The sequence below is a fragment of the Ixodes scapularis genome, unplaced genomic scaffold, assembly GCF_016920785.2.
Source record: "Ixodes scapularis isolate PalLabHiFi unplaced genomic scaffold, ASM1692078v2 PGA_scaffold0__279_contigs__length_252992795, whole genome shotgun sequence".
Lineage (NCBI taxonomy): Eukaryota > Metazoa > Arthropoda > Arachnida > Ixodida > Ixodidae > Ixodes > Ixodes scapularis.
In genome coordinates this window covers 175,425,374-175,497,462 of record NW_024609835.1, presented here as the reverse complement: position 1 = coordinate 175,497,462, position 72,089 = coordinate 175,425,374, and the positions used below count along the sequence as shown (strand labels likewise).

The 72,089-nt window shown below is 47.2% G+C and overlaps 1 protein-coding gene across 1 annotated transcript; it reads left to right on the top strand.

Annotated features, from left to right (window-relative positions):
* The first annotated feature begins 31,291 nt into the window (after positions 1-31,291).
* LOC8033872 (protein masquerade) lies at positions 31,292-71,838 on the top strand. The gene is made up of 5 exons (XM_040217954.1): positions 31,292-31,462; positions 32,879-32,970; positions 35,088-35,365; positions 44,410-44,564; positions 71,671-71,838. Exons 1-5 carry the CDS (start codon positions 31,292-31,294, stop codon positions 71,836-71,838), a joined length of 864 nt encoding a protein of 287 aa, XP_040073888.1.
* The last annotated feature ends 251 nt before the right edge of the window (positions 71,839-72,089 follow it).

The window sequence follows — 72,089 nt, the reverse complement described above, 5'->3', positions numbered from 1 at the left end:
GCGTGGCCTACTTCGATGTGTTCACGCCCTTCGATTGGCGCTCCCCCAGCTTCGGCAGCGCGCCTCTCAGTGCGCTGAAAGCTGTCACCGCTATCTTTGCCTGCTCGGCGAGTGCGGCGAGCTTCTTTGCACCGCACGCGCTGAGCCAGCAAAGATAGCGGTGATAGCTTTCAGCGCACTAAGAGGAGCACTGCTGAAGCTTGGGAAGCGCAGAGGGAGGGGCGTGAACACGTCGGAGTAGGCCACGCACCCTCGCTCCTAGGCTCACTTCCAGGCGGCGCAGCCTGTACCGCGAGCCACGCACTCCTCTGTTAGCATTTCATTTTCCCCCGATAGTGCCTTCCTTGGTACCGTTCAAAAACGCGCGGAGCACGGACCGACTGCAGTTTACTCCGCTGTTCTCCAGATAGACGTCCGCTGATGCCGCGGGCACGCCGGGCAGCGAAGGGCAGAGTACTAAGTAAGCCGCGCTATGGCCCACGCACGAGTTTCACTCTCTCCTCAGGCCCAGAATATCAAGTCTACGTCAGCCACCATTATGTTTTATTTGTAAAAATGTCTGCTTGAGATAAGATGCGTCCTGCTGGGGCAAAACAGGAAGAAGAAAGACAGGCTATTACCATTTTCCAAGTGCTCAAAGAAAGCTGATTCACAAAAAAGGGTGACTGAGATGCAGATAACCTGGCTGAAATTCACAAATAAAGTGGGCCAACCCTAGAAGTTGAACTACAAAAAAGTAAGTAGCTTTTACAACAGAGTCAAATAATGTGAAAGATGCAGAAAAAAAAACATACTGTTTTCTAAGAGAAGATGATAAGTGTGGCGGCAACGAACAAAGATGCTTGTGGCAATAACGCCATCACATATTCTCACATCTCTTTTGTTAGGGTAGACTGAGCGTTGTCTGGTGTTGTGACATTATGAAAATGATCGTAGTCACTATAACCGAGAAGGGCATTGTTAATTCTTCTCAGTGCACTTACCGCCTCGAGCTTCTTGAAGAGGCACACAATCACTTGGTGTCCTTTTCTCCCCGTCTTCGATCGCAAAAAAAAAACAAACAAAGGAGCTAAAAAAGCGGATATAACTTGCCCCCCCCCCCTTTTTTTTTAGCTTTGTTGTTAGGGTCTAAAAAAATCAGGGGCTTGGTGTTGCAAACAAAGGCTTTGCGGAACTGAAGAGTGCCAAGCCTCCCTTTGCGGTGGTCGATTCACATGACAGTGTCACTGCGCTCGACTTTACCAAAATGAAAAAAAAAATGTTTATTTAGAAAAGGGGGGGGGGGGGGGTTTGTTCTGGAAAAAAATGTAACGGATTACAAGGAACCCGTTACGTCAAAAATGTGATGGAATTACTTTAAAATTACTGTAGAAAATATGTAATTATTCCGTTACTAAATTACTAATAAATGTAAGGGATTACAAGTAATTTCGCTTGTTCTGGATGCAAGTTGAGGGAATGAAGGCTGCTCGTTTTTCTTTAATTTTTTTCTGGGACTTTTATTGTGTGGGGTGAAAATCGAACGCGTGTTTCATAGGTCATTAACGTCAGGGATTCGTTCTAAGCGGTATTTGCGCAAAGTATGACCCCGTAAGTGATGACGTCACAACATGGCGTCTGAGTCCAAACGAACCGTTTGCTAGGGAAGTTGCTATGGACTAATGCATGGAGACTCCACATGAGGCTAGATTTTTGCTTACAAGTAAGTAAAAAAAATTTTGTAAGCAACTTAACTACTTGATATCTACTTATGAAGATGTTATTGTCGTTTCAGTGTCGTATTGCAACGATAAAAGCCATTTCCGAAGTATTACACTCCGCTTTGCTTTGGTAGCAGACTACACGATAGATTTGCTGGCCTCTGTTGCAGCGGGCGTCTTCAATGATTTGCGTCGGTAAACAAGCGACAAAAACCAGTGCAGTGCCGTGGCCGTAGAGGCCTCTGCAAAGTGCTTTTCTTTTCTTTTTTTTTTGTGAAGAACCCAGCTTTGTTCAGGGGGGTGAAAATGCCGTAAAATCAAACCACGTGATGCAGATCATTTACGACGACGACCTGAAGTGCATTACCGGCGTAGTGCAGGCCAGTATGAGAAACAAATCGTACGCCGTCAAGGTAATTCGTTTATTATTATTATTGAGGTTGTCAGGTTATTAAAGAATACCATGTCTATCGCCATTTTTCAGTAACCATTGCAGCGATGGTTACAACCTGGTACGGCGCACCCTCACATGGCGCGAGTCCACAAAACAATTTTGGGATCTCGACCGCCTTAAGTGCTTTTCTCACGGGTCCAATGCGATCTTTTAGCAGACGATCATCTCGGTCGACGCCCGGACTTTCGATAAACCATATTTTGCATCGCACCTCACTATGAATTCTTGTAAGTTACTGAAAATGATTATATTTAGAACAAATGCAATATCAGAATATCGTCCTCATTCACACGATTCAAACGACGGCGCCGGCTTGGCCTGCCGGCGTGCGGCAGATGGCATACTTCTTGCATTCGTCGTCTGCTGCAGGCATCTTGAGGACCGGAAGTTGCAGTCGTAAAAATTTCAGAAACAAGCGATTACCGGCACACACTTGTCAAAACACATATGACATTCAAGCTTTCTATATCTGTGATTTTTAGAAGTTTAAATCCTACTCCTGATTTTTGAACGGTCCGGTTTTCGTAGCGAAACCTAGCCACATGTATTTGTCCATAACAACGACCCTAGCAACAGTTTGTTTTGACCCATGACGTCAAGCTTACGGAGTCAATTAACGTTGGGAGAACAGAGTATTGGCGACGTGCGCGATCGAAAGCGTCGCTGTGGTCGGCCTGCTACGATTGGCCGAATTCTGACTTTGGCGTCAACAAAGGATTTCTTATCGACTGAAATAAAGGCACTTTAAATTTGACGGTGTTGGCAGTGTTGCTTTCAGAGTGCAATGATTTCAAGCTTCCACCGTGCTATTTACAAACACTATTAAACTTGTTGTTCGAAAGGTAATGATGTCACAACAGGGAAACATAGAAGGATGCCACCAAAACATCTCGCCGCTAATTAGCTGCGAGATGTTTCGGTGCGCCCTCGTATAATCACTTTTTGTGACGTCATTATCTTGCAAAGAACAAGTTCGATGGTGTTTGTAATTAGCATGGCGGAAGCTTTAAACCATATCGTTTTTGAAACAACACTGTCAACACCGTCAGAATTGAAGTCCTCGCATTCCTCTTATATCCGGTCGTCAGAACTGCTTTGCTGACGTCATAGTCAGCATTCGGGCAATCGTGGAAGGCCGACCACCACGACGCTTTGGATTGGCGTTCCACGCGCCACACGCGCACGCCTTCCCCGTACAAAAGATTCGAAGTAAATAACCAAAATAAAACAGTGACGAAAGCGCGTGCAAGATACAATTTGTTTTAAGTTTTTGCTTTAGAAAATTTACTACTGCTGAGGCCAGCACGTGCGACGCGTGGAATACCAATCCCTGCATTCTCATTGATGCTTGGGTAATATAGCAATAGGAAGTATTCACTGGCGGCCATAGCTGTGTGCGCGACTGCTGAGCGCGTGCTGATGGCGAGCTTTCACAGTTCTTTTGTAACGTGCATTCCGCACCCTTAAGATTGCCGGTCTTAGCAGCCTATTAATGTGGGTTCGTTCTGAGCATGCGCTCTAGACAGCACCCACAAATATGGCGCCCAGTGAATACTCCTTATAGGTGCCTACATGTCTGTCTGTCTCAGGGTGAAGACATCCATTGTTGCCCTGAATGTGCCAGCGTGTGACGCTCTCGCGTGACTTGGGCGGTAAAATGGCGTCTATGCATTATAGCGAGTTCGTTTCACGGCACTCGTGCCCACGCGTGCCCACTCGCAGCGTGGAGCGGGTTCGTTTCGGCCGGCACTCCACGAGTGGTTGCACTCTCCGAGTTCGTTTCAGCGCTGCCGCTGACACCCCAGGCGTGCATGCACTCGCTGCACCGAGAAAATCGGGAGTGCGCCAAAATGCAATCCCGTCATGCCTCGCTCCGGTGGGGCCGGCGAGGAGAGGGAGCAGACGACGGGGGGTTCGTCTGCTACGATGTGTCACGCAACCGAACGAGGAAAAAAGTAGATTTTCCGATAAAAATCGCGTACCGTGGGCAACGAAATCAAACGCGAGCTTGAATTGTGAGCGGTTTCTATTTCACGAAGGAAGCAATCGACAACCCCTGATTTATTTGCAGGTTTTAAATCGCTCTGTTGCCGTACAAACACTGAAATATACCAGTGTGTAAAGAAATGCTCAGAACAAACGCAACAGCGGCCCCCGAGATGTCTATCACCACCCGTGTGCGGGTGAAAGATTTAACATTTGTCGACAAAACTCCCCCAGCAGAAACCTCTGACTGCCCAATAAGCATCAGAGAAAGCTAAAGATGAAGACTTTACCCGAGGATTGGGCAACATCATCATGTTTAACATTTACCTACGTCAGCTAACTTGCCCCGTCGAATTTTGTTCGAGAAAGCTCTCGTTCTCGACGCCCTCACCAAGGCTAATATCTATACTTCGTTTCAGCTTCGGTCCAGACGCAGCCGATGCTACAAGCGCGAGCATGTGGCCCAGAACAGTGCTTGCACTGCACGAGCGCGCGTGCTTGGCAGGGATGCTGAAAGCCCGGAGCCCGCGCTTGTAGCTTTAACTGCGTCTGGACCGAAGCTGAAACGAAGTATAATCCACCTATAATGACGATCCAAATTGAAAGTCCCAGTTTTGCTGGATATTCCAACAGGCTAGTTTTAAGCCGTACCCTTTCAGTGGTTCACGCATAATACCATTCTCAAACGGATCAAGCTTCTGCTCGAACAGCATCATCAGTTTTCTTCAGTGTAAACAGTTATAAGAATTGAAAGATCACAACCAGCTGCTTTGTAGACAGCTGGTTGCGGGAATTTACGCCGTCTGTATTTATCTCTACGGCAGCCTAGCTGCTTGAAGTCATCGCAACTATAAACTACACGTTGCAGCGACCAACATTTGTAGATAAACGTTGGTAGCGATTGCATTATCGCATTCCCACGCATCGCTCCGAACAGAAAGGCGCTAGTTTCGGTTTGAAGTCGGTACCTTTTCTACAACATAGATGCCGGCAGCATCAGTCTTGTGCACTCGGTGCATTTGGTGAGTTCGTTTGAGTCCAGTTTTCCGTGCAACACTCTGTGAGTGCGATGCATTCTGGGAGAGAACTCGAACGGTGCCAGTGCGTGTGAAACGAACTCGCTATTAGCCAAAGCAACGTGCTCGAGCTGAGTGACACCGGATTGCGCGCACTTCAAAATGCATAAAAACGATTGGGCGGAAAAATGGCTGAGATGTCACCACTCAAGCAAAAGCGCGCGTGTGTATGAAGGAACATAAAGTATGTCAACGCTATTTGCTCGAGCGCTCGTAAATGAACGGCAAGACGGAGTTATGCATTCGCCGAGCAGGTTGTGCGGGACTTATGGAAACTGGCAAAAACTTGTTAACGTTGCGTAAAAAAAAAAAAAAAAAAAAAAATATCTGACGCTGAGTACAGTTTTTCTATGGCACGAGACCAGCTTGTGGCGGCCATGAGTTCTAAAAAAGAAAAACAGAGGTGACTCTTCATGACGTCGCCATGCGCCGCTGCCATAGTGAAAAGGTAAAACCTAATGGGCCGTAGGGGACACGCACTTACGCGCGGTAATATTTTAATCATGCGCTACCTCGAAATATGGCACTGGTTAGCACTTGCTTTGTATTAGTCGTATTTTCTACAACGACCCCGAGTGTGCGTTTACTTCGGCTTTGTGTATATACACTTTGCAGCAGCCGTGCGTGGACGCTGCCATTACCGTCCTTCAGTTTTTGTCTCCTCTTATTCTCTGTCGTGCTTTTTGCTGGTGGGCCTCTTTGAAATAGTTTTAACTCGCGTTATTTGGTCTGATGGGCTGGTGATTTAATCGCCACAAGAGCTGGCTTTAGTGTGTTCACTTTACGCCATCAAACTGGCTGTTCGAAGCAAGCAATGCCGAGAGCGAGTCATCTGCTTCTTGCGTAGGCCTTGCAGTGACGTCAGAATGACACTGAGCTCTGATTGGCTTTGATTGAAAGGATAGCGGGGAAAGCTCAGGGCTATATGCCTTCAGGTCTACCCACAATATTTTCAATCAGCCAATAAGAGCTCGGCGTACTGAAATCATTGCAACCCCTTTGCAAAAAGCAAACGAATTTGCGCTCCGCATAGCCAAAGACCATTTAATCCCAGTAGTTACCTGACATTTGGGCAGAGGGCGCTGGCACCCACGGCGCCATAAGGTGACTTCCTAAGCCACCGTTCCAGATGAATACACTTCAAGTGGCACGGTGGTTATTTTATTTTCTGCTAATAAAAAACGTTTCAATCAATCAGTCAGGTGACTTCATTTTGGTTGGTTTCGGTTTCAGCGGGCTCGCGGCTGTGTTGGTGTGTTATGTCGTTTTTGCTTAGTTTTGTGATGTAAATGTATCCCTTGTGGTACACAACCGTTGATACAGTGGTAATGGGACACCTTGAGAACTACCGCGTGGTTAAGAGCCTAAATTGGGGACGTTTTTACGAACACCTTCATCTGATCATGTTCATCGTTCGGCCAAATTCGACAGCGAAACGACTGAAATGATGGAGGAGGATTACCGATGTCTACGGCCCTACTGGACGTACCGTACCGGCTGACACTAGTTTCTATAATAATAAACTAATGAAGAGACTAATGCATGAAGGCACTCTAAAAAAAAAGGTCGACAACCTGACTAACAATGTTTTGAATCACATGAGAACAGATGTAGGTACTTGCAAGTTTAGTGCACACTGTTCAATTTTTGAGGACACCAACATTTCATGAAACTTTCCGACTGAGAAACACTCCTGTAATGACACATAAAATGTCCCAAAAAAGAAAACAAAAGAAAGAAGCAATATTGTCTTTATCGGTATTTTTAAGGAAATTAAGTACTCGAGAGATATTTCGATGGTCGATCCGAGAGCGAGTGGTAAAGTTTGTCAACTATCGGCACTGCTGAAGCAAACCCGTCTAGTGCAGTCCCAGTCTGATGTTTGTCTTGCGTCTAATTTGCAAAATAAAATTAAATGGCGCGAGAGAATTGACGTCCAGCAAGCTTGGCTGAAGTCGATTACCAGGCACCACTTGATGGATTTGTGAAGACAGATCGTTATTTATTTGAACAGATACGGCGTCGGCGGCGTCAACTTTTGACTCTCAACTTTTGACGTCGATTTCAGCGACGTAGAGAGTAAATCCGGCATCGATAACTCTTCACTCGAGTAATTTCCATGCAGACGGCTTCCTTTTGGCGTCACAAATCGCGTGCCTCAGGCGCTTTTGTCAGGCACTCACAAGCTGTATTTGACACGTTTTTCACTCGGGGAGCCCAACACTTTAGCCGGAATCACACTGCCCACATATCATACAAAATACTGTCTGCTTACAGATTCAAATGCGAGTTACCGCGAGATCCGTGCTTCGAATACCGCATGGCAATGAGTTCAAGGGGTTCGGTTTTGGGAAGCTCATGCAATATTGCTTTGCTCTGTCGCGAACTGTTAGGACGGAAATGCATTTTCTGTGACTTTAGATAAAGCTTTAGAAAACCGGCAACCATTATCTGAAGCATCAAGATGACTAAGTGTAGTTATTATTAAATCTAGCTCATTTGGTGGCTCTAATAATGACGGTGTAAAGGAACCTGGCGAGCGCTCGCTGCCACGTGCTTAACCACAAAGCAGAAATCAATTGGCACGGATCTGGTTTCTGCGCACGCGTAGTGCTCACACGTGGTGTGGGCAGACGAGGACTTTTTTGTCAAAAGTCTGTTGGTCTGACATTATAAACCTTTCCGGGAAACAGCTTCAGACCGGTGTCATTTTTAGCGTTCGTGCGTATGGCGCGTGATTTGCTCGTTTTCCGGAGAGACAAACATGCGCGTGCTGGACTCCCCTTACAAAAGTTATCAATGAGGTCAATTGAGTTTCTAATGTACTTTATTCGCGGCAAGAAGTTTGGGTATCACCGCCTGGTGGAATTTTTTCACAAACCCAAAATGAGGATACTTCAACTTCTTCCGCTAATGCAAGCACGTGCAATGTCAAGCTTCTATGCACAATGAAAATTAAAACATAACAACGTGGGTTGCACGTGCACTGCCCATAGTGAGGAAAACAGAAGCGCCCCTAACGAGCTTCTCACCGCGAACAAGAGTGCATCAGAAACTCAATTGAAACTCATAGATAATTTTTGTAAGGGTCTGGAGATACCGCGCTGGGCTGTTTATTTGTTAACATTGGAATGGTGTATAGTGGCCACCTGTTAATCCGCGTAATCCCGTACAAAAAAGCTGCGGTGGTCAATGAAGATGTTCACCGTGAATTTTCACGACACAGGTCACGGTAGGCCCAGCGGAGGGTTCCAGTCAGACGGACACGGGGTCGCTGCTTCGCCGCATCGGCCCAACCCGGGCAACGGCTCCAGTCAGTCCGTGCCCGGTCCTCCTCCACCGAACGCCCGTCCGCGTCCGGAACCGCAACCGTCGCCTTCGAGCTCCGAGGTGCCCTTCTGTCCCGGAAACTGCATTTCGGGCTTCCTGCGTTTTGCGTGCTTCGGAGAGAACGCTGTACATCCGGGACTACGGTGCCCCCAAGAGGGTCTGGTGTGCTGTGCGCCTGTGGCCCAAGTGCAGCGAATGGCACTTTCCGCCCAGGCAGCGAAGCCTCAGCAACACCAGCCACCTCAAGAGCGCCCACAACTCCAAGTGCGCCCTCAACCCCAAGAACGCCCTCAACACCAGGAACGACCTCAACATCAAGAACGTCCTCAACATCAAGAGCGCCCTCAGCATCAAGAACGACCTCAACACCAGGAGCGCCCTCAACATCAAGAACGCCCTCTAGTTCAGGAACGCCCTCAGCTTCAGGAGAACCCTCAACTTCAGGAGCGCCCTCAGCCTCAAGAGCATCCGCAGCCACAGCAACAACCTCAGCTTCAGCAGCGCCCACATATTCAGCAGCGCCCTAAGCTTCAGCAGCACCCGCATTTGCAGTACCTCGACCACCCGCCCGAGGTCGTTCCGGTAACTACAGCCGCTCCTCGAACCACCACAAGTAAGTGCTTGATTTCTTGCGGTTTGTAACTGTGTTCTAAACTCTTTGCGATCTGCCACTGTTTTAAACTCGGGCGTGACCTGGTGGATTCACCTAACGACGGTTGTTATCGATCTAAGCTTGGTGCTCAGTAATGTTGACCCCGATACATTCACTATCATTAATTTTGTTGCTTTTCGCCCGTTATGTAGTTTAATCTTCACAAGAAACATTGTACTTGGTCGGGAAGTTGACTGCGTACGTTTTATTTATTTTGCCTTGGTGGCACGTTTTTCTTTATTGAAGTCTTTATGATTTATTTACAAGATGTTGAACTGCAATATTGTTAATGGTCATGTCCGTTGCTTAAACATGATAACTAATTATGTAATTAAACAAAAAGTCGCTTTTTTAAAGGAATCTGCTAAAAAAATGAAAGCTGTTTACAACTAACTCCCTGTAACACCGGATTAGAGTGCAGTCCTTGAGGAGGAGGATGGAAGGGTACTGAGGGATAGGTGACTCCCTGAGATCACGTGACCTCGGGGGAGGGGGGGGTCACGTAACCTCAGGGTGGTCACGTGCCAAGGCCGACGAATACTAGACCACCAGCACTATGATACCTCCCAACTTCCCTCCATCCCTGCAACCTCCCCACCATGGGACTCGCTGCCACGTCTACATGTCCTTCCCCTACCGCGAAACGTGTGTCCGGAGGCCCACTCTTCTCGAAGGGAATATCGTGTCAAAGGTCTCGAAGCAAGGGGAACCACCGGATACAGACCTTTATTTCACTTATGCCAGCTATTACCCTGACCAATGTCGCACGGCATTGACTAATACCCTTGCCACACGGGCAACTCGAATGCCATTTACGACGAATGACATTTGAACGATCGGCCAATCAGCACGCGACACTCCGAGCGTGGGGCGTTCTACGCGAGACAGATAGCGAGCCGATTCGTGGATCACACGAATGTCATTCGTTGTAAATGGCATTCGAGGTGCCCGTGTGGCATGGGTATAACAATACCTACTCCCATACCACTTTGCATGAAGGTGTACCTTCTCCTACGGCTGCCGAAACACTTGCCATCGACGAGGCCATCATCATCCCCACACATCACCACGATCAGATTCTCATACGCACCGACAGTCAAGCAGCTTGTCGATAGTTTCGGGTCAACACGCTCCCTCCCTATATACACGCCCTCATCCAACAACACCTAACTACTCACCCTCATCTGAACGTCACCATCCAATGGATACCAGGCCATCAGGGCATGGGAGGAAATTCGAGAGCGCACGCTCTCTCCCGCGCTGAAGGAAATTCGGGGTCTCCTAGGCCTCTGGCCTGAGTCTTACGACCCACGTGAACATCGCAAGCAACTCCACAAAGCTCGGACGGCTATCCTCAAAGGACTGCGTATGACCGCCTCGACTCTCCCCCATTCGCCTCCACATTTCACTCGCGAAGAGGGTGCCCATCTTACGCCGTGCTCAAACTCACACTCTAATGACCCCTCATTACAAACACTACACACAAGGACTCCCTGTACGCCTGTCCCCATTGCAGAAGCCACCCTTCCAATATACACATGATGTGGGATTGTCCACACGCGAAACCCCTCATATCTGCTACTTTACACCAACTGCCCCCCGACCTACATTCAAATTCCTCGGAGAGCTGGATCACTCCACCTAAAGATCACCAACACCTCCTACTGCCACTTCTGATCCAGGACGTCCACAACGTACTTCGGGAAATGTGGTAAAGATATATTGGAGCGCTGGACTAGGCGTGTTAAAATAAATATTTTCTCTCTATATATACACTACAGTGTTCTATCCATACTGACAAAGCTTGGCAGATCGCCACGAGACGCGGCCGCCGAAAGTGAAAAGGTAGTGAGGAAGACAACGGATGAGAGGAGAGGTATGTAACGTGCGCCCCGCAGCTGCGAGACGCGGAAACACACTTCTCCCGAGCGATGGAATGTCCGCTCCTGCTCCTCGCCTTCTTAGCGCTAACGCTTCTTTTGTCGTCGGGTTTGAAAACCATGTTTCGGGCCCAGTCAGAACGAAGCGCCAACCCAGACAGACGCCTTGATAAAGTTGTAAAAGTCAAGGGGTTTCGAAGTCGATTTTGTGCCACTAACAGGTTCACTGGGCTCGAATTAGAGAAATGAACACTTACGCAGATCTTGCATTCAATTCCGGTTTCGCAACGTGCTAACGTCTAGAATATATAGGCCTCGAATCCTCAGCTTAGGAGTGTCTTCCACATGTTCCTTCATCAGTAATTAGAAAGCCGCCATTGGTATGGCACATATGCCATTTTTCAGATGATGATGATAGTGATCACAGTGGCCAGAGTGAATTTCGGAAAGGGTCTATTCCTTTTGTCTATACCTCCCTACTGGGACTGGCCCGTGAGAAACCAAATACACTTCAAACTTCAAAAGTTGTGCGCTGAATACCAGCTTCCTCGAGAAATGCACTCTGCTACCAGATCCTCGCGCTCCAAATCTGCGACCGGGCACACTATGGCTCAGTCGTCGAAGTGCCAGGCTTTGTGAGAATTATCGGTGAGATGCTTCGGTGGCGCCCTCGTTTCGTTACCTTTCGTGACGTCATTACCTTGCGAATAACAAGTTCGATGGTGTTTGTAATGAACATGGTGAAAGACTGAAATCATAGCGCTCTCAAAGCAACACTGCCAACACCGTCAAAATTGAAGTTCTTTCATTCCTCTTATTTGCATCGATGAGAAATCCTTTGCTGACGTCATAGTCAGCATTTGGCCAATTGTGGTGGGCCAACCACAACGACGCTTTCGATCACTCACGTTGCCAATAGAGGAGGCTATGACAGAGCATTTCTCGGGAAGCCTGCAATCAACGCACAGCTTTCGCTGCAGCGAGGACCCGAAACATGGTTTTCAAACCCGGCGAGAAAAGAAGCAGTAGCCCGAGGAAGGCGAGGAGCACGAGTGGACATTCCATCGCTCGGGACAAGTGTGTTTCCGCGTCTCGCCACAGCGGGGCGCCCGTTACATGCCTCTCCTAGGGTGCCTACATGTCTGTCTGTCTCAGGGTGAAGACATCCATTGTTGCCCTGAATGTGCCAGCGCGTGACGCTCTCGTGCAGTCGGTGCGTGACTTGGGCGGTAATATGGCGTCTATGCATTAGCCAAAGCTACGCGCTCGAGCTGAGTGACACCGGATTGCGCGCACTTCAAAATGCATAAAAAAAAACATTGGGCGGAAAAATGGCTGAGATGTCACCACTCAAGCAAAAGCGCGCGTGTGTATGAAGGCACTCTAGCCTCTCCCAGGCCTCTCCTAGGGCTACTGGCGAAAGTGTATGAAGGCTCTTTAGCCTCTCCTCTCGTTCGTTTTCTGCCGCTCTACCTTTTCACTTTCGGCGGCCGCGTCTCGTGACGATCTTCCAGGCTCTGTCAGTATTAGCGGCGAGATGTTACGGTGGTGCCCTCGCTTGGTTTCCTCTCGTGACGTCATGACCTTGCAAACAACAAGATCGGTGGTGTTTGTAATTAGCATGTTGGAAGCTTGAAACCATAGCGCTCTGAAACCAACTTTTCCAACACCGTTAAAATTGAAGTTCATATATTCCTCTTATCTCCGTCGATGAGAAATCCTTTGCTGACGTCATAGTCAGTGTTCGGCCAATCGTGGTAGGCCGACCACAGCGACGCTTTTGATCGCGCACGTCGCCAATAGAGGAGGCTATGTAAAGCCTAGTTCACATGCAGCGGTTTTGGCCCTAGAGCGGCGCGATTTCTGCCGTCACGGCGCTCTGGCCAGCACCAAGAATTCTTCGGCACGAGCGCCGCGACGGCAGAAATCGCGCCGCTTTAGGGCCAAAATCGCTGCATGTGAAACAGGCTTAACTGGCGACAAATCGCGTGGCTGCTTGTTCGCTGCTTGTTTTTCTATAATTTTTTTTTTTGCGAGTAACGTTGCGTGGATAAATAAAACAACCAATGTCTTTCTTCAGGCAATAAATAGGCACCCTAGCAATGAACGTCAATGAGTAACCCTAAGTGGTATTTAATGAAAGTACAAAAATGGTTTCACCGCCCCTTAGAGTAATATACCACTTAGATCTACTAAATCAGCTATGCTTAAGCCTGCCTAAGACAGTTGCGTTTGACTGCGTTTGACTGCATAGCGGCTGCGAGAGGCGATACTACGAGCAGCCACAGGACCCACAAATATGACGTCCAGTGAATACTTCCTATAAGGAGTATTCACTGGCGGCCATATCTGTGTGCGCTGCTGCTGAGCGTGTGCTGACGGCGAGCTTCCGCAGTCCTTTTGGAGCGTGCATTTAGCACCATCAAAGTTGCCGGTCTTAGCAGGCTATTAATGTGAGCTCGTTCTGAGCATGCGCTCTAAACATCGCCCTCAAATATGGCGTCCAGTGAATACCTCCTATAGGGAGTATTCACTGGACGCCATATCTGAGGGCGATGTTTAGAGCGCATGCTCGGAACGAGCTCACGAGTAGGCTGCTAAGACCGGCAATCTTGGTGGTGCGGAATGCACGTGGCGAAAGAATTATGGAAGCACGCCGTCAGCACGCGCTCAACAGTCGCGCACACAGCAATGACCGCCAGCGAATCCACGGGAGCCAGAGCTGCTCGTCTGTTGTCCACGTGCCGCCGCGCCGCTATTCGCCGAGATCCGATTGCGTGAGGAGCCGGATCAAATGCTGTGCAGGAAGACGTTGCACGCGCCCGGGGCGTACGTTTCCCTGCTTTTGAGCGCGCCGCTATTCGCCAAATTGAGTCACATGAGGAGCAGGATCTAGATGCCGTGCAGGAACGACGGCTCTAGGGGGATGAACGCGCAATTCTGGTGCTTCCGTTTTGTGGTGTTATACAGGAACTCTACCCGAATGTGCTAGTGGGCACCACCACCTTGGTGCTTAGTCCAGAGCATGACGCAACTGTTGATCGTCACAATTAAAAAAAAATGCGACTTCCTCAGCTTCAGATACGTTATTAGGAAGCTCAGGTGATATCTTTCGCTCCGTCGTGAATTGTTTTGACATTTCTGGTGGACGGAAAAGCATTTCCTGCGACATCCGATAAAGCTTCAGATAACTGGCAACCATATGATTTTAAGCCACATTATAAGCAAGTCTCGTTACTCTGAAGCGTAACGTAATTAGTGACACTAGGTCAACTGATCCATGAAGCACATTAACAAGTGCGGCTTCTGGTGACAATTAGTGACAATGAAAAAAAAAAAGACGATTTTAGAAAGATGGGACATTCAGTGCGTCCAGAAGAACCGTCAAGCCACCGGTAGGAGAAGGTTTCGTGCGTCCTTCGCATAGAAATATTCCGTCTAGCACATACTGTACACGCCTGTGAAACGACTTTATTATCTCAATAAATACAAATTATAAGAGTATATAGAAAAATGATAAAAGTTAGGGCACCTCGATCGATACTCCACAATTTCTAAGATGTAAGGAGCCCTCGCAGAGCACGTCTGCAGCTAGTCAATTATTGATGCTCAGCGTCGTTTCACAGGCGTGTACTTGACCAAAAATCAGTCCCGCATCTCGCAAATATAGACGCTTTACACACGCGCCAGATTGAGCCGCCATAGCCGCCCTTCTCTTGTCTTACCGAGATGCCGAGTCACTGAAGCGGGCGTTGACGGGTCTTCACAAGGGCCTATGCTGGGCTCAAGAACACAGTAGCATCTAAAATGGCAATAACCTGTCCTGCTGTGGTAATGATGAAGTGAAGCGAACGGAATAAGAGGGAACAAAAACTGAAGGTCAGTTATGGCGGCGCCCATGCACACCTGCTGTAAAGCGTCTATAATCGAGCGTTGCGATACTACGTGCATTGATGACTGAAAACTTCCCTGCAGAACAGAAGAAGGATAGACATCTGTTTAAAAGTATGCGGAGCACGAAAATAATAAGCTTCGTACGCTTGGTTCCAGACCGGGCGACGACATCCAGAGCCGAAAATACGAGGTAGCAGGACGGGAGAACGGAATGTTGGATTGAGCAGTAAGAAAAGTGCACGCAACCTCAATGATCAATCAATATACTCGATAATCGATCAATCATCTATTGATTTATCGCCCATCTAATATGAGGCTATCTGTATTTGCGCGAACGGTTCACGTGAGGCGCGGATGCGGTGCACGGTCACCTGGTACTGACACGTTGCACGATGGCGCTGCTGAACGGGCGCTCATGCGATGTCATATTTGCTTCATGCTGGCTCTATCACGTGGCCCTGTGATGTCACGCTACAACCCTGAATGTCACGTGACGTCCCGGCCAACACGTTAGAAAAAGACTGAACTCGACAAAACGTTCGACACGTCGTACAACCCATCGGATTTTTTTTTATTTGTGTACTATTAGTTTTAGGCTTGCGCCAACGAAAAGGCTTTTTTTTTCCTTTATTGCGTGAAAACATCGATGAGACCTTCACGCATTGCCTCCAACGTACCGCAATGATTAGCTTCACACGTGCTGCGCAGAGAAGTACAGTATTTACCTGACCTTGGGCTGACTTTTTTAAGAACAAAGTCAGCGCATTCATTTTCTCGCAGAGCATGCGTTGAGAGCCCTTTCCGCATGAAGAGCAGCGAATAACGAGTCACCGATAACGCTGGGACTCAAACACGCAATTCATGCATGGATCCTCAGCACATGATCCTCATGTGCACCGTATATTAGCCCCAGCTAGGTCACTGCAGAAAAGTAGACTGAATCCCTGCTCATAGAAATGTCGACATAGATTCGGGTAAATTCGGTAGGAGCGAGTTTTTTTTTTTTTTTTTTGTAAGACCTCTCAGAAGCGCGCGTCCGTATAGTTTTCTGTCAAGCACGTGGAGAAGCTCAAGAGTGAAGAGCTCTTTCGAGTGTGTGTTGGTGAAGTGCGCAAGCACTAGCTGTCGTAAAAAATATTTATTACTCCCCAGTCGCCCTTCCCCCCCCCCCCCCCCCCCCCTCTTCCTCCCTTAAAAAAAAAAAATAACACATGAACGCGAGCCGAGGCGGCAGTGCGACGTGATTTGCCATTCAAAGTACTTTGCATCAAGTTGTTTTCACTATGTGAAGAGTCAATACGAGTATGGAAATTATATGCAGCGAATGTCACGAGTAAGATGCCGGCGCACGGCGTTACGAGTGATAGCTTGTTCCTTACGCACATGTTCTTGGACACGTACTTCGCTGTGGGGTAAAAACTAACCCGTATACGTACGTGGCAATGTTTTGTTGTTCCTCATACATATAAAACGCATAATGCGGGCGTTCATGCGAAGTTTTAAAGTAGATTTGATATGATGCGTTTACCTGTATATTTGTGAAGTGTCAGGGTCGAAGCTTGATAATTGTTAAAGCAAGATCACGTGTTTTAAACAAACTAACACACTTTTTTTTTTTAATGAGGAAGTAAATTTGTTAACAAATGTTGCAACACTTTTTTTTCGTTTAGAGCGAGGGGAAGGTGTAAGAGCAACTATAACTAATCAATTTTTTTTTCGCTTTCATTTTTTCAAGAGGTACGTTAACAGGTTCGTCGATGATATTCACAGACTGTGTTGTCGAGAGCACATCCATTTGCTTTTCCATCGTTATTACCTTAAAAAGTAAGCCGCAGCTATCTGTTTATAACTCGGATGTTGTATATATTAGTGGAAGCTAGTTATTCGAACACAAAGCACGCAATTATTTTTTCTTTGCGTCTGCGAAATAAAGAATAACATTGCCCAAAGCGCCGAGAAAGTTAGAAAGAGGAGGAGTCGAGAAGGCGGCGGGGACAACGCCGAGCTCTGCTTGGAATGGTTAGTGGGCAGACCTAAAGCAAGCTGCCTTTGTCTCCACCGCAGTCGTAGAAGGCTTTAGAAGGCGGAACGCCGGCGTCCGGCGTTCGGCACTCGCGTTCGAAGGCGTTCGTCGAGTGTAGCTGCGGCTTTTGGTCTACCCACTGACCATTCGAACCAGAACTCGGCATTTTAACGTCCTCGCGCGTTCTCGACTCCTCCTCTCCCTAAGTTGCTGGGCGCATACAGTCGATGCTTGTAGAAGGGGGTTAAAGCTGTCATTAAGGGTAAACATGCTATGCAGATTTTTTTTTTTTTTATCTGACTGTACGTAGGGTGAGTTCCCAGTTCTACGTATATTTTATTTAAAAAAAAAACCTCCACTTGTCGGACTAAAAAAAAAAAAAATTCGGTTCTTTCCCATTCACATGTTTCTCTTCTCTCACTCCTTCACCTGCGTGAGTCTCGTAGTACGTAGAGCGTGACACTGTTAGCGCGAACAAGCGATCGCCGGTTTTTCCAGTTTTTCTCTTTGAAATCAAGGGATGTTATCCAAGTTATTTTTGCTACGGAAAGAGCTCATTTAGCGTTTAATGCACGCGATAAAATTTCGTGCTCGCTAATACTATTTAGAAGTAAAATGCGAAAATGCGCCGATGTCGTGTTCGCCCTATTAGTGTCGCGATGTGTGCATGCATAATAAAAGCCTAAGCCGGGGTCAGACTGCTTATACATCGAACAAAGGATGCTCTGCTTCGAATGCCGCACGGCAATGAATTCTAAGAGAAAACTTGGACACGCGGCATTCGAACCGCGGATACCGCGGTGGCTCGTGTTTGCAGACTGTCTCTTGTATGATGTATAAGTAGTGTGACCCCTGGTAGAGAATAACACATCGCATAGGTATTAACCTCCTTTTGTCAAAATCAAAACCCTTCTCCTCCCAACCCCCTCCCCCCCCCCCCCTCCCCTTTGCGGCATTTTGAAGTTATGAGCACTTCGCCGGATAGTGCACACAATTGTGAAATATAATGTGAGAGTGACAGCCAAATAAACCACTTGAGCCACCTTGCCGTGGCGACCTAGCAACTCCGCGTTGCTGTTTCTTACAAGTGCTCCACTGCCGATTTCACGATTATAGTCACTAATAGCTTAATAAGAAACGCAAGACTTATGTTCGCGCCTCTTGCTTTGGGATTCGTTCTTCTGCGTTCTAAGGCATCCTGCGTTGCCCAGGGGGCGCTGCGAAAGGCGCCTTGTTTTGAGTAGTACAAACTTGAGCGTCTCAAACTGCCACACGTGTAGAAGCGTGCCGACTCTGGTGCGGAACGCGATAACGAGAAAAATACGAACATAAGAAATTCGAACGCCGTCGTAGCAGAGGTTTAAGCGATGCGCCGAAAAACTGAGGGATACGGTGTTTCTTCCTCTCGCTCAGTTTCTCGGAGCTATGCGTGAGCCAAAAGCGGCGATGTAAGGCCAAGAGACGCCGTATCACAAGTTCCAAAGCAAAAAAAAAAAAGAAAAAAAAGTAGAAAAAAGAAATAAAGAAACATATCCGCGTCCAGCGTCGCTTTATCTGTGTATCACGTGACACGACCCGTCGGAGTAGCTCGGATGTGTTTAGGTACGATATCGAACGCAGCCAGGATGTGTTCCAAAATTTACTAGATTCAACTCCGGAGTAAAGGATTCGTATCGTGCAGTTTCAATACTTTATCGCGCTTACTCTATGACGTCATAAGTCACGTTCCAAAAGCGGCTTGTTTAATCCGGAGTAATTACTCACGCTACCCTCCACCGGTCGGTAGGTAACGTCGGATACAATCGAGTAGGGACGTCACGTGATCTCTTCGCCGTGTGCTCGTCGTCTGCTTTCTGCTCTCACACCCGTCAAAATTTGTCTCTTTCGTTGGCTTTGGTGGCAGACGTTCGAAATGGCAGAGAACGAGGTGCAGCCATTTGTGCGTGGTTATGCGAGTTTCTGCTTTCAACGCACGAATTGACTGTGCATTGCATTCAGACCGCGCACCTTCTGCAGGAAGGTATGCGGAGTGCAAGTCGTCTGCTTCTTACGCAGGACGTTGCGGTGACGTCATAATGACGCCTGAGCTCTGATTGGCTTTGTATGAAAGGATAGTTTGTGGACCTCAATCCTAGATGCCCTGAGGTCTACCCACTATTTTTCATTTTATTTTGATCAGCCAACAAGAGCTTGGCGTTTGGACATCATCGCAACCCCTGTGCAAGAAGCAAACGAACTTGCGCTTCGTATAACCTTTCATTGTTAAAGTGCGAGCGTAAACAGGAGCTTCTCCGTATCCTCGTCTTTGGCATTGGAGTTAACTCCGTACTCTTACGTTCAAGGCTGGAGATGTTCAAACGCAGTAGATGACGTAGAAGTAATTTTTTCCCCAGAATGTGGCGGCGAAGGTTTCGAAGATTTTATGTATATGAACAGTCAACAATCCCACCCCCAATCATATTCGCATCAAAGCGAACGTGATTAGTTACATATCAGTGTTGAACCCCCTGCACTGTACCTCTCAAGGGCCCCTGCGCTCGTAAAAGAACCTGTACGCTGTACCGCTACACTGTGTGGATGCGGATTCTAAATTACCGCGAGACGTAATCAGTGTAAATTACGACGCATGGAATGGATACTTTTAAGGCACCTGTACTAGACTTACAGTGATTGGGCTGATTAATAAAAACAAAGTTTTGAAGGAGTAAGTAATTTTGCTCTCAATGTACATCCCAAAAGGAAGGTGAGCAATTGGGAGCCAGTGGAGCCACCTCCGAAAACACCACATCGCCAATGTCATAGAACTTCGCAGCTGTTAATAGTATCGTCTCTTCGAGTGCCTTCTCCATGATCAATAGTGATCGCCTAATATTTTTCACCATCGCTGCTATGTTTTTTTTTTTTTTTTTTGTAGTTTAAGACGAAATTCATTTGTGTCGTATCCAGACGTTAATCCAGGCCGTTTCAAAATCAAGTCACGGATCGTTTACTCGCGATTTCACGTGGTATTACCTCGTGACGTAGGAGACAGGTTACTCGGGTAAGATTTGGAACGTGGGTCACACTTTTTAGAGGATCAACCATGGACAGCGGGTGTATCACTGGGGCGCGTGTTAACCAACCCGATTAACCCACGCTGAGCAACGTTGTGTACCACTTTCTACATTATTTTGCTTACGGAAGATTAATTAATGCTGTCAGTTTTGGTCTTGGAAAAACGAAGAAGCATGGCGTCTGACTCTGTCGACGGAAGAACTCAAAAGGTGCTACCGGGTACGTATTTTGGAAGCATATAAAGTCGGGTTTACTCCCCCCCCCCCCCCCCCCTTTTTTTTTTTTCTTTCGGAGTGATTTTGGCATCTTATACAAGATCCATTTTGCCCGCCGACGAGTTGACTTCTCGAGCGCCAGCTTATGTTAACTGCGAATAGAGAGTGGTATGCATAGAAATCAAGTAACAGACGATGCCCCTTTGCATGAACAGTCAGCATGCACAGTCGGCCACAACGCCATAAAAGTCGAGCGAATTAGAAAACCCTCTTGCTTTTTTGTCAAAACAAGGCGACTGTGGTTGCACCAAAAGAGCCGGGAGAGGTGTCAAGGTAGTTCTCCCGTGTTTTCTGCGTGCCCGGTTTGTCCAAGAACGTGAATAGGTACCGTGAAAAGGCAAAACCAAACTCCGTCGGAACACGATTGCATGTGCGGGAAACGCTTTGAGTTGAATTCACAGATATTTGTGGGGACCAGATTTATTTATTTTGTTCCAACATTAACGTGGGAAAACCGCCAAGTTGTCCCGACGACCCGCAGGTCACGTGCTGTGCGTCTTCACGTTCAAACGACTGTCTGATCTTTGAAACTGTCGCCTGCTCTTTCAACTTCTTTGCTTGTTCAAATTGTCGTCTGCTCGTTCAATCGACAACGGCCCGTAGACCAGATGTTGACGCGATGATTGCGATAAGAAGTGAGTGCGGGCTCCAAAATATTTTTATTTTATAGGTAGTTTGAGGTAAGTAGGCTCAGTGTAAACGACAGCTAACAATGGGATCTTGATCATTGTTACCGATTGCCATCACCGACCTGCTATGCCTGATTTCCATAGTCCGACTTTGAATCAAATTTTACTAACGAGAGAAAGAGAGAGAGAGAGAAAAAAAAACTTTTATTTTCGCTCCGAGTCCGAAGTTCGCGTTTTTTTACCATTCATCTCCAAGCATGGTTTTGACATGTCGGACGTGGAGGGGCTATAGTGTAGCCTCGAGTGTCTTGGGCGGGTTGGCCCACTCTGTCCAGGTCTGAGGGAGGTGGGAAGGGAGCGGTGAAAAAAGTAGGTTACGCGATGTGTGGGCATTCTTTGGTATACGTCGAGCATTCTTTGGTACTGTCCACATTTCATTTGCAGCCCGAGCGGCGTCGCGACTGAAAATAACAACAAGAATCTCATGTTACTCAGGCTTTAACGTCCGTTCTGCGGCGTCCACGCGGAATGAATTGCCGCAAGTCGCATAATTCACGGCAAGTTTTGGGCTGTAACGAGTCTCGTTAATTTTGCTGAGGCCACTAAAGTAGTCGCACATTGCTAAGAAGACGTAGATCTACAATTCCAACGCGCAAAAAAGGACGGGGATTTACACCGAGGTTGACAACATCGCATTCCAATGGTCCGTTGACGAGAAATGATTCGCTTTCTGCACACACTTCATCACGCATGCGCGGCGCCGGTGGCGTCCGCTAGGGGCGCTTTGGTTTGTTTGTTGACATGAGTATGTGTATATTTGTTAAAAGTTTGGAGCCTGTTGCAACTTATACCGCAAGATAGGCTTTTTTTAACTGATTTGCAATTTTGGCTTTGTTGAATTGCTGGGTGATTAGTGTAGGAAGGTACGGGTATTTGAAACTCTGAAATCACTTCGAATAAAATTCCGAGGACACCTTAGCACTTCTTATGAATTGTGAATGCGACAGCATGAATGTCGTTCTTCCACTCCATTGTCTGTCTGCGGTGCACTAGCGTCGACGGCCACGTTTCGCTACTGCCGAGGTTGCGGACGGCGGCCGAGCGCGCGCTCTCGTGAAGCAGCCGCCAGCCCCCCCCCCCACCCCCCCCCCTCCCAACCCCCGGCAACGCCTGACGCGAGAGCAGCGGCAGAGCGCGCGCTCTCGTGAAACGGCCGCAACCCCCCTCTCCCTCGCCACCTCCGCCAACGCCTGACGCGAGAGCGATGGCAGAGCACGCGCCCTCGTGAAGCGACCGCAGCCCCTCCCCCCCCCCCCCCCCCCCTCGCCAGCTCCGACAACTCCTGACATGAGAGCGGCGGCAGAGCGCACGCTCTCGTGAAGCGGCCGCAGCCCCCCCCCCCCCCTTTCCACTTCCGGCAACGCCTGACACGAGAGCGCGGCAGGGCGTGCGCTCTCATGAAGCGGCCGCCAACGGCTATCTAGGAGACGTTTTGCACATACAATGGGCATTTCTTTCGCTTTTTTTTTTCTGTTACAGACGCCGCTGGCTCCATTTCATGGGATAGTTAATGCTTTCGCATTAAATACAGAATGCTATTCTATTTTTAGTAATTGAACATGTCGTATTCGTGTTCCGAGCACGGGTTGTTAGTCTGGAGTAGTCTGTTGTTAATTAGCCCCGTTGAGTTTGCTTCTCTTAGAGTTCGTACGTTCTGCAGGGAAGCGACATTTGCAGAGCAGATGTTCGACGGAATGATTTGCGCAGATAACGCTACTGCCACGAGGCGTAGCGTGCTCGTTTTTTGCCTCCCACACAAAGCGATTTTTCGCAAAAACGCGCGCGCGGCACCACAGTCATTATTAATGCTGACGTTGGGAAAGGGGTGATGCTGACGATTATGCCAGTGCTGCGCTGCACTTGTGGTTTATTGTGCTGGGCGCATGTGCGCCGCACATGTGTTAGCACATCAATGATGGAATGGGTATTTATTTTTATTGAACCGTTTTGGTTTTTTGAACATTAAGCTACAATGTGCGAGGTTTACTGCTTCTGTTTTATTCATGTAGGCTACTGTTTTATAGAGTTTCTAGGTCTCGAATTATCGAATATTTCAAACTTCCCCTTTGAGTCCCAGCAAAGTGATTATTGTATTTTTTATTATATACGGTGATACGAAACCATACATTGCCACAAAGCAGTTCCGTCGGAACAAAGGAAATAGAAGTAGTTGGAGGGGGATCCCCCCCCCCCCTTTTTCCGATATTATTTCGTAATGATGGCGCCTCCTTATATTCCCCCACACCTTCCACCCGCCGTCACCCCGTCATCTCTCAAACACTTCCGATGCCACTGCGACAGGATCGCTGCTTCTATGAAAGTGGACTGAATTGAAGTATAAATTTGGGGTAAATTGGTTTATGACGTCACACGAACAGTGAAACGGCATTAAGAAGACAAAATTAAAGTAAAAGTGAACTGTTTCGTTCTCGCACTTGTTGCGTCCACACTTAACTTTTTTTTTGTCCATGTTTTCAAATTTTATGCTGCCTCTTTATTCGATTTAATTTTTATTCAGAGTATATGCGAGCAGGGGCAATCATGAAACTTCCCACACTCCCAACTTTAAAAAAAATGCATTGTGTGCTCACAACCCAGTATAGTGACCCACCGACAGTTTGTGTGTTATCACAATATCAATATGGCAACATGTTGTGGTTACCTAAAGTGTAGTTGCATGCCTTGTAAACACATAACCGCTAGCCAGTGGTCAGGATACCCCTTGTATGATCCGCATCAACGAGTTTCAGAGCGTCCAAGACGTTCTGGAAATCTCGTGCGTCCATTACGATAATCTATAGTTAACCGATCGTGCACCCCCCCCCCCCCCCCCCTTCCCCTGGTTAAAAATACGCCATTCGGTGATGACGCCTAGCGCACGAACTCAGTGACCTCCAAACGCGGAATGAAAACTCTTCCGCCGTTCTTGGGGCGTTTGCACATTCTGCTCTCGGGCGTAGATCGCCGCATTTGCTCCTCGAGGAAGGAAGACCTGCGTTTAGACGAGCGGCTCCCAAGTGCCAAGCATTCCTAAACTCGTCGTGAGTGCCCAAAAATTGGAGAGAAAAAAAAAAGAAAAGAAAAGACTAAAAGCAGGGTCTGCTGCTGAGGGGCGTTTCGTAATAACCTCATCGCTGCTGTTGTCGTGATTTCCGTATAATCTGATTTCGCTGCTGCTTTGACTGCTACGTTCGACGAGAAGTTATATATACATACATAAAACATTACATGTAAAGATGACCATAAAAACTCGATTTTACGGAATGGCACATGGCAAAGTCAAACTTAAATTTCAACTGCTGCACTAATTAACGGTTTGTTACCACTCACAAATGTAGTTCATTTTAAGTTACAAAAATTTACAGAAACGTACTGCTTTTTATACAAACTACAATTAAGAGAGGTTTCCCATCGTGGGAAACGTCACTTAATTCATCATTGGTAACGTCCCAGCTGTAGGTAATTCCTGCATGGAAGGACGCAAGCGAATATATTCCATTCATTCATGTTCTATTGCCAACTTTCTGTATTTCATTAATTGCTCAAATTATTCGTACGCTTCCGTACGTAGCTTTATTTGTAGGCAACCATTAGCCCCGTTGTGGAATTTCTTGGCTTGAACAAACAGCCTCGACAGTCAGAAACGATAACTTGAATTGCGAGAACTAATGCTTTGATAAACATTTTTTTTTAAGTTGTTGAACATTTTGTTCTTAGGAAGGCAATATTTAAGCTCGCGATTTGCAAGTTATGCTCTACAAAATTGAGTATACATTTGCGTAGTGGCATGCGTGCCATAACATGCGTAAAAAACAATGCTAATACAAAAACGTGTCTAGACGTATCGAGGGTGATATCGCTTAGCGTGCTTATTTAGACACATTGTCATCCGAATAAACGGAGCAAAAGATAACGGTACAAGGCTGATGGGCATTGTCTGAATCACAAACTATTACAACAACGTTTTGTAACAAAAGAAAAACGACACAAATTATTTTAAAGAGTGACGACAACGTAAGAATCAAGCAAAGAACAACTTCATAGGACAAACCAGAAAAAGAAGCAGAAGCACATGCAACTAATTATTGAACTGAAGTACGATGTACGTACATAATTTGTCAAAGCATTTATTCCGTGGGATAGAATATAATATACCTTTGTACGCTGTCATTGTTGTAAGCTTTGGAAAAAGAATGCAAAGCATGGGGCATACCCAGCATTCTTTCTAAAGTAATAGAAAACTATTTGTTTAAAACATTATGCACTGTACGATATATGCAAATTTGTTTCTTTTATTATTTGTCCTTAACCATGGGATTATATAAGAGCAATATCGAAGATTGTATCCTGTATTGCTGCATATCAAGCAAACGCTTCTAGTGGACAAATTTCCTGATGACGAAAAAGTTGCTAATGTGTTGTCGGTTTTCAAAAGTCGATCGAAATTTTGTGTCGAACTACAAGCCGATTTCCCTTACCTCAGCTTGTTACAAAATAATTAAACACGTCTTGCACTCAGCTTTTATGAAGCCCCTTATCTTAACTGGGTTTTCAAATGGTCATCAAAATAAATTTTAAAAAGATTAATTTTTTTTTTATGTGCGACAGAGTTGATTGGAATTTTATTACAATATCGACAAAAAACTTTATAACAAAGATCACATAGACTGTATATGTCTAGATTTAAAAAAAAAGCTTTTCTAAAATCTATATAAATTTGTTATACCACAAGAAATAGAAGGTTAAAACATTGATATTGCTGTGATTATCTTAATCAGGGACTAGTTAACTTCAAGAAAACAGCAAGTTGAGGTAAACTGAACATGCTCGGGCCTGGTCTCTGTTACATCTGCAGTTCCTCAAAAGTCCGTTCTGGGACCACTTTGCTTTTTTCTTACTTTTAGTGAAGATATCTCTACTAAAGTTCAATCTAGAATACGTCTGTTCGCGGACGATTGTGTTGTACAGTGCAGTGCCTGGTGAAACAGATTCCACGCAGCTCGTGAGTTTCGCCAGATGCATTGAAAAGTAGTGTACGAGTAGGCCTAATATAATGCCCCTGAATGTCAGTAAATCCGTTCAGGTAAGGTAAACAAAAAAAAAAGACTAAAGAAATTGCATTTTTAGTACTCCCTCAATATAGTGAGCCAATAATAACAAAATCTCCATACAAATACCTCGGTGTGATATTTTTTGTAACGGCTTATGGTCAACGCGAGTAAATAGTGTAATTTCGAAGGTGGGCAGGTCTCTTAGTTTGTTACAACACAACCTGAAACCTGTCACTAGCGAGATTAAACAAGCTGCGTGTCAAGCCTACCGTAGGGTTTCGTGTTTCTTGAAATTTATTTTCTTCAAATTCGGGCGTGCGGTTTCTAGGTTTAATAATGTTTTCGGTGTTTATTTTCACTTCCAGCAAAGAAATCGTGGATAAGGTTATAAAACTGCTGCATATATATAACCATGCGAGCCCAAATGACCCCCTCCCCCGGTTTCCTATTTTCTTCCGGGGTACGTGGAACTTACGCCCGTTAGTCAAATACTTGAAAAACGTCATCCCGGCACCGAAAACAGAAGGAGACAGGGCAAGGGACGCAGGTCCCAATGAAAGAAGCAACCTCAACGCCAGTTAGTACAAATTATGTTCAGAATGACAAAAAGAAAATACTGCGTATGAATGTTTTAGAGCAAAGCTCTTAGGCACCCGTTTCTGCGTTAGAAGGAAGAGAAGAAGAGGAGAGGAGGAGTTGGAGGGGAGGGGGAAGAGGAGGAGGGAAGGGTACGGAGGAGGAAGAGAAGCATACCATCCCATCCGTACCCTCGCCTCCTCTTCCTCAAGAGCTGCGCTCTTGTTTCGCATTACAGAGATCTGCTTTTCATATTTTTAGTTTCGCATTAGAGAGATTTGTCTTTCATATTTTTTTTCCACACCCGGGGATTTCTTTTTTTTTTTTTTCAAGGGTAGTTTTAATTTGTGGTTTTTCAGTTTTCCCTGATTTCAATAAAACCATTTTGGGGGTTACTTATCGGGGTTTGTCGGTATTTACCAAAAACACGGAACACTAAGCAAATGTTCGGCCAAATCTATATTATGAGTGCTTGGTTTGGGATCAGGTTTACCATATTTATGTAAATGCACTTCAGCGCATTCAATCTCTGGTTGTCGGTTTGCCCTGAGGAGGTAAGATACAGCAAAAATAAAGCAAAAGCTAAGCTTTTTTTGTTTTTGTTTTGAGTAGCGCCGTAGACGTTTTTGGCCCAATATTTTTTAGAGCGTAGCTCCTATAGGCGCTCTTTCTCGTGTTTCGCGGCGTCGGCATCGCCGGCGGCGTAACCGCTCGCGTTGCATTATGGGACGTCACAGACCTATTGACCAATTTAATTCCCCGCTAAATTTAGCGAAGAAACTGAATTGGTGTGTAAATCTGTGGCGCCCCATAATACAACACTGCGCGTTCAGTTTCCCCGCTAAATTTAGTGGTAAAACTGACGTCACATGACCTCAACACCAATTCAGTTTCCCGCTAAATTTTAGCGGAGAATTTAATTGGAGTTGAGGTCATGTGACGTCAGTTTTAACAATAAATATAGTGGAGAAACTGACTTTGTTCATAAGTGAGGGGACACGAAGGCATGTGACGTCATTTCCTTCGCTAAATTTAGCGAGGAAACTGAATTGATGTTGAGGTCGCGTGGCGTACGTCAGTTTTCCAGCTAAATTTAGCAGGGAACTGTGGGAGGAGGGAAGGAGGGGGGAGAGGGAAAGGTACGGAGGACCCTCCCCTCCTCCTCCTTATATAAATAATACTATAAGAAACGATCAATTTATTTATGTATTATAATTTATACTATGTACGCAGGAGTACGAGGTTTATATTTGTACATATAGTTTTTCTTAAATTTTTAGCACGTTATATCGCAAATTCAAAATACCTCAAGAGTTGCGCTCTAATTTCGCTATTCGCGACTCCAACAAAACAGACGCCACCAAGCGGGAAAACCGGGAACCAGCCGGACCAGGTCGCTCCGCGCCCCTTCGCGCCCCTCCGCGTCTCTGGTGGCTTTTGCGGACACGTGTTGTCGGCGCGGTGACGAACAATGTAATTTGACGAAGGTCCGAAAATTTCTGAAGTTTGCCTGAGTGTTCATTAGTGTGGTGAAGCCTCAGTAGATTGTTCCTTTCCATCCCGTGTTTGAAAGCCCGTTCACTCCACAACACACGGTCGCGTGCTTTTGATTTCTTGGAAGGGGAGGAAGCACGGAAAAACGTTTTGATTTCTTGTCTGTCTCGAATCACTTTCAAAGTGACGACAACTTGGTAAGTGAGAAGTGGCTTCTTTATAAGGATGTAGAACAGTGGACTGAGGACGGCGAACGAGGTGTTTCACTGGAGGGAACACCAATGTTGCAGTCAAGTGAATAGGAAAGTTCGATAGCTGCTTTTCTTGAGTTTGGTTGTGTTCGATTAGCTTCAAGTTTGAGCCACCCACGCCGGTCGGTGCAGGCTATTCATCTTGGATGCTTTTCGCCGAAAAAGCCTTTGGACCACACTGAAGGAGTTGGGCTGATTTCGCAGTTACTTGATTCAGAAAAACCTGCTCGCTGCATACGATTAATGAGGGAAATTATCTGCTTTCGAAAGGTGGGGGACGAGTCTCGCAAAGTTAAAAGCTAGCACGGCATTATGACCTATCGCGCCTCCAATATTTATATTATACCCTCGTCGAAGCCAGTGGCAGTATACGTCTACATTGCTCAGGTTGACCGGCCACAAAAAAAATGCTCATTTTCTCCGTTCAGGATTTGAAGGAAAGTTCAGTACAGAGAGGTTCTGCGTGAATGTTCGATGAAGACTCTCTTCAGTTTGTCCGCATTCGTCTCCGTGCTACCAGCTAGAACCATTTGGCCGAGTTTAAGTAGCATCTCTCTGTCTGTCAAATATACTTTTATTCAGAAGTCCACCTAATAGCTGGTCAACTAAGCTCATATTTTAAGCCGAAGAATATACTAATATCGCTTTAGTTGGACATATATAGGACGCAATATAATACATAAGCCACTCGTCAAAATTACTTCTCGATTGCTACTAAAACCTGAATTGAAATACGAGTATCAGCTGCCTAGTGGGGCGCCCGCGGGTTAATATGCTCCCTGGTTCAAAAGAGGCGCTTGCTTAATTTTCGTAATTTTCCTGCAGCGTATGTTGTTGACCGAGCAGACGACTGGAGCTGTTTCTTAAACGCGGATACGCACAAAAGCTCGATTTCGCGGATAGATAAGTCGCATGGTCGAGGCATGCGAGTTAGCTGAAAATTACTATCGGTGGAACAATTCTGTAGTCATCGCCGCTTTCTTTGGATGATCGAAACTGATTAGAGTCTATTACCGTCCCTCTGGAGCCCATAGTTTCGGGTTTGAACGAAATCTCCGAAACAAAAGTTTGACATGAAAAGAACAAAAAAAAAAAAAAATTAAAATAAACAACACAGGGAAAACAAAACTATGCTGTGCAAGTTTATGTGCACCGGCTACACTTAACCGTCTTAGTTCAAATACCTATAAAATTGGGCATTAAACAAAAGAAAATGTGCTAAAACGAAGGCGCCACCCGTCCAGGCGGCCCGGCTATGGTGCCTGGATCGCGTCTTTGACTGGTGTGTTTAGCGTCCTATCCCGCCCATACATCAAAAGTGGTCCCGATGTGGCAACAAATGACGCGAGTGTCATGCTGTTGCCTGTCGCGATCCTGGCGGTTGGCCTTAGAAATGCTGGCGAAAAGCACGAGCGAACGCGAGTGTCGCTGTCGTCATTGCGTCCCTTTAGGCGTCCCAACTCCGGCTGCTCTGGCTTCCGTGAACTGTCACAGTAGAAAGCGACCTGCAGCAGAACAGGCATTTGCCACATACACCACAGCTGTTGGGACGCCGCCAGGGTCGCGACCGGCGACAGCATGACACTTTTATGACGTCATCAGGCGGAAATCGAGGGACCACTTTTTTGGCCGCGGTAAACGCACCAGTCGGAGACGCGTTCCAGGCACCATAGCCCGGCCGAGCCAGCGCGACCTGGACCCAGCCACCATGTTTGTTTGGTGGTGGCGTCCCCTATAGGTCGCTGGAGTCGCGAATACAGAGATTTGTAAACGACTTTTTTTATTTTCTCTTTTATTCTATTTATTACAAACGGACATAAATTTCTGCTTCACCATACTTACAATCGTCAAAGTGTCACTATCCAGGAGCAGATAACTCTTGAAAAGTTCGAACGTATGCCACGAGGACAAATATTTACAGTGGAGCTGTTAAGGGGCTAGGTCCCCCAGGGTCGTGTCCGTGTATGTCGACACAAACCTACCTGGACAGCTACTGCCACCTATAAGCGACGGCGGCAAGCACACAATCAGTATGGTTTCCGTCGTCGCTCTTAGATGGCGGCAAACTTTCGAGCTGTAATAGAAGAATGGATAGCTGGGCGCGTTGGTGGGAATTCATCGTAGGAAACAGCGCGAAAAGCAGACGACGACGAAGAAGAAGCACAGTGTATCGAGTACAGCTCTGCTGGTCTTCCTTCTTCACGAGAGTAGAAAAGCTGAACGTTTTAAACTCTTTTTGTTTGTTTTTTGTGCGTACCACATCAGAGTGTAATTCATTACCACTGCAAGTGGTGTGCCGCGAGAGTTCTGAGTCGTTTTATAATACATTGCGCCCCCCGCAATAATGCCCGACAGGTGCTGCAAGGATTTCTTTAATAAAGAATAAAGAATCAGCTTGCAACCTCCCATTGGAATGCTCTTGTCTGTCGATGCCTTTTATTTCCGTTTCATTTTTTTTTTATGTAAAAAAGTGACATAGGTGTTAACTGGGTGATTTTAGGTAAGATGGAACAGAGTGTGGCTGGTCCACATTTGTGATTTAATCTTTTTTTAATGCCATTGCCTAATCATTGTATGCACAAATCCATGAACATTGTCGCCCAGAAAAATATTCGCGAATGGCAGCTGTTGCGTTGTTAAAAAATGGGCTTTGTCGACGCACCAATTTGCTTTTGCTTCGCGAGCTTTCGATGTATAAATACAGTTGCTCGAACACACGATCTCCCAGCCGGGGAATAATTTTCCGAGGCAACACAGTCAAAGATACCCTCGCGCGCATTACCTCGATTCCCCGAAGTGCCGCGGAAAGTTGTCCCCGAGTATAAAACTCCCCCTTTTTTTTTTTATTGCAGAGAGACCATGAAGGTGATTCTGTTGCCAGGCGTCTTTGGCGCATCTCCAGGCGGATGTATAAAGTATGTTTTGGCGCAGGAGGCTCGCCGTCGGTGAGGGGCCGGCGGCCTCGTCCGTCCACGTGCGGAGTCAAGGGAGGCCGGGCAGCAGCGGCACCGGACAGGAGGCAGGCGGGGCGTGTCACCGGCGGCAAGGACGCACTGCCCGGAGAATGGTGCTGGCAGGTACCGCATCGCCTTTCGTTTCCGTGCGCCCGCGGTTCCTCAGGGACTTCTCACGTACCCGTGTACCCACGTACCGTTCTGTTACGTTACAAAACACTCCTCGAATCTTTTTCTTTCTTTTTTTTTTCGGTACATGAAACACGTTTTTAGACCGTCTCGCACGTTGTGTGCACTGCCACCAAAGTGACCCAGGTGCGAACGCCTAGCTTTACAAAAATGCTTAGATTATACGATGATGCATACTTGTGGATAGATTAGGCTCGACACATTGTGAGGCACTGTTAACGCGAACAAACAATTGCTATTTTTGTTTTTACAGCGGAGTTGTTACGGTTTAGTTTTCTTAGTATCGTGTCCGTCAGCAAACAAATGATGACACCCAACTCTGGACAGCTACCGCCATCTATGAGTGACAACGGCAATCAGACAACCGACTTGCCGGTTGTCTGGATACCGCCGTCGCTCATAGATGGCGGTAGCTGTCCAGCCTTTCCACTCTGGCTTGCCGGCTGGCGGCCCGCCATTACTTCAATCCCACAGATAGTACAGCTTCGCTGGTATTCCTGCTTCACCAAAGTAAAAAAAAAAAACTAAACACTTTTTTTTGTTGTTGTAGAGTTTACGAGTACGACCGCAGCCAGCGCTGCGATCCAATAGCGGCGATCGAATTGCGCCAAAGGTGTAAACCGTCACCGGCTAACCAATCACGTAGAGGTAACGCGGCTTGATCTTGCTTTTTTTTATGTGCGTGATTGGTTTAGTTAGTGACAGCAAACGCACAATGTCGACGAGCAACGGGACGTTGCACTTTTGGGGGCTGCTTGATTGGCCCCGTTGAATTGTAGCATTGGCTCCGATTGGACTTAGTAGAATAAAGAGTTTTAGGGAACCGTCTTTGCACATCCGATACGGTACGATGGGTCCTCCGGCACAAACTGTACAGTACGTAGGTGAGTCTTCTGTGGCAGCGCATGCGCAGTTCATACTGGAGGGCCCAGCGTACCATATCGAATGTGCAAAAACGGTTCCCTAAAACTCCCTATCGTGAAACTGAGTACAGAGTGATGGAGAGTACACATTCGGGGCACCAACCTAAGTGGTGAAATGTTATACCTGCCGATACCCTTTCCAAGTGAAATCCGAAAAACAAAAAATTGCCGATGTCGCGTTCGCGATGTAGCAGTGCCGCGCATTGTGCGCTCTAGAGCGTCTGGCTGTAAAATTATAGAAAAAATGTCTAAACGCTATATCTCGAAGCTCGTAGATTAGTCTTTAAGTGTCTGCTTTTACATTTTATGAAATCGCATTAAACTGAAGTTTTGGCTTGTCGTAAATGTGACAAGGGGTGTAAGGGCTACACCCCCTTTATTAATTTTTTTTAGTGTACAGAAGAATTGTTTACTTTGCTCCGTACAGGTGGCACTTGTGAACGCGAAGAACCAGTACCTGTGCGGTGGCGCTCTGATCGGAACTCAATGGGTACTCACGGCTGCGCATTGTGTCACCAGGTGAGTTGCACTCATGGAAGCTCAGATGCGTAGTCACTGTGACAGCTGAAGCAAAACAGGGCGTGGCTCATTCTGCTCATCACGTTCCTAGCTTCGTGAGCGGTTCTTCGGCACTCCTATCAACTAATGCAGGCAATCTGATTGGCTGCGGAGCAATAACTAGGCACTCGGGACTCTGGCGTCACGCCACTGCGTTGGCGCTGCTGTCGGCACTGCGGATGCGCAGATGCTTCATCTCATGCGATTATGTTTTCTGCGCACGCGCATTGCCCACACCTGGTGTGGGCAAACGCGGACATGTTTGTAAACATTGTGTTGCTGTATAAAGTCACCTTGCGGAGCTTGTCTACATCGTCCGAGTTTCTTCGTTCCGCCGTTTGTTGACTAACGTTCGTTGCTTCTCAAATAATTGTTTGGCGTTCAGTGATCGTCTGCGGCGACAAAGCTGAAAATCCAATTTCCTTCCTTTTCATTTTATGCCTTTCGATCAAAACGTTGTGGAGGTTATCTCCGGAATCGACACAAAATGCTGAAACGCTTTTTTTTCTGTGTGTCGATGACCCATGTGTATTTTTACCCACTCTTGCTGGAACCCTTACTTCACGACATTTTTCGTTTGACTGAAGTTTGTGGAATATAGCGAAATGTATATACATAGTGCATACAGAATAGTTAATTTTATAGAAATTTCTAAGTTATGTGTGAGGTGCATGCGGATGTGAAATGACATAGTGAGCTACGTTTTGCTTTGATTCAAATGAGAGAGAAAAGAAATATGTATTACTTTTATATATCGATGTTTCCAAGAAAAATTTAAGGGTACGCTGAAAATGGTAAAGAGCGTATATGCCCCTTCAAAAATTACGCCCTTTTACGGTCGATCTGAAATACTACAAAGTGGAGTGCGCAAAAAATACTGACAAAGCTGGCAAGTATACCACTGATGTAATACTCACTTTCAGGAGACTGTTTGCAATAGATAGACTTGCCATTTTTATGGGGTCTTTTGAGCACCCCAACCTGTAGAATTTTTTGATCGACCGTAAGAGAACGTAATTTATGATGGGATCTGACTAGTCGATTGCACTGCTCGCTTTCTTACTTGAAATTACCGAAGTAGCAAACATACATCTCACGTTCTTTTCAACGATGATACTTTTCAGCCTACTAATCCTGAGTACGAATGCTTGAAATATGACCGAGGTGCCCTTAATTTGTAAAACCTGAATGGCGACAGTGTCACCATATGTCTCCAAATGACTCCGGACGTCTCGGGTAACTTTGTAGAGGTACAACCTGTTGCTCGACCCCTCCTTATGTCGAAGAGAATGTAGCACCGGGGGGGAAGGGGGGGGGGGGGGGGGGGGGAGGGGAAGGGATACCAGCTCGAAGCGTGTGGAGCGAAAGCTCGCGCTGTAGAGCCCAAGGATTCTGGGCTCAATCCCCACGCCTGCCCGTTTCGATCTGGATGAGCATCGGCGTGCGGTCGTGTATCACTGCTGCGTGACGCACGTTAAAGACCCCAAGCTAGCGGTCGTTCTGCACTGGCTAAATCGCTCATCTACGGCTGGGAAACTCGTCGCCCGTTGAGGTAGGCCAAGTTCTAGGCTGTATAAACATACACACAACCCATTTTTTTTATAGCATTTTACTTCTCCAGGGAAACGTCTCGGAGGGCGCACGCTCCTTTCGCACCATTCTTTTGATGAAGCAACAAGAGCTTAAAATTCCATCACGCGAGGAGTACAACTAGAAGCTGAAGCTAAATTTCTTAGAGTATGGCGCCGCCTTTACTTAAAGCAGACTTGCGTTCTTACCGAAGCTAGCTCAGATTTTTTGTCGTCCAAAGCCTGCGTTCGAATGTGGCGGGAGAGCAGGAGATTTGACTCAAACCCCTGCACCGCCTACGTATGATCGCACGCGTCGCGTGTCAACACGCAATGGGCCACGCAACAGGATGCTCCCAGTGTGTGTGTCTGTGCATCCTTCGCATCGGCGTAAAAAAAAAAAAGTGTCGATAAAGAACTACTTGGCGACGCTTCGAAAAGACGCGACGATTCCGAACGTGGTGGTTTAATCGGCAGATAAATATTCAGCTGAAAATGCTTTTCTTGCAGCCTAGTGCGCAACGGCGAGCCCGTGTTCGTGCGCGTGGGCGACCACGACCTAGGCAGCGAGCGTGGTCACCCCGGGGCGCAGACCCGGCGCGCGGCCACCACCTACATCCACCACAACCATAACGGACAGAGCCTGGACAACGACATTGCGCTCCTCAAGCTCCAGGGGCCCGTGCAGCTCAACAGCGTCGTCTGCCTCGTCTGCCTGCCGGCCAGGGGATCGTCCAGGAGCCCCGGGAACCGCTGCACCGTCACGGGCTACGGCTACCTAGGGGAAGGTGAGCTGCCCTTCCCCAGAGGGACACCTCTGACCACGGCCTCCGTGAATTGGAGAGTCTGTGCGCTTGATATTTCCGCCACTTTTCTCAGATAAGAAGGCTGTAGTGCTGGACGTGTGACGTCACCTACCTCATGTGTGACGTCACCTACCGGTGGTCAGCACGGTAACAGATGGGACACCAGTACTGAGTCAGCGTTCGGCTGAGACTCGTGTCCAATCAGTAAAGACACGAAGACAGCCGAAGCGCTGACGCAGCCGCAGTGTCCCATCTGTTACCGTGTTGGCTTTCTTTAAGCCGAAAAATTCAGTATTACGGCTTGAATATCAAGGAGCTGTTGGTCTGAATTACCTGCTGTTCTACCCTGCCGCATCTCTTTTTTCTTTCATGAGCACACAGAGGAACAGCATCAAATTATCGTGTTTTAAATGCTCAGGGGACCAATGCGCGCGCCTTGCGCATTCAGAAAAGAAATGAGCACCATTCGCGCGTGTCCTGCTTCGTTGACGTTTATGCTCTCGGTAAAAATTTCCCGCATAAAAAAAAGGCCACCTAGTGAATGTCACTGCTACCATTAAGGTGCAATCCCACCCTTGGTTAGTGTGATTCTGAACCAATAGATGGCGGTGGGATCGCCTTCCAGGCCTGTACATCAATGCGAGAAATCGTGCGTAGTGGCGCTTCGATACAGTGGGGTTTATTTCTATGTCCTGAATTTGACATCCCTGGTCCCTGGCTCGTTCTTCTCTGCACGAGCTTTCTTTGGAGCGCGCACGGCTGCGCCAGTTCTCGTGCAAGGGGGCCAATTACCTACGCTCCAAGCTCACGTCTCCAGCAAAGGTGGGCAGAACAAAACGCGAAAACCATCCTGAGCCAAATGACGAGACACATGCATAACAAAACCACAGACGCGTTGAAAAATATAAAATTTCCCGTGCGCCGCTATTGGATATTTCAGAGGCCAATTACGCATATTTCAATGTGATCAGATTTATATTGTCACGAATGAAGGAGACGAGAGGACGAGACGTGAACTGAAAAATAAAGGTTTTATCGGCGAACTTGTGCCAAACAAAAAAAGTAAAGAAAGAGCGTCGAGGCCGGCAGCAGAAACATGGCGGCGATTCGGCAGCGTAACAGAGAGCGAGAGAGAGACTGACTTGACAATGTCGCGGGCAGCTGCTTATCTACAGTGCGTCACTATCTCGAAAGTTCGGCAAAGAAAGTTCGAGCGTCATGTGCTCGGGGCGAGGATGAACTGGCATTTTCGAGAACAAGAAATCAGGGCGAAAGTTAAGTCCGGTGCAAGAATGAACGCGAATCTTCTAGAAGTCCGTGACCAAGCGTTGCTTTCTCGGCTCTGCGGGCGGCAACGAGACGGGCCGGCCCTTTTGTCGTGCATGTGTTTGGCTCTTCGTGGATTTCCAGGAAAACGTGATGACGTGATAGGCATGGGTTTCAAAAATTCTAGCTTGAGAAATTAACTACCTAAAATATCAAAACAAATAAACTATTTTTTGGGCGGTCAGGTGTCTCATTTAGGTCGCTGGGTGTTTAGTTTGACCAAAACCACGAGGCTGGAAAACAAAAAATGACACTCAGGTTTAGATGTTGAGTTTGGTAAACCCAAAGCAGGACTGGTGCGGGAGTCATAATAAAAAAAAAGCCGAGGTTAATAATTCACTCACAGCATTAAGTTATAATAATTAATTTTAATACGAATCCAGTGATAATTGCATGACTGGCCAGGCAAAGATTCTGGATCTGTGGATAGCTTTTGCATATAGTTTAAGCAATGTACAGTCTGCCACAAAAACAAATTACAGGATTTTTTTTTTTTTTTTACCGCAAGACTAAACTAGGCATCGCCAAACGCTCCTTCTCCGCCCAAAGGTAGCGCTAGAGGTCACAACCAGACGTCAAAGTTTTAGCCGGATCCGATACCTTATTCAAAAGTTATATAAGTGATTTTCTGAAAAGTTCAATGGGAAAATAACGGCCGACGTAGTTTTCGAATGCATGGAGCTCTAGGCACGAGAAACCGAAAACGGGCAAAAACGGGCTCCATTTTCCCCATTGAAAATTTCAGAATCACATGACTTTGGCATCTGGTTGTGACCTAGTGTGTCTTTGGGCGGAGAATGAGCGTGAGGCGATGCATAGCTAATTTTTGCGGTAAAAAAAAAACTAATTTTTTTTGTGACATCCTGTACCAGTCTTCATTTGGTGATTTATGCGCGCAGGTAGTGGTGTGCATAAATAAAAAAGATGCAAACGGGTAGAGTATGACGTTGCATAAAATGCGGTGTAAGCACGCACATCGTACGCTGATTAAGACTGAAACAGCGCTACATTTTACGCTAGCGTTGAGCGTATCAAAAGTTAAGCGTGCATCAAAAGCTAAAGTTTGCACGCATATACTGCTCAGGCAGTAATGTTTGAATGTTCATAGTACTTTATTACCCTGAGATTTGGTGTAAGTTGTCTCCTGTTTGCTTACAACAGAAAGAAGGAAACATTCTAACTCTGTGTTGATAGAAAGACTCCACCCGCTGACAGCTACCAATCATCTCGGCGCCGATTATGAGTATTCACTGCATGCTAACGGTCGTGTGCTTAGAACGAGTTTTTCCCACGTGATTTTATACAATCGCAATTGTTTTTGACAAACAACAGTGTTTACTCAGGCCAGCGGTCACATGTGAAGCTTATAAAATATATTGTATTGATTGTGGCACCCGTGTCCAGTTGCATATTTTTTTTTTATTGCAATTTGCGAAATAGAATGCTTCTGGGTTACCTTGGTATCTAATGCATGTAGCACACAAAAAAGCACGAAATGAATCGTAGTGGGAAACGAAAACAATAATGATAAACAAGCGTCCGTGTAATCACGCGAAAACTAAGGGCCTTGCACGCATATGCAGAAGGTAGCTTTGTTTCACTAAATACATTACCAGTAGAGTATTTGGATTTATCCTGCGAGCGAAGCGGAACACATAAGTGCGAGCATACTGCCCTGAACTACACTTCCAGTGAACAAGCGCACCATCCAATGCATCTACGTGGTTTTATAGCCTTTTTGGTGCGCTCAAACCTTTGAAAAGACAATTATAATCAATTCTATTATTTCAATTATTTTTATTAAGTGCGCCTATGTGTAGGTTTTTGTTGTTGTCGTTGTTATTTTTTTTTTTTGTCTCTTGCGTTCACTTGCCATTTTCCTGGTTATATAATATTTTCCAGTAGTCCGACAACTATAGTCTGTTTCATAAGTAAGAACCGCATAATCAAAGATGTAGAAAAAAAAGAACGCGAACACGCATTAAAGTGCAATGTAACGGGGCATTCAGAATTAGTCGTTAGTTTTTTAAAGAGCAGGAGTTTCGTAGGGCGACAATAGGGAATTGTAGTAGACGGTTTCCGCAGCCCGCTAAGCACCCGGATAGCGCTCCGTAATCCGCCATAAGACCTTGAACTATGCAGATAAGGCTGGCGGCGCGCATGCGCAGCTGCGGCGTTTTCTTCGGGGATACCGTAGCGGAGGAGAAAAACGGTCTACTACAATTCCCTAGTGTTACCCGTTGAAGATTATAAAAAGTGCTGTACAACTGTCAGCTCGGTGTCTTTAACGTGTATTACGCAGTATATGTGGTACACGATCGCACGACAATAGGATGCAGATGGGCGACTGAACCCAGGGTTCCTGCCAAAGCCCCTTGGTAAAAGCGTTTTTTACAAGTACGGCCAACCATTGTTGTGGACACGCGCAAGACACGTGCCACGAGTGGGTGCTCCACCGCCATTCTTTCTCAAGGGCCAGTCATTTTAGTGCTGCGCCGCCATTTGCCTCCAAGGGCGGCTCGAGAGACGGGCCTCGTGCACTGGCACGTCTGAGGTTACATGAAAGACCAGCGCGAACGGAGGGGATTTATTCCCTACAGGTTTTGCAGCGTGAGCTCCGTGCCCTGAAAGGAGCTCGCGCTCGAGCATTTCTCCACGTGCTCTGGTCTGCGGTGCCACAACACGCTCGGTCAACGATCCCCCACCGCACTTGGTTTAGCTAAAGCCCCTTCATGTTTCAAAAGTAGCGCAAGCTTCGTCGATGCACGAGGCACGTGCAATGTGCAGCTATTGGGAAGATCACGGCGGCACAGCGCAGCACTGAGCTAGATCTCAGACGCCATGAATTTCCCAGAAGTGGCGCGCGGCACGTGCCTCGAGCATTTCCACAACAATGAATGGCGCCACTTTTCCCAGGATGGAGGGGCTTTAGGTTTAGCCTGTGAGGTACACCAAATGAGCTACGCTTAGAGTATCGGCACTTGTCCTCCCGATATTGTTGTGGGCGCTGCCATCTTGTTCGTTAGTAACAAATCAAACGCAACGGCTGATCGCCATGATTCAAAAGTGCGACTTCCTCAGCATTCGGTGTCAGGTAGCTCACGTAGTATTGCTTTGCTTTTTCTCGAACTGTTTAAACATTTGTGGAGGACGGAAAAGCGTTTCCTGTGGTTTCCGATAAAGTTTCAGATAACTGACAACCATCATTTTAAGCACCAAGATGTGTATGAAGCGTAGCTTATATAGTGGTTCTAGTTTATCCCGACCGTATAGGCAAAGAAAGAGAACGAACAGCTTAACCTCGCGCTCTTTGCGATGCTTCAGTGGCTTCATCAGCCCGCAGCGTTTGCTGCGCTCTGAACTAAGTATCTCACAAGCTAAACCAATAAAAATTGCTTAACACGCCCTAATAAAAAAAAAAATGCGGGTTTATTTTCATTAACTGGAGATCTTTTGACGTGCAACCGAAATCTCAGATTGGCCCCCTTCGGATTGTGGGCACCTCGGCCGATATTTAAATCCGAAAAAATATAGATTCATGGGCCAGCGCGTTAGCTCAAAGACACCGAGACGATTTAATGTTTTGTGTTTTGTTTTAATATCATTGCTACTTAAGAGCCACCGAGGTGGTTTTTGAAACAAAATATAGTCGAATCATTCCGACAAGCATAGTTTGATTGCGAAAATGATTTTTGCAAGTGATAAAATCATTAAAATGTTTTCGCATACGTGGCGGAATCTGAAATGGCAGAATGCATTTCATGGCGCCCATTTCATTTGGATCGCGACGGGCATGTGAACCGACGCACAGTAGAACGCGCGAAAAGAAGCCGTGGTGCACCCGCAGTCTCGCGCTTGTTGTTCTGACATCACTGGCTCGCTCACTGCGAGCATCCAGGAATCTGACACCCTTACATCTGGTGCTTTTTCTGTCTTTCCCGTGGCGTTCCAAGCGGCACACGACGAAAAATGCACATCAAGCTCTTCTTGAACACGTGTCTCCATCTGTATATTATAATAAGAAACTACAATTTGCCGTAACTGAATGGGAAAAGTTTCAGGTCTTATAACATTATTAACGTGTAATATATCAATATGGAAGTTCTGGAAATTGTAATATCGAAGGATGCTTCATAATTTAATGTCTCGTTATTTCGATTAGTTGACGTGATTCCGTTTTTACAGCGCCATAAAAAAAATACAATTTTAAACTTTATTTTTTTATTTTAAAATATACATCATCTGTACAGTTTGTTGCTTACTTTTTTAATTTATTACATCCAACCAAACGCTCACGTAAAATATCGTGGACAATGGGACGTTAGAACTTGAGAAATAAATTTTTCAATATTAGAGACTGTGGTCTATTAAAAGCTAAATAATTAACTAACCACTAAAAATAATCGTAATATCGAGACATTAAAGTATCGTTGAAAAACAGCTCTTTAATTTGACATTCATTTTATAAACGTAAGATACATAGAAAGAAAGTAATAAGCCATCAAAAAAGCATGAAAACGTCATGCACGGTGGGGTTGCACCTTAATATAAATAATTAATTATTTGCCCCTTAGAGGCGAGTTTTATGGGTGTTATTCATTAAACAATTACGAGCGATTTCCGGTTCACGGACGTGGGCCATCGCTTCGAGGCCCAATACTGGGTTGGTGACGCTGTCGCGTGTAAATATGACGACGCAACTCGGAAAGACTTTTCAACGCGCAACCAGACGCCACAGAGGGCGTGCACCCGCCCAGGCTCCGTACATCCGGACCTTCTGCCGCCGGATCCTTGCGGAACCGTTGCACAGGTGACAGTCGGGCAGGTCGCGAGTACTGAGCAAGACAACTTCCTGGACAATCGGGAGCTGTCTTGCTCAGAACCCGACCCACCCGACTGTCACCTGTGCGACGGCTCCGCAAGGATTCGGCGGCCGAAGGTGCGGATATACGGAGCCTAGGCGGGCACACCCACTGTGCGCGGCGTCTGGTCGCACGTTGAAAGGTCTTTGAGTAGCGTTGCACCGTCAGCACCACATTTTATTTTTGGTTTCGATTTCTACTTTATACCACCACACCCAGAAAGTAGGGAAATGAGACTCTATGTTAGGGCAGTTCCGGCGGTGCAACCAACGTACAGTCCACCGGAACTTCCCAAACGATGAGAACGGCGCGTGCCCTTTTCATCATCTGCTCCACCGGAGCGGATAAAACGCCTGCTAAGGACGGCCGCGGTTTGTCGTGTGCTATTTGGGATCGGGCGTGCGCCCTTTCCCTTTTACCTCGGCGATCCCGTCGAAACGCCCGTATATATGTAGATGGCACTGCTGTAGAACAAAATGGCGGCACCCAGAGAGCCATTAGGGGAATGGTTTTGAAAAGTCCCGTGCATTTTATTAGCGCACCGCAGCCACTGAGATGGCGACCTTCCAAGAAGATCGCAAGAAAACAAATAATGAAGCACGAAAATAATAAGCCAGTCACTTACGACTGTATTATTGACTTGTGATTGCCTGTAGTTTTGACGGCAGTGGTTGCGAGGTTTTGTTACGGCGTATGGTTGCACGGGTGGCTCACTGCTGCGGTCGTTCCGATGGGCCAAGCAAGCAGTGTTACAGAATGAGCACCCCCCATTTCATTTAAACTTCATTTCGGGCAATTAGTGTTTTTTGGAACATATCATTCTTTTAAATTCCCAGGAATGAGGGCCCTGGGCCTATTCCCACTCCTTGAATGGCTGAAACGTTCAATTCCATTCCTCTAATTTATAAACGTGAAAAATGTCTATTGACAGCCACATCGTGTTGTCACCAAAAGCAGCATAAAGCTGACGTTTATCAAAGACCTTGGCAAATTCCAAATATGCAAAACGCGTCGCTGAAGCACCGATTCTATCTATCCGAGCAGTGGTCGCACAAAGCAGTCGGTGGCACTGGAGATGTCGATGTGTATCACTGAAACGTAAACTAGTGCACGCTTGTGGCTCCGCGCGCGCCCTCTGGAGTGAGAAGGCCTGCATCCGAGATAGGCGGGTGGCATGGCTTCGTCCCTGCCCGGTGGCCTTTGACCGGAGGTGTGATCGCGTATGGCCTCAACAGTCGCTTCGTCGCGTCTCGCGGCGCCAAGAACGACATCGTATCCGTTCACAACTATTCAGTTTCGGTTGCTCCATTGAGGGAGCCACTTTCTCCCTCGAGGGAGCATAAGTCGTCCAGACAATGAAGTTATCAGTCACCAGTCAGGGATGGGCAAAATACATGCAAATATGTATCGAAATACAAATAGAAAATACTTCGTCAAAATGTATTTAATTACAAATCTAATTACATTTGCAAGAAAGCATTTAAGTACAAGATATAAATACAACCAAATATATTTGGTCTCCTCCAAATACTTTTCCAAATACATTCCTCAAAATTTGAGTCAGCGACTTCAGGGCACCTGCAACGGGTTTCTGGGTATCTCATTTTAATTTTGCATTGCACACTCGGGAGTTAGTGTGCGAGGCTCTAGTAACGTAATAGAAATATAATCACAAAAAAATGTAATCAGCTTGGACGCAGTAGGTGAAAAGAGTACAGAGCGGTAAGCAGCTTTTTTTGTCGATTACATTTTAGTAAAGACCAAGAAAGAACCGAGACGACCAAGACGCGCATCACTAGCTAGAGAATTTTTTGATTGTTGCAACTCGCACCAGCTACGAAAATCTGGACGACCGGCGCGTTTAGAATGTTCCAGGCAAAACTATGGATGAAAATCAGGCTGGAAAGCATCACAAGTTGTCACAGGCACTTATTTAGCCAGTCTGCATGTGAACGTCGATTTCGTCACTATTCTTGCCCTGGACTAGCACCGTAATCACAAAGTCACTAAACGCTTGTGCTTGATTGAGAGACACGTACTGCATTCGGTGCAAAACGTTGTTTTCTTCCTGCTCTGGACAGTGTTTTTAAAATAAAGCCGGAGGAGAAAAAGACAAAAAGCCCCATGGCCGAATAAAGGATGGAGACTATATCTTACAACCAGATGCATAAAAACAATAATTGTAACTTTGGCAATTATTGTTCTATGGTAGGTGTAGTTGTTTTTATGGTAGGCAGTAGGTGACTCAGGAATGGGTGGTATTTCAAATACTTGTATTTGAAATACTGCCCATCCCTGAGTCACCTTAAGGGGAATGATGCTGTTTCAAGGGCCACTTTGACCGTGCGCGTACAGACCGCAGGCCCCCCAGCCGAAGATAGACACATCTCACAAATGAACGGAACATCCCAGCTCCATTGAGGGTGATAGGAATCTAATTCCATTCCCACTCCACTCCGGGGTCGCGGAAGTGCGGAATGATTCCGGAATCGTTCCAGCTTCGGAGTGGCAACTCCTCAAAACTGCAATCAAGCGGCGTCACGAAGTGCACCGTCATGCGGTAGTTTGTCCTAGTAGCTTATATCAGGTCGAGAGCATAGAGTGCAACGTGACCTTGCTTAGCCACTGGGGTGTGGATGCATGCGTTACATAATTTCGCAAAATACAGCTACTCTGCTTGCTCAGAAGGCGGCCCAGGACGCAAATGGTTATTATAGGAATGGTTCCGGCATAGTTCCTCGTTCGGTCGACTTCTCACGAACCGTGATGGTTCTACTCTGCGGGATCACTATGAAGCTGCCACCAGAACGTTTTTCTCTTCCCCATGGTGGCGTCCAGGGGGTCCCATCGCCCTCCGCGTGCGCGAGGCCCAAGTGCCGGTGGTGGAGGACCGTGAGTGCACGACCAAGATCAACGCGGTCACCGAGAAGCAGTTCCTGCTGCCTGCGAGCACCTACTGCGCGGGGGGAGAGAGCGGCAACGACGCCTGCCAGGTGAGAGACCTCCTTCCTCGACTGCTCAAGCGCTGCGAGGAAGAAGACGTTTAGTGCTTTGAAAGCACTATGGTCGATGACCGGTTAAGGATGCGGTGTGATGCTCTGCCCCGAGCGCGAGCTTACTGCCTTTGATAACACTTCGCCGCGGGCGCAGCCAAATCACGGCGAAGGGCAACGAGCGCGTGCTGGAGATATACGGAGCGCAAGTTCGTCTGTTTCTTGCACAGGGGTTGCGATCATGTCAGAACGCCAAGCTCTTATTGGCTGATTGAAGAAAATAGTGGGCATACCTCAAAACATTCACTGAGGTCTACCACTATCCTTTCAATCAAAGCCAATCAGGGCTCGGCGTCGTTGTGAGTTGTGACGTCACCGCAACTCCTGCACAAGAAGCAGACGACTTGCTCTCCGCATAGTCCTGGGTTCTTAAAGGGAAGCTGAAGAGGTCCTTGAAACAAAAACAGGAGTTAGAGGTGAATTCTAGAGTATCTGTATCCCGTGATTCTGAGTATCACTTTTGTTTTTCCCGAAGTTGTAACTAAACGCGAGAGAACAGGAAAAACCTCCGAACAGTCGTTACGTCATAAAAGAATCTTTCGGCCGCCAAGCGCGTGTCGCTGGTGTGGGCAGCGCGTGCATTTGCAAGCGTGCCAGGTATACTCCCCCGCACTAGTGTTGCCAACCTCCGCAATCGTTTCTTCCCCAAATTTTATCGAGAAATTCCCTTGATTTTCCTAGATCTTCAGAAATCGTGCTCATTTGCGTCAATATAGAGATTATCGTTAGGGAGTAGCTGAGCGCAGTTCAGACACTTGCAACCGAGTAGGACGGAAAGAGACAAGACCGGTTTCTAAGCTCCTTGCGACGTCTTAGGAACAGCTCCGCAGCAGCGCATCGCGAGAGCCTTAAAAACCGGTCTTGTCTCACTCGGTCGTACTCGGTTGCAAGTGTGTGAACGGGCCTTTAAGAATAGATTCCTGTAGTTAAATGGCCATTTAAAGGTTAAATTTGCTTCGTTAAAACCTTTTTACATAATTAAGCTTTGTTACTGTGGCCCCCCAAAATCGATGTTGTTAGCACTGGAAATTATCTCTGCCCCGCTGCACTCGGCCGGGACGAAGAGGGAAAAAGGGAAGCAACGTGTTTCTAAATCCCTCTGAAACCCATTAAAAATCAATTCCTAGATTTCAACAAATTTCCCTTTGCACCTAGACGATGACCGAAATCCCTAAATCTAGGGGAACATCCCTAAGGTCGGCAGCACTGCCCTGCACTGACATGTCGTGAAGTCTTTTCTTTTTTTTTTTTTCTTTTTTTTAATAGCAAGAGTGCGGGTGCATAGCTTTGATCGGCGCTGAAGATGCGCGAGAGCGGAAATTCTGATAACTTCTTTTATGTCGTAACGTTCCGGAAAAGAGAGACTTCAGCGGTACTTCGATATTCTCGAAATTCGTGATCCTGGAGGCCAAATGAAGATGATTTTAGTGTTTTTACTGAAATATAGAACCGCTTCAATTTCCCTTTAACCTGTTCGACTATGTGGAGTAAAGAAGTTTCTAGTGGTCACAGTGGTACCAACTAGGCCCACGAAATAAGCTAGGCTTAGAGTATCGGCACTTCCTTCCCCGACTGTCTTGTGGTCGCCACAGTTTTGAAGCTCAGTGCAGAGCGGGCGATGGACCATAGTCACGATTTAAAAATGCGGCTTTCTGAGCTTGATAGATACGGCGTCACGAAGCTCAGGCAACATTCGTTATCTCTCTCGCAAACTGCTTTATCATTTCACTAGAACAGAAAGTGTTTCCGGATATTTCAGATCGAGCTTAGATAACTCGCACTCCGGCCACAATGATTGTAAGCATCAATATGGCTAGGTGGCGCAAGGTACTGCCCGTTATGAAGGGTACAGACATTATTATCGTCCATCCATGACCGAAGCGTCTTGAATGAAAAACAAATCCCGATTCGCTGCGGGGCAGTGGACGTAGGAGCGGCATCCGATGTTCCGCACAAGAGAGCTTGCGTGCATGCTCGGAACGAGTTCGAGAGCCCAATAGAGGCAGCGTGCAGAGGGTAGTTATTGAAGTGCCCGATAGGAATGCGCCAAACAAACACCACCACGTTTTCCAACCACGGCATCCCAACGTTGTGCTATATGATGCCTGGAGCGCGTTTCTGACTGGTGCGTATAGCGTCCTATCCCGCCCATATATCAAAAAGTGCCCCGAAGTGGCAACAAATGACGTCGCAGAAACCGGATTATCATGCTGTCGGATGCCGCAATCCTGCAGTGGTTGGGTGTAGCAAGGCTAACGAAAAGTATGAGCGAACGCGAGTGTCGCTCTCCTCGCGGCGTCTCTACTCGAACTGTCACACTAGAGAGCGGCCTGAGGCGGAAAGGGCGTCTGCCACATCCACCACCGCTGCTGGGACACCGCCAGGATCGCGACCGGCGACAGCATGCCACTTCTATAACGTCATCAAGCAAAAATCGGAAAGTCTATTTTTTTTTTTTTTTTTTTGCGCGCGGTAAACACGTTAGTTAGAGACGCTTTCCAAGCACCATATACAGCTGTGCTGACCAACCAGGAAAGGCAGCGGCCATCAGTTACGAGACGCCATATATATAGTTTCCTCCATACTGACAAACTCTGGCAGATCGCCAGGAGATGCGGCCGCCGAAATTGAAACTGTAGAGCGGCAGACAGGCGGATGAGAGGAGAGGCACGTAACGGGCGGCCCTGCTGCTGCGAGACGCCTAAACACACTTCTCCGGAGCAATGGAATGTCCGCTTGTGCTCCTCGCGTTCCTCGAGCTACCGCTTCTTTTCTCGTCGGGTTTGAAAATCATGTTTCGGGTCCACGCCACTGCAAAAGCTGTGCGCTGAAGACCAGGTTCCCCCAGAGGGTTCCCCCACAGCCGTGGGTTCCCCTAGAGTTCCTTTATAGGCTCCCTACGGGAGCCAGAGTTGCGCGTTTGATTCCACGTGCCGCGTGCCGCCCTCGCCGCTATTCGCCGAGATCCGATCACGTGAGGAGCCGTATCAAGCGTTGTGCAACAAAGCAGACGTTGCACGCGCCCCGGCGTACGTTCCCCGGCTTTTGAGCGCGCCGCACGCCTCGAACGCGCGGCGCTGCTATTCGCCGAATTCAGTCACGTGAGGAGCTGTATCCACATGCCATGCATGAACGCGCAACTCTGGCTCCCGTAGGGTGCCTATACAGGAACTCTAGGTTCCCCGAGAATTGCCTTGTGCTACATGATCCTCTAGCTCCAAATCTGCGACCGCGTTTTCCCGTCTGCTAAGCCCTCCGCAACGAAGAAGCCGTTACTGCGCCTGCGCGCCGACGGCCTTGACTGTAGAGTTCCGGGTATCGTAGCGGGTTGCGGAGAGCCTCGCGGGACGGCGAAAACGATCTACGAAAACTCTCTTATGGCTCCGTCGTCCAACTGCCTGGCTTTGTGAGTATAGGGGAGGCTATATAGTGGCGCCAACGAGCGCCTCGGTAGCTGAGTACTGTCGCATTAGGGAGTTTTCGTAGACCGCGTTCCCCCTCCGCTAAGCCCTCCCGCAACGAAGAAGTCGCTACTGCGCCTGCGCGCCGATAGCCTTGACTGTGGAGTTCCCGCTATCGTAGCGGGTTGCGGAGGGCCTTGCGGGACGGCGAAAACGATCTACGAAAAGTCCCTATTAAGAGGGACAGTGAGTGGCGGTAATAAGGGGGAAGAAGGAGCCTCTGGTGTATTTTAACTTGTATCTGACTCTGGTTGACGATCATTTTCTGCGAAATAATTTCGAGTAAGACTGCGATCGATTGTTTGTTCATCGTTTAAATTAAAAGATCGGTTACCCCAAGCCATTAACAGGCATAAAGTTATGCGAGGAGGTTACCGCGCCACGCCTAAAGTGTTTGGTCCTATTTCTCGGCTCACCTTCTAAACGACGCTGTCAATAGGTTGTTATGAATTATGTCTATTCAATGCTTAATTTATATGCCTCTCCTGCAGGGTTCTGAAGCTTTCCTATGATAGAGCCTCTGAAACGAGGTGGGGTCACAATCGAAGTGGAGCTAATAACTTTTCGAACGACCGTAACATTTCAGGCAAACCAGTCATACAGAACCACCTAAAACATGTCATGTAAAAGTTAGTTCTAATTTACTAGTGGAGTTTTAGATGCGGAGCATCTCTTGCTTGGGTCTATGTCCCGCGGCGTCGTAGTCCGCACTCACACTACGCATGCGCAACTCTCCTCCTTCCCTCTCTCCAACAGCTGCGCGTTACTCTCTCCGCTCCCTCTCTCTACCAGCTGCGTGCACTTCGCGTGCGTTCGCTTCTACTCACACCGCGCGCGCATGCGCAACTCTCCCCCTCTAGTCTCCTCTCCTACAAGTGTGAATATAAGCAGCGGTAGCGCGCTGCGCTCGTTCAAGGTGAGAAAGTGGCCGAGTGGGCTAACGCGTCTCAGCTCGGAGCGTGGAGCGAAAGCTTCCGCTGGGAACCTCCTGGGTTCGAGTCCCCGCCGCCCCCGCCCGTTTCGATCTCGATGAGTTTCGTACCGGCACGCGTTCGTGTGATGACTACTGCGTGATGCACGGTAAAAATCCCAAGTTAGTGGTTTTACTGCACTGGCTAAATTTCTCATCTACAGCTAAGAGACCGATTACCCGTTGAGGCGCATCTCCATCAAGGCATAAAGACCAAACCAACTTCTGCGCGCGTTCAGTTCACCGCTGTTGACTCGACTTCACTCCGTTCTTCCGATGAAGTGTGATGGAACGATGCTCCGCATCACCCCATGGTTCCCCTCGGGAAGATGGTGTAATATTTTGGGGCAGTGAAAGTGGTTTCTCGAAAATACCAGATTTTGCTCCATTCTTTATCCCTAAAAAAGATTATTCGTCTTTTTTTCTTTTAATCCTCGAAGTACAGTTAGCGTAAATATTACTTCATTACTTAAATTTTTTTATTACGTAATAATATCAAACTGACGTCCTTAAAAGAAAAAATCACATCTATTACCTTCTCGCGTTTTACATAAATGAAACGCGCGTCTTGATCTAATAAAATACATCACATTATCGTGTTTTTGTTTTTTAATCTCACAGCTGTTGAACGAGTAGAACGCTTTTTTTTTTTCAATCTGGTTTCACTTAAACCAGGAGGAGGTAAATGTGTAGAGTTCGTGTTATTAATTTTGAAGTATGCTAGCCGGAAATATTATATAGTCCTCCAAAACAGAACCGCAAGGTTATGTTTTGGCGCCAATTCTATTCCTGCTGTTTACAAATTATACTGCAGACGGCATCGAAGCAAATATAAAGCTATTTGCTGATGATCATGTTATTTATGGCGAGATTAAAGGCCAAAATGAGCAACTTTTACTAAATGGTTCTTTAAAGAATGTGGTCGACTGGTGTGACAACTGGCGAATGACGTTAAATTTAGACAAAACCTATATATGTCCTTGAGAAAGAAGAAAAAAAACGTTCTCGAGTTTCCTTACGTGGTGTCCTGATAACAATTTATTTGTGCTGGAACGCACATGTTATTATGCAACAAAGAGAGCCCTTGTGAACTTTTTTTTTTTTTTTTTATAAAAAGAACGTTAAAATATTTGACTCGGGCGCCCTGTACAAACTAATGCAAAACTAATAACAGTTTGTGGTTTTAAAATTCATTGTTACACGGGATGGGCTCATGGTCTTTTCTAATAGGTGTATTCACTGGACGCCATATTTGAAGGCGATGTTTAGAGCTCATGCTCAGAACCAGCTCGGATTGCTAGGCTGCTAAGACCGGCAATCTTGATGGTGCGGAACGCACGTTGCAAAAGATATGTGGAAGCTCGCCGTCAGCCCACACAAATATGGCCACCAGTGCACGAGATCATGATGCAACGCTACTATTGGTTTGTAAATCTCACCTACACTTTAATCTCACCAAAACCCGCCATTCATGTTGGAGGCATTCGTCGCTGTTATTGCTGTTATGCTGTGTTTCCTGCGCTTAGGGGCCGTGTTCGCACTGTAGTTTGTCTGTTCACTCGAGCTTTAAAGGAGCGACGCAACAATTTTTGTACTTAGCGCAAATACCGCTTAAAGCGGATCCATAACGCTAATGACCTATGAAACACGCGTTCGTTTTTCACCCCACGCAATAGAAGTTCAAGAAAAAAATTAAAGAAAAACGAGCAGCGTTCACCCCCTCAACTTGCAGCCAGAACAAGCGGCCACGTGATCTGGAACCGATTATATGCCGCCAATATTGATCATAGCCACGCGCTGGGGTTGGCAAAGCACAGGACACGCGCTGAGTTCCAGACATTGTTATGGCTCGGATGTTGTCGTCGTTGCAGCGATTGGACACGGGTCACAACCCGAATGCTTCTCGAGGTAGCAATTGTCACGAGCCCAATTCGAGTGCCCACGCAATGCTCGGGTCCAATCTATGAACCACATTCAAATATCGTCACTTGGGTGTTCTGCGATCCCCGAGTTACGTCATCAAATTTTGCAAAGGAGAGATTGAATGAAAATGATCGCTTTTGTCCTTGAAATTACACCGCAACAAAGGAGTTTCTTGGCAAATGGCGTTGCGTGTGAGTATCCTTGAGTCCCAGGTGTGCCAGTAAGCTCGTGTAGAGAGAAAAACATTCCAAATGAATCTCGTTGCACAGCTCCTTTAAAGTGATCAGTTTGGTCATCGATAATTCTTCCAGCTGTAAAAGTCGGCGACAACGGAGCTACGGCCAGCAGTGTTTTTGTTTTCTTTTCTAGAATTCTAGAAATTAAAAGACAAGGCTACGCTCGAGCAATCGGTTCACTAGCGTTATGAATAGCTCCGACGGATACGACGGCACAACGGCGACGGCGGTCTTTACCCGGCCAGACGGGTAAAGACGGCAGCAGAACGACGTAAATCCTGAGTGATAACATCTCCAGTCCTGAAAGAAAGAGCGAGAAAGGAAGCGACAAAAGAGCAAAGAAAGTAGACGAAGTGTTAGGCGTGTTCGCTTTGCCGGGACAAGTTGAAGTTGCCCGAGCGCTTGTCAACTTTATTTAATTTTATCCATGCGAGACTCCGGTATTTTCCTGCAAATTAAGAGAAAACATGACAGTACAGACCTTATATGGGATGTGTTGCTACTTCTTTGTGCCTATTAAGGCATCGTCAGCGATATGGGCTCATCGGGACCGCCAACTGGACCGCCGATGTTCGTTTCTATGCCCCGCAAGAGGCCAAATGCACCCCCCCCCCCCCCCCTTGCGCTCTAGATTATTATATTAACTCTATGATCTCGAGAGAAAAGCTTCGTACCCCAACTAAGGGTTTGCGGACTGTACTTCGTGTCGGGTTAGGAACCTCTGTGCGGTTCATTAGGAGAAGAAAATATTCTGAAATGTGTTTACACGAACACGGCTCTATGACTATACGGCACTACAGCTGTCGCAATAGGACGTCGAACGCCTCCAACATGGCGCCAGTGCAGTGATATCAGGCGACAATGTTAGTCTTGATTTCGAGTCTAACCGGAAGTGACGTCAGGTGCAAGAAGACTATGGCAAGAAACGGTATTATACCTGATTCACATTGGCGGTTGAACCGCATTCACGTGGAGATAGCGAATGCGACTGCTTGAAGATCCAATACAAAATTACTACACATTTTATAATAAAAACGAGCGGATCCGCCTTGCAGTTGCGATTCGAACCCCAGTGTGAATGCAGCATCTAGAGCTTTGAATGTCATTGAAAGCCGGTTCATTGTATTCCAAGGGCGCCACGCACATCAGAGACATTAAACGGCCGCGCATCTTTTGCCTCTCCACGACGTCGACTGCTCTCGCACTTGGTCACGTGCCGTCCCGGCCGCTCTTTCAGTGAGCCCTTTTACCCCCGGGGATTCCGACGCAGTTCGCCGTCTAATAATAAACGTCGCGCACTTTCCACACGGGTCGGGAAAGAAAATAGATAACCGCCGGGTGTCAGCCACGTGCCGATCGGCTGCCCGGGTGCGGGCAAAGCCCAAGCACCGCTTCCTTCAAAGGCCGCTGCCTCTTCCTTGCACGCGCAGTTCGCAACGAGCGCCAAGTCCTTCCAAGTAAAGGCCGGTTCTCACATGCAGCGAAGCGCTCATGTAGCGGTCCTCACGTGCAGTCGGCTACTTATTGTCTGCCATGAGCAACAGTTTTGACGGTGCGATACAGAGCTGGTGAACGCTGCCGTCAGCACGCGCTTAGCGCGAGGTTAGCGCTATGCATGTAGCGCTCCGCTGCATGTGTGAACGGGCCTTTATACACCATTCCGATATCTACGAGTACTCAGCCCAGCGTGCGGTCTCCTCGGCACAGCATGGGCACGTTCGTCGCTTCGCAAAGCGAGCAAATCACGCGCCATACGCACGAACGCTGCAAATGGAACCGGCCAGGAGCCCTTTTTTTGGAAAGGTTTTGCCGCCGCCGCCATGTCTCTACTCGTGCAATTTCAAGCTTGCCAACGCTATGTTCACGCGCAAGCTGCACGTGTTTGCAGTCATGGGGCGCCAGTCGGGGCGCCACGCTTGCAATTATCGGACACTATACTCTGTGTCACCTTGTATTGTACCGCAGGAAAGGCTACAAGCGCGAGCTTCTTGCTCTAGGGCACATCTCGGCGGCACAAGCTCTCGTGTGTTAAGAATAGCTCCCAACGCTATGAGCTCGCGCTTCTAGCCTTCGCTGCGGTACAACATAAGGTGAAACGGAGTATATCGAGGGACACAATTGACTGACACTATTAACGCAAAAAAAACATCGCTTTTTTTTTTTTTAATTGGAGGATTCGTTAAAACTACTATGTAAGTGTGTGAAGCGCTCAGTTGGAGTACTAACATAAGTGGTAAATTGTGGTGCCCGTCAGCATCCTTTCGAAGTAAAACGCGAAGAAGCGCCGCAGTCGTGTTCGTTCGCGCTAACAGGGTCGCGCAATCTACAAGCACTAACCCAGGGATCTGGAAGTCTTTTCAAGCGGAAGGGCGTCAGTGGCGGCCGTGGCGGCCGTGGCGTTGACAGTGCTTGGTAAACATTTTACATCAGTGATAACCCCCTCCCTCCATCACCCACCAAGCGTACCCCCTGTTTGAGTTTGACATACTCCCAGAATCTCCAACGCAAAAAGTAAACCCAGTTAGCTGAAGCTTCACAGAAATCCATGGTAATAAAACCCGAGACTCAGGAACACAGAAGGCGACGAACACAACACAACGTCACCAACAACACAACACCGTTCGTCCCCTTCTGTGTTCCTGAGTCTCGGGTTTTATTACCATGAATCATCACCAGCTCGCTTGTTTTTTAAGTATTATTTCACAGAAATGTCTATTAAGAATCCTTCGTTAACCCCCGCCTGGAGGGCGCTTAAAACAGTAAGGCTTTAGCGGTGGCCAGCGTTGAAAGCACATGCTAAATATAAATATTTTGGTTTGTACCAGGATGACTCCATAAAGTTCCGTTCAGGGGCTCTAATACGGACACTTGGCGAAAAAGTCGGCGAGGAATTTGGCGGTCGTGACTGGCCGGCGCATCGCTTGACCTTGGCTCCGGCTAATCGCGGAGGTCGAACTCCCTACCGACATCTTCGCCAAGTGGTCAGATTAGAGCCCCAGATGGTCGAAAAGTTTATAAATTTTGTATGCCGAGCTTTACGGACGAAGATGATGTTCGTTGACAAGAAAATCCAGTTTTTATCACTTAATTTGAAAAAAAAAGCCAATGATTAATGTTTAAATTGATTAATTACTAGGTTAATCTATTATTATGCCAGCTCTTGTGTAAACGATTTTAGTAAATAAACTACATACAAAGAAATTACACCCTTATTGGGGAAGTTGGTGAACATCCTATAAAGTTTGATGCTGGCGATAATCAGGAGTATGATTTTATGAGCAACACGTTTACAAGCAGTAGGTACTAGATGCAGCTCTCACGTGGGCAGCAACAGCAAATGCGCATGCAATTAATAACGCATGACATAGGAATCGCAACCCTGTCAATTGCTCCACCGCCTTAATATACTCGACAACTCAAAGACATTTATTCGCATGTGACCGTCTTTGCAATAACAAAGTTCACGCGTACGTTGTTTTTGTTGTCGGCTATGTTTCACGTAGAGCGTAATATTTCTTAGCTATAACAAGCCAATCGAAGCAGGTTCCAATGCAGCAAACACCCTTCAAGTATGAAGGATGTTCTCAGTGCATCGTAGCATCCTTTTCCACACCTTTGTACGTTCCTTAAAGGGGCACTGAAGTCATTTCTGAAAACGGTCGTTTTTGATCTTATATTGCTTAGGATGTGTTAGTTCCCTCATATACCAAGTCCTATATTACAAAACCGTGTATTCGTCTCAGGGCAATAGAAAAACATGTGGACTCTTTTCTCTCGCTGACTTCATTGTGTAGTCGTCGTTTCCGTCCATCTGTCGTCGTTCCCGTTACGCTATAAGAAAACACTTGAGAGGGAGAGTGACAGGAACGCTTGCTGTGCCGGTGGGGTCTCTCAATTAAAACCCCCGCTCAAGCGTAGCGTAGCGTGTCGTAATGGTAGAGCGGGTCGGATAGCGTATATCCCATCTGCTTGCAGCATTGCGTACTAATAATTTACTTGCTCATACCTAAATAGGGGTTCTCATCATTAGTAGTAGAAATCATAAAATGTGGATTTTAAGAGCCTACTCATTACGTATTTATTAACACGAATTACTCCACAATATTTGAGCACATTTTGTACATTTTTTTTAATAAGTGCTAATATAGACACGTGTCAACCAAAATATATTGATGTCTTCAGTTATCGTCTATATTAAGTGAATCTACGCCCTGTTGCCTTTCGGCCCCGCGGTGATGGACTGCGCAAACGACGAGTATTGCACTCGCATGGTTGCAGTGCGATCGTTTGCAGAGGGATCCTTGGTTCGCCACTACGTCGTTGCAGTCATTTTGGGACAGAACGCGTAAGAACTCGTAAGCCGCCAGTGAGCGGCAATAATTTCATTTTCGGGCATTCAGATACCTTAATTACTGTTTCATTCCTGACCATTGACGCGTGCAATGGTATGCTCCAGGGTGTGACACGTTCTTGTTGATATGCTCGTACGATATTTGGAGAACGCGCATGGTTGCCCGGCCTGCATACCAACCGAGATGAGAAGGAAGCGCATGGAATTTTTAACCTTGTAGGCTGTAATCGCGGCAGCGGCTTGTATTCGCGGTACGCGGTTATGTTTCTAATTTTAATAGTGCATAGAAGCTTGGCTTTGCACGTGCTTGCACCAGCAGAGGAAGTTGATGTATCCTCACTCTGGGTTAGGAAACAATTACACCATTCGGTGGTTCCCAACCTTTTCGCCTCGAATTTACCCTTTTACAGTTAACAAGCATGAACCGCCGCTTGAGTCCCAAACGACTTCCGGTCACTCCGTCCTTGCAAGCCCGTCCAGTTTGCTTATGCCACCAGTGCTAGAAAGCATAAATGCTACACGGACAAAAAAGTTAGAGATTCAACGAGGGCCTTCGGCTGTACGATTTAAAATAGCCATGAAACGATTTTTCTACTTTTGTTAAATACTGCTTATATAGAATCACTCCCTAACGCTAATAAATGAATAAACTTGCATCAGCTTTTCTTTCTATGCACTGCCAGTCGTCAAACAAGTTCGAGAAATATGAGCATCGTTCATCCCCTCAACTCAGACCAAGAACAAGATGTGGTCTGGCCAAGCTCTGGAAAGCAGAAAACGCGTGCTGAGCTCCAGACATTGTTAAAGTTCGGCTATTCTCATCGCCGCAGCAATTGGACACGATCCACTACCCCGAGTGTGCGCCGGAGCATTGATTGTTACGTGTCGAAGTCGAGTGCTCACGCAGTTGTCGTGTCCAATCCATGAGCGGCACTCGACTGTCGTCAGGCGGGTGGTTTCGATCGTTCTCTCTTAAAAATGCCTGCGCGTCTACTTTCCCGCAAACCACTCCAAGAGCCAGTCTCTGCGATGTACGAAACTAGCTCAGCAAATGATGAGGCGGAAGATCTGTTTAGACCTAAAGATTAAGCCTGCGCTGTGGCATTACGCAATGCAAGCATGACACTTTGCATTGCGCAGTACCACGGCGCAGACTTCATTTTTAGGTCTGAATGGATGTTTCGCGTCATCATTCGCTGAGTTTATTTCGTAAATCGCAGAGATTGACTCTTCGAGTGTTTGCGGGCAATTAGGAGCGCAGGCTTTTTTTAGAGCGTTCAATACGCTATCAAGTATTACGAAGGCAAGACCGTAATAAATGGTCCCCTTTCATCCTCGCAATTTCACCGCGACAAAGAAACTTCCGAATTAATGGAATATGTGCGAGTATAGTTTGGCCAGACTAGCACCGGGACGCCCCTGCAAAGTCATGAACATTGCAACCCGATATCGTTTCATGGCCCCTTTAACGTCTTGGAAGAGACAGGTTGGGTTACAAGAATATTATCAAATTTTGACCACATCTCGTGCTTCTTGGTTCTTTTGATGTTCACCCGGAGAATTGGTGGTTAAATGTTTAATGGGACCGGAAGTTCACTGGAATGTCAAAAACCCGAGCGCAGCGGTTTTGGCCCTCGAGTGGCGCGATTCCTGCCGTCGCGGCGCTCTGGCCAGCACCAGCGGTTCAGCGGCAGAAGCGCCGCGACGACAGAAATCGCGCCGCTCTAGGGCCAAAATCGCTGCATGTGAAACACGCTTAAGGTTCGCGTAATCAAACCTCTGACGGGCTGATTTTTTTTTTTTTTTTTTTTTATGAGGTACTTTGAATTTGAAGATTTCAGTGTGCGGTGCCAGAAGCAACGAAATTCATTTGATTCTGGTAATTAATTATATATCGCAGTGAAACGCTAATGACGTTATATTTATCCTGAAAAAAAAAAAGTAAACAACAGACTGGCGAATCAATTGCCCCTTCGTTCCCGTCTCCATTAGAAAACGGCATTCGAATCTCTACATGATTCATGTTTTTCGGGCTTATAAAATTACGCAATTCCCGAAAGTTTCCGAGCCCTATAGGAGTAGAAACTGATGGAGAGGAGGAGAGGATAGTGCGCGGGGATGTCGAAGCACCGAGCTTTGATTGGAATGGTTAGTCGGTAGAGCTAGAGTGCCTCAATGTCATTTTGTTTAGGATGATGCCATCGTTTGTAGTACCCGGTGTTGACAGCACGCGCTCACAAGGAAAATTCAAAGAAATCGCAGGAAACAAAATGTCGCTGCACAGTCAGCGCCACGAGCGCGTGCAGGGACACGCTCTTTCACGCGCTTCAAAACAAAAAAATAAAAATAAGCGTTCGAAACAAAATGGCCAGATGTCATCACCCCAAGCAAAGCGTACATGAAGGCACCCTAGGTAGACCTGAAGCTAGCTGCATTTGTATCAACTGCACTCGTCGAACGCGTTCGAACGCGAACGCCAGATGCTGGTGCTGGGCGTTCGAACATGTTCGAATGGTGCACTAGAGTCAAAGGCAACTAGCTTTGCGTCTACCCGCTAATCATTCCAACCAGAGCTCAGTGCTCCGACGTCCCCTCTCGTCTGCCCCTCTCCCTCATTCCAATTACGAGCTTCTGGCCAGTGCCATTTTCAGCGTTCGTGTGCACGGCGCGTGATTTTCTCGTTTTTCGAAGCGACGAACGCGCGCGTGCTAGGCTGTGCAAATAGACATTTCGCAAAATTACCCAAGCACCAAAGAGAATGCCGAGAACGTAGGCACACACGCTGTACGCGCTCGCCTTCTCTGCATAAAATATTCGAATTAAATAATCTAAATAAGGCGTTGATGAACGCACGTGCAAGTTCCATTGGTTGAAGTTTTTTTTTTTTTTTTTTTTTTTTTTTTTTTTTTGAGTGCAAAGTGCTATTTGTTGGAGGTTTATTTTTGCTTTCGAACAGTTACTGCTGCAGACGCCAGTGCGAGCAGCACGCGTACCTACGTTCCCGGCGTTCTCTTTGATGCAGTGGGTAATTCGAGAGAAAGTCTATAGACCGATCTCACCAGCCAGTTTGACTCCGCCACCGCTGCCGCAATGCATCGCAATGCGTGCGACAACTAGGTTAGAGCTCTGCGCGTGTGGAGCACGAGACAGCACGAGCCCTCGCGTGCACGGCCGTCTGCCTCCTGTGAGCTAAAGTTATAGCGGCGCAACGCATGCGCCGAACGCTTAGTGAGATCGGTCTATTGGACGCCGGGCTGCGGATTTGGAAGTTCGTCTGCTTCTTTTGTAGGGGGTTGTGGTGACGTCAGAACGCCCAGCTCTGGAACGAAGGATAGTAAGTAACCTCAAAGCAGCTTGCTTTGAGGTCTACCCACTATCCTTCAATAAGAGCCAATCAGAGCTCGGCGTCTTTCTGACGTCACCGCAACTCCTGCGCAAGAAGCAGACGACTTGCTCTTCGCGCAGACATTCGACTCCAGGAGCAAAACAATAAAGCAGGACTCTCTCCAAGCGCTCTCTTCGGAGTCTTGGGCATCGCGCCGCTGTAAAGATCACGTGGGAGTGGTCCCACAAAAAAGCACGCCGGCCAAACTCACTCGTCAAGTGACAGGGGCCTGCCCTTTCCGCGACTCGGTGGGAACAAACGAGGCCTCTCGAGCCCCCGGCCACACTTAAAGTGGGGCGCTCGCTGCCGCCACGGTGCTTCCTCGCTCTCCGCTACTTTGTCCTCTCGCATCCTTTTTCCTGTCTTTGTTCCTCTCTCGCATCGTTAGCTTTCGCCGCACCAGCCAACTTGCAATGCTCATTTTGAGCGACGATTTCGTCGCAGAATGTCGGCGAAAAGTTGCAGAAACCCGGCCGCGAAACAAGCGAACGTCTTGTACGGAAATAGAAACTGTCATCACTGACAGCAAGGCAGTGTGTGGCTCCTTATATTCGCACTTCTTGCTTGCTTTCTCAACGTTCTTGACAGTGAATTCCCCTATCACATTGGCTGTGATAAGCAGGTTTAAGTACATCGTTCGAGTTCTGTCACTTCCCGATACGGTATACGTAATCGACCTCCGCTCTACATCAATCGTATAGCGAAGCCGCGATTTCAAGGTTGAAGGCTAGTTCACACAGTTGCGTTCAAGTGCGACTGCAACCACTTGCGTCTCGTTAACTGCTCTTTCACACTGGAAGCGGATCCGCGTTCGCAAAGCGGTTGCGAACGCGGTTGTATAAAGATACAGTACAATTGCACGCGCACTCAATGACCCGCTTTGCGAACGCGGATGCGCTCCCAGTGTGAATGAGCGGTAAGACTGCTTGCGTCGAGCTGTTGCTATGGCGACACTTACGACCAGCCAATGAGGAGGTGCTGTGCTGCACGACGCAACGCACCGCAACGCGGTGTACGCAAATGTGTGAACCAGCCTTTAGTAGAACGTTCACCATCTGCTACGACAGCTACGACGCGTTATGAGCGCTCACGCAACGATTCTTTCAAGCACTAGGCCTTACCTAAAATAAAACTATCAGCGTCGCTCTCCAAATATAATGTTAATTTTTTAGCGAACAAATGTTTGCTTTCTGTGTGGAGCTTGGCGCTACTTTCCCACGATCCACTTACTTTAGTTCAGTCCTCTCACAACAAGAGTGGCCGAGCAGAAGTGGCATCATTCGCGTACAGCACGAACTGTGAAGCTTTTTTTTTTTTTTTTCTCTCTCTCTGGTCAGTATTTAGCGTGTTTGCGATAAATCGCTACCTGTCGCCGTCGTGGAGCCGATTGGTCGCAACTATACTTCCCGCAGCAGCAAGATATCATCCTCCCCCGAGAAGCGCCATCGCGAAGCGGGCACATGTGGCATAGCGGACATCTTGAATTGTGTCTTTGTCGCCACTGCGGATTGAAGATCTACGAATACATACGGGCTTTCCTATCCGACCGTACCACCACCTTGGGGATCGGCGATCATCGATCCGACCCAATCCTGCTCACGGGAAAGGGCACTCCCCAAAGTTCAATCTTCTCGCCAACACCTTTTAACATTGCCATGGCAGGGCTCCTTAATCTCCTCGCCATAGTACCCAACATTCAATAAGCACTCGACGCCGACAACATCACCATACGGACCAGCAAGGGCTCAGGCGGCCAGATACGAGACAACCTCCAGGAAGCAGTAGACACCACCCAGAAAGTTGCTGTATCAGCAGAACTCAGCTGCACAGCTGAAAAGTCGGAACTTCTACTCATCTGAGGAGCTGGCAAAACTAACGAACAGAACAACACCCCAGACGAAATCACCATGCACCTTGAAGGCACCCCCATAGCAAAAATGGAGCGTCAAAGAATACTTGACCTGCACCTCCAAGCCAATATGAAAGATACCCATACCGTGCAGCTGCTAAAAAAAAAAAAAAGCAATATGCCTCAAAATAGTTTCCTACATACTCAAAATCGCCAACAAAAAGGCAGCCTCAAAGGAACCGATACCATTAGGGTTGTGCAAGTACTTCTCATCAGCCGGATAGTATATCACGCCCCATTCCACAAACTAGACTCAACATCTTTCTCCGCACAGCGGTAGGAACGGCCTTTGGGCTCCCCCCATACACTTCAACACAACGAGTACTCGAACTCGGCGTGCACAATACAATTGAGGAACTGGTCGAAGCCCACACAACCGGACAACGCACCCGCATGAGCTACATAAAAGAAAGGACAACATGTCCTCCGCAGATTGGACTATAAAAGCTCCAAAATCCCACAGCCCCCCCCCCCCTCCCCCCCCCCCCCCCGCAATTACTGCCAGGATGCGGGTAATGCCACTCCCACGCATCATGCACCTAGAGCTCAATGCCGGAAGGAGAGCGGCCAGAGTACGTGCTCTCCAACGCCACGGAAACGACCCATGTACCTTTTACACCGACGTGGCAGAGTATCCGGCATTACTCAGATATATGAGCATAGCCGTGTGCGATTCATACGGTCAGAAGAGGACAACGTACTCCCCTTCGAGGCAAGCTCCTATTCACCACCTCGGAAGAAGTAGCTATTGCATTGGCCTTGGCACACGTATATCACACTATGAAGGATTACGAGGCCCCATGTACTATCATCACCGACTCACAAGTGGTATGTAGAGCATAAGCCAGAAACTTCCTCTTCCATTTAACATTACGATTTATATCACCCCATGACCCCTCCTTGCTACCACTGGTCCGCGCTATATAAACACCAGGCCATGCTTCTCTTCCCGTTAATGAGAGCGCACACGCGATTGCCTGGTAAATAACCTCCGGGCATTGCACGAGGAGTGAGAGAGGAATTCAGTACCAGACACTACAGTATACCAACTTTCCCCCAGCGCTAAACTCCCCCCCCCCCCCCACACACACACACACACACAAGACACTGACCCGGCACGAGGAAATCGCATGGTGCTTACTACAGACCCACACCTACCCAAACCTATGCCACTAACACCGATACTTCCCCAACAGACACCCAGACATCTGTCCGGGTTGCCAATCCCCACAACCCACCTTGTACCACTCCACATGGACCTGACCAACCCCATTGGGAAACGGCATCAAACCCATACCCCCATCCTACGTTCTCTTCTTGGGAAGCTGCGCTATCCAGTACAGTGCCTGACGATCAGCGACGGCTGATTGAACGGGCTAAGCGAATAGCAGAAGCCAACGGAGCCGTGCACTGAGGGCAACGCCCAAGAAGGAAACAGCGACCTTTTTAAATAAAGTTTCTCTCTCCCTCTCTCTTACTCTTCCTAATCTCCCCAAAAACTCGGTCGACTCGGTCTCGCGAAACCCACGGTAGTGCACATTATCGGGTCTTCGAACGAAAATGACTAGAGCATCCTAATAATTGTCGTTCCGCCGCTCACGTGGAGCGAAAGCTCGCGCTGCAGAACCCAGGATCCTGGGTTCAATCCCCATCCCTGCCCGTTTCGATCTGGATAAGCATCGTACCGGCGTGCGGTCGTGTATCACTACTGCGTGGTGCACGTTAAAGACCCTAGGCTAGCGGTTGTACTGCACTGGCTAAATTGCTCATCTACAGCTGGGAGACTCGTCGCCCGTTGAGGCAGACCAAGCTCTAGCCTGTATAAACATGCACACAACCCAATTCGTTCCGTCGCTAATGAGGTTATGGCATCGGACGATGGGAAAAGCCAAAGAGAAAAAGGCAATCTCAGAACATTTTTAAAAACAATGATGACTACATCTAGAGTTTTTTGTTTGTTTCTCAAACATAAAACTGTTGTCGATGAAAATACCATTGCGGCACGGAGAAACAATTTTTTGCAACGAACATTTCGCACGTCAGTAATCTCTGCCGTGCGATGAGAGCCTAGAAACGGCACCTGGCGGGCCGTTTCTAGCGGCCCGCCAGGTGCCGCTAGAAACGGCCTGCCATAGGCGGGGCCTATGGCAGGGGGGGCTATGTTGGACGTTTTGGACTCCCAGGAGACTAGGGAGAAGAAAGTGACGTCAAAGACTAGAGCAAACGCAGATTGGATGTTGACAGAAGAAAACAAAATCAATATCAAATCTGCATTTGCTGCGTTGTTGGCGTCACTTCCTTCTCCCTAGTCTCCTGGGGGTCCAAAAAGCGCAACATAGCACCCCAGGGCTACTCCCCCCTAAATCGCGTCTAACGGTGTAAATATTGCTCAATTTCTGTTGTATAACTTTTATTTTTGCGTAGAAAAATTTACAAAAATAGTGTCCCATTAAACCCTTTAACATTTCTTTTTTTATTTAGTGATACTTTAAATAGAAGGTCGCGTGTTACGTAGTTCTCAATTATGGCCTGGAGCTTCTTTCATTGTTCCCCTTGCACATTGGAGCTTCTCAAAAAGGCTAAAATGTAGTCAAGAACATCACCAGAGCGATTCATAGAAAGAAAACCTCCGTGTAGGGCAAACAGTGGCTGGGAATTAATAATTATCTTCCATGTTTATTGAGTTATACATAGGCTCAAATTTCCTTCGGGACTCTCTATATCTCTTGAGTATCGCTGTGGCGTGCATAACGAAGTCGTGTGCGGACGTGAAACTGTCCAAGCGCAGACATTCTGCACGCGTATTGTTTCAAATGGTCGATGTCTGATTGACAGAGATCTTAGTAAAGCTTCTTCGTGTAAGATGCTGAGTCCGAAACGAGCATGGAAACATCGCTGATGCGCTTACCGAAATGGAGTAGAATCCTTTGCAAAACTATGTCTTTATTTAAAGCATTACACTGGGGTAGCACTCTCAGGTCATAAATGTGCGTACTTCTGTCTGGCAAAGCAGGGTCCTGAAATGTCACCGTCAGCAACAGAAGGGCGTCTTTGGAGATCGGGGGGACTTTTCAAGTTTCACTGTAATTAGAGAGTCCCGGACGCTGTCTCGAATTGCTAATACGCCGTTCTCGTATACCGAAGGCATTTCTTGTACATCTGGGTGGAAGACGGCGTAGTCCTGGCAGCTGGGCAGCGCCGGCGAAAGAATTCCTCAAGCGGGCCTTTTGTTTGGTGCAGCGGGATTGCAGTCTGACACAGGGTCTTGCAGACGTCCTGGGCTTTTCGTTTTTCGACAGCACGTGTCATTGACGATTGAAGGAAAGTTGAACCGAGGAACAGCCTGGAATAATAATACTGCGTTCCAACAGAAGCATCGACAAAAGGGTTCTCTTTACAAACGTGTTTATCTGAATTGTATATTGAGCAACACTAGTTGCACGTGTTTTTATGTCTTACTGTATTTCTAGCTACATTAAGGTTATGCGACTGGAATAACAGTTGCACTTACCGGTTTCACCATGCAGCTTTCAGCTTGGCGTGACGTGCGTACTTAACGTGTTCTCCGAGGCGCATCACGGCCCTACCGTGATCTGACTAAATCGCCGTGCGGCAGACTTGCAAACAAGAGGAACATGATACTGCAGTTGCTACCATTTCCTTCGAAAGGCCACGCCTGAAAATCGTGAAATTCGCTGATATAATCTTTGGTACGCTTTTCCTCCCTTCCCATTTTCAAAACCGTAAGAGTTGACTTGTTGAGTTTGCAGACTACTGAGGCGCAATAAATCGGTCGTATTTATGCACTCCTAAACTAGAGGGAGGCCAAGCTTGTGAGAAGTAAAACAAAGATTCGTGTTTTTACTAATTGACCTTTATATAAGAATAACTCGATTCCAAACTGTTTCTTTGAAGACCAGGACACTTAGCACACAAAACCAGGGGGATCGGTGGGCGAGTGTGTTAGCGCACCGCAGCTCCGAGCGCGAAGGGCGAAAAGGGGTTTAGGATAAAATGGTCCAGGACAAAATGGTCCCGGTCAAAATGGTCCAGGACAAAATGGTCCCGGTCAAAATGGTCCAGGACAAAAAGGTCCTCGGCGCAAACCCGGACAAAATAGTCCCAAGTGATTTGTTGACACCATTGGGAGCTCTACTCTGCGAAATTTCCGTCAACACTGAAGCATTGTTCAACGCACGTGTAACGTATATTTTAATAATTTTTTTAAAAGATTTTTGGAGTATATTTTAGGAAACAGCTTAAGAATCCCAGAAGTTAGTTTGAAGTCTATTGTCGCTCACTTGGCTCTAAGACTCCGATTCGCATAAGTCCGAGCACTGTGCAAAGCTGGAGCTTGGAAGTCACTACACAAATACCCACTAGAAGCGCAAGGTCGCGATGCACGCTGCGCTTGATTGAAGTAGTATGGTAATGACATACAGAAAAAAGTCGACGAGCACAATTAGTACATTTTGTTCTCAACACTGTTCAATTGGTTTTATCAGCTTGTAGCGTCGTCTGCATTGTGACTTTAGTTAAACGTAATATAAGCACAATGACGCTTCAAGATAACGCACGAACATGATGAATTAGACATTATCATGCACACACACTTTATATTTGTGATCGCGAGTGTGCGGTCGTGTATCGCTAATGCATGACGCACATTAAAGACAACAGGGTAGCAGTGGTACTGCACTGGCAAAATTTCTCATCTGCAGTGTAAATTAGTGTCGCCGCTCCTCAAAGACAGACCGACCTTACGTCAATTATTTCTTTGGGATGGCTTCTTATGGCACGTTTTTCTTCTCGTGCTGAATATCTCAAATATTATAGACACATTATTTTATATATCTACTCGAATATTATTTCTATATTTTACGTTTTCATTCGTGGCTCAGCTACTGGCATGCAATGTGGTTTAAATTCAATGAACTTTAAAATGGGTTGCGTTTCGTAATGTAAGTAATTCAGCAAAACATTTTTTCTCCGTGTCCAATTTGCTGCAGGTACGAAAAATCGATTAACCTCTAAAGAGCAAGCAAACTATGATGTGAATGCAATTAATGCAAAGGTGCTGCGAGCCGGACAAGAATAACGATAATAATCCCTGGAGAAGGAGAACAAGGAGGGCAAAGGACAAACACAAATTTCCAAACACAAAAATAGGTGACTGGTGCGCGTCTAAAAAAATCCGCCTAGTCCTTGTAAGGGACCTCTCCATTTTCAGTGGAGCGCTCTACCAATAAGATAACCAAGAGTTAGACGTCGGTAGAGTAAGCGTTTTTTAACAGCTGCCACCAGTCTAACACCAACAAGGGCGAACGGCCTGCATTTTAAGGTTATAATGTTAATGCAATTAATGCAAAGATGGAGCGAGCTGAACAACACAGACCCTAATATTATCGTTTTTATTTTCCAGCTCGCTGCACTTTTGCATTAACAACATAACCTTAAAATGCAGGCCGTTCGCCCTCTTTGGTGCTACTGGTGGCAGCTGTTAAAACCCGTTTGCTCACTGACGTCTAGCTCGTGGTTAGCTCAGTTGGTAGAGCTCTCCACTGGAAATGAAGAGATTCCTAGTTGGATACCAGGACCAGGCAGATTTTTTCAGTCGCGCACCAGTCACCTAATTATGTTGGGATATTAATTTTGGTCTTCGTGCGCCTTGTTCCCCTTCCCAGGGATTATCTATCGCTAAACAAACTATGCCTCAAAATTTGCCAGGGAGCATTTTGTCTAGCATCATTTTGTCCGGATTCCAGCGAAAAGCCCCCCCCCCCCCCCTCCCCTGTTTTGACCTGCATGAGCATCGTACCAGCGTGCGGTCATGTGTTCACTACAGCGTGGTGCACGTTCAAGACCCCAGGCTAGCGGTTGTACTGCCCTGGCTAAATTGCTCATCCAGAGTTGGGAGACAATTAAGCCGCCCGTTAGGGCTGACCAACGTCCGGCTGTATAAACATACACACAACGCAATTACTTTTTAGAGTTATGATTATCACAAAAAGAACGCAGCTTTCGTCCTTCACCCCAGAAAAGTCGGTTGAATGTTGAACCCTTTTGCAGCTTATCAAAAGACGATCCCGAAGGCAAACTAACAACTTGATAAGGAATTCGTCGTGATATCACTGATGAGTCACTGACAGCAACGTTGCTGACAAACCACCCTTCCCGTACACAAATAGCATCGCACAACTTAGCATACTTTATCCTTTTTTTTACTTTTTTAATGACCGAGAACGCACAATCCTGCTTAATTTGCGTCGAGAAACTGAGAGAGAGGAGAAACGAGAGCACGCGCACGGACGTCAGAACACCGAGCATCGTTTTAGGGATGATGAGTGTGTAGACTCGAAGCTAGCTCCCTTTGTCTCCACTGCACTCGTTAAACGCTTTAGAACGCGGAAGGCCGGCGTATAGCGTCTGACTTTCGGATTTGAACGCGTTCGCCGAGTGCAGCGCAGTCGCCTTTGAACGCGGAACGTCGGCGTCCGGCGTTTGGTACGCGCATTCGAATACGTTCGACGAGTGCGTTTGAAGGCAGCTAGCTTGAGCTCTACCCACTGATCATTTCAACCTGCAACAAAATGTTCAGTTGGGCTAGTTGGTTCAAGAGTGGATAGAAGCGCCGAAGGACAGGGACGAAGTGAAGGGGGTAACGACAACATGGAGCGCACTCGCAACTGAAAGAGTATTAAAAAAACAACAAAAAAAACAGACGTGAATATTTTAATGAAACCATGACACTCCCAGCCCCCCCCCCCCCCCCCCCTGTCTCTCTTTCTCTCTCTCTAAAAATAACATGTTTTAACAGTGGCACATACGGCTCACTGATACACTTATCGGCGACCCTTGTTTTGATGACAAACGCTTCGTGAATTGTCCTAGTTGATTTTCCTCTGTGTCGTCCCAGGATGGTTGTGTTTGAAAACAAGGGGTGCACGGGGCATCGATCGCTATGCACGGTCAGATGCCGAGACGGCGACTGTTTGATTGCTGCAGCGTGTTCTCTAGCACGGTCATTTACGCAGCGGCCTGTTTGCCGTACGTAGGTGCGCCCGCAAGGTAGTGGAGTGTCGTAGACGACAGAGGTTGTACATTCCAGAAATTTATTTTTGTGTTTCTTTTTGCATTCGTCACTATTTTTGTCCGAAGCATTGATTCTCGTGCACAATGACGAAAGCTTATTCGGGGGCGAAAAAAAACACTGGAACGTTGTAACGCCCCGCGACTTTTTTTCAAATTGTGGGAGATAGGATGAAGGTAAGGAATGATGGCCGGTTTTAATTTTAGCCGTTCATAAACTTTTTGTAGAACACTTCTATACCTCAGACCATCCGCCGCATCAGTCAGGGACTTTGCGGAAACCCCGCACTTACTAGGCGCCTGCCTATTTCATGGTGACATAATTTCTTCAAAGCAGCCTCGAAGCAGGACGTAGCCATGCCTTTTTTTACCAGTTTTAAATTGGCAAAGCCCCACTCAAAAAAAAAAAAAAAAAGAATGTGCTACCGTACCGTAGCACATTTTTTTTTGGTGGGGGGTTCATAAGCCCAACAGGTGTGATCGCCTAGAAACGTGAGTTTTAAATCTAGAAACTGCACCCCTCCCCCCCCCCCTCCCCCGAGGTTCTTTCATGCGTAAACCTCAAACCATGAGAGCAGGTCGCAAAAACACCCACCAATTCAACTACATCGTTATCAGTGAGCTTTTCAGGTGGAACGACAATGACCGAATAATCGTCGACATATCGAAAAATTCTGAAAACGCCATTATTTCCGAGTTTCTCGGGTATAGCTCGGTCACAATGCGCTAAAAAATATATCACACACTACAGGGGCTACTCTCGCCCTAATACAAATGCCTTTGTACGTACACATCATTATCAAAAGACACAAATGTATGTTCAAGATAGAAAAACAGGAGATCAATGAAGCGTTCCCCACTCGAACCACACGCGCTCCGGAAGGCCGTTTCTCCCGCGCTCTCGATACAATTGGTTACTGCACTAAAATGAGCCTGATGTGGAACTTAGTAAAAAAGATCTTCGACATCAATTGAGGAGGCATCACACTTCTTTCTGGTCCCATTCTTCAAAAAATCTATCACCTCCTCTGAGCTACGGATCAGAAACGCATCATGCAATTTCAGTGACGACAGGTGGGCTTTAATAAAGGTAGAAATCTGGAACTGCGTTGAAGAAATCATGTCACCATGAAATGGGCAGGAGCTTCGATCATACAAATCGATCGCCTAGTAAGTCCGGTTTTTCCTCAAAAGTCCCTGACTGATGCAGCGGATGGCCTGACCAGGAGGTGTAGCCGTGTTCCACAAAAATTTCATTAAAGGCAAAAAATAAGACCGGCCATCATTCCTTATACTTCATGCTATCTCCCACAATCTGAAAAAAGTTGCGGGGCGTTACAACGTACAGGTTGTTTTTTCGGCCCCGAATAAGCTTTCGTCATTGTGCAGAAGAATCAATGCTCCGGACAGAAATAGTGACGAATGCAAAAAGGAACACAAAAAGAAGTTTCTGAAATGTACAGCCTCTGTCGTTTACGACATTCCACTATCCTGCGGGCGCACCTACATACGGCAAACAGGCCGCTGCGTAAATGACCGTGCTAGTAGAGAACACGCTGCAGCAATCAAACAGTCGCCGCCTGGGCATCTGGCCGCGTGCATTGCGATCGGTGCTCGTGCACCCCTTGTTTTCAAACACAACCATCCTGAGATGACACAGAGGAAGATCAACTAGAGAAATTCACGAAGCGTCAAAATAAGGGGCGTCGATAAGTGTATCAGTGAGCCGCCTGTGGCACTGTTAGATAAGAAAATGTTATTTTTAGAGAAAGAGAGAGAGAGAGAGAGAGAGATACAGTGGGGGGTGGCTACAAGTGACGTGGTTTAATTAAAGCATTCAAGTCAGTGTTTTTTGTCAAATAAACTTTCAGTTGTGAGTGCGCTCCGTGTGGTCGTTACCTGCTTCACTTTGTCCGTGTCCTTCGGCGCTTCTATCCAGTAATTTCAACCAGAGCTCGGCGTACTGACGTTTCTGCCCTTACACTCGCCCTTCGTCTCCCTAAGTTCAGTCCAAAGAGTCGTGACACAGTGCGTGAGTCATAGTATGTCTATGTGCCTTTTCTATGCATGTGAGAACTGTATGTCGTGTTTGTTGCTTGTAAACTTGTTGTTCGGGAGAAGGAGTGCAGTAGGCTGCTAAGATCGCCTGCGCCATATATGTTTAGGGTCTTCGCCACTGTAGGAGAAGTTGATTTGCACCCTTAACGGTCTGAAATATTTTTTGTGTGTAGTAGTTCCGGGATCTTAACCAACTCCGTGTGACAGAAGAGTTGTGGGCTCGTGTTCAAAGCTTGCATTCCTCTCGGAATGGTGGTCGGTTGTCTCGCGGAGGCATCTTGGCACGGCCTTCCCCGAAGACTACGCGTCTGGAGGTCGACGCCACGGCGTCGGCCGTCGCCTTATCTGCCTCGGCCGAATGGAATCTTATCCTTCCCAACGGCCAATCTGGGCGCCATCGCTGCCCTCCGGGCGCGCACCACGGAAATGAAATATTCACGCGTGTCCATGCAGCAAGTGCGCTACTCCATATTGCGCATATAATCAATGGGAGTTGCCTTGCTTTGCCCTGCGTATGATCGTTCGCGCGCTTGCATAAGGCCGTTTTAGCTTATATCGTTGACCTGCCATGCGGACTGGCATTGCTACCGGAAGCTCACGTTGAGAAGCTTTTGCTGTGCCCACGGTAGTATATGCTGTAAAACTATGATAAAACTGCCTATTAAAGCAAATGGGGCGCACAAAACACAGGGACAAAAGAAGAAACCTACAACAGACGAGCGCTTGTCTGTCGTAGGTCTTTTTTGTCTCTGTGTTTTTGTGCGCTCCGTTTTATAATGAATCATTACCAACTGACTCGGTTTTCAACATTGCTGTGCGATATTTACTTCAAGGGGGCAAACTTAAAACAACACGTCAAATGAAATTGCACGAGTTCGCGCGTTACTGACTGCGATGGTGGCTGAGATGTAATTAGAAAGAACGCGTGGGTAAAAAAAAAAAGAAAAGGCTGTGAGAACGCCCAAGAGACTAGGACGGTTTATTGGCAGTCGCGGGGCTCGGATACAGTGTTCGCTTCTGATTACGAGATGAAGTACTTATGCTTATGTTTTACCAACGCCAAAGCTATGGCGGGGAGTCTCAGACCACCCTTCAAAATCGACGGGGGGTCCGAGACCTCCCGAGACCCCCCTTTTCCCTGTTCTTTATTCTTCCGACTTCGCTGGGTATTTGCTTTCATGACGCAACTCTCAAAGAAAAATAAAATAAAAAAGGAAGGACATCAAAGATAATAAAATTGAAGAGGCAGGATGGAAGACTCCGAGACGTTTCGATTCCTCACCAGCTAAAAAAGTTTCAAAAACACAACAAGAAAAAAAGTAACGGCCCAAAAGGAAAACGTAGCGACGCTACACGGTGTCGCCTGGAAGGCGGAGGCTGGAGTTAGAGTCGTCTGCGTTCCTCCTAAAACTTACTTTTTCCGTGTATCGGTTTGATCAATATATCGAAATACCACTGCATTTCTTTTTCTGCGTGCCTGCGTGTGTGTGTTGTATTTTTCTGTTTTCTTAATCCCAGATTTGAGTCCCGTTTGTGATTCCCCAGCTCGCCCGCGCACTCACTTTTCTGCTGGTTCATCTGTTTGTTTGCATTGATTTAAGACAGTTCCCTCGTGTGACCCCGTCATGCCCTCGTGCGTCCGCTAACCGCACCGACCCACGCAGGGCGACGGCGGAGGCCCGATGGTGTGCCACGTGGACGGCTTCTACGAGCTCACTGGCCTCGTGTCCTGGGGCTTCGGCTGTGGGCGAGCCGACGTCCCGGGGGTTTACGTCAAGGTGTCCGCCTTCATCGGGTGGATCAACCAGATCATCAGCGTCAATAACCTATAGGCTCACCACAGCTCACGCACGCGTCTCCTCGAATGCCTAAGAGGGACCCTCTCCAGCGAACCGTGACTGCGAACTATTCATCTTGTTTCTTGTCCCGTGGTCTACCTTCTGACTGGTGTGTTTACCGCCTCCTCAAATTTGGTCGCTCGATTTCCGCCGGATGGCGTCATAAAAGTGTCATGCCGTTACCTGCGGCGATGGCACAGCCGCAGCGGATGAAAGCGATCGTCGCGCGCGCTCGCCTTTCTTGC

Coding starts and splice junctions, on each gene's coding strand:
- LOC8033872 (XM_040217954.1), top strand. CDS start 31,292: ATGTATAAAGTATGTTTTGGCGCAGGAGGCTCGCCGTCGGTGAGGGGC. Junction 35,366..44,409: donor CTACGGCTACCTAGGGGAAG/GTGAGCTGCCCT, acceptor GGTGGCGTCCAG/GGGGTCCCATCGCCCTCCGC. Junction 44,565..71,670: donor GCGGCAACGACGCCTGCCAG/GTGAGAGACCTC, acceptor CGACCCACGCAG/GGCGACGGCGGAGGCCCGAT.